This window comes from Rhinolophus sinicus, chromosome 1 (genome assembly GCF_057876585.1).
Source record: "Rhinolophus sinicus isolate RSI-liver-muscle chromosome 1, RSI-T2T, whole genome shotgun sequence".
Taxonomy (NCBI): domain Eukaryota; kingdom Metazoa; phylum Chordata; class Mammalia; order Chiroptera; family Rhinolophidae; genus Rhinolophus; species Rhinolophus sinicus.
This window is the reverse complement of record NC_142501.1, coordinates 174,287,390-174,359,478: the sequence shown is the minus strand read 5'-3', so window position 1 is coordinate 174,359,478 and position 72,089 is coordinate 174,287,390. Positions and strand designations below refer to the sequence as shown.

The window sequence follows — 72,089 nt, the reverse complement described above, 5'->3', positions numbered from 1 at the left end:
TTTTCAAGAGAGTGTAAAAATTAAATAAAAGTCTGAATAAGTGATGGGAGAAATTAGGTAGAAGACAAAAGATTGATCACATGTTGGTATAGCAACAAATTTGAATTTTAACTTTTAAAACAGGACTAGCCCTAGTTTCCATTAGGTTCTGTTAGGTTCCATTTGAACAGGCATGTATACTTCTTCTCTGACACATTTTTATCTTAAAAAAAAACAAAACCCACATAATGACAGGTGATGTGACTTTTCTCATGTTGGGTTTTCTCAGATAATAGATGATGTCATGTGTTAAAAGTGAGAAGATGAGGAAGTAGAATTGGTGAGTTAAGAAATACAGGGAAAGCTTGGAAGTGCCTTGATAGGGAATATGGTACTGATAACAGTATATCAGACCTTACAAATACTTCGCTACATAACTCAGTTTCCTTACCAAGGGCAAGTTACCATGCCATGTGTTGGTTATCTTTGAATCTGTCTCTCCCACCAAGATGCTCTGTAATATTGAGTAGTAGGTGCTCAATAAATGTTTATTTAATTGAGAGTTTATATGGCTTTCGATAAAAAAGTAATGCTTTTTTTTATAAGAAAAAAGGGAAGCTTATCTCTTAGACTTTCATTTATCCACACATCAAATACTGGGTTATAGGACATATTTAACACACACACACACACACACACACACACGCACGCACTATACATATGTATTTAAAAATAAAACAGTAGCATACTTTTCCATGTTTCTCGTTTTCAACTTCTTAGTTTGGACAGCTCTGCCAAACATCTGCAGATTTAAAAGCAGTTCAAAGTAGGGTACAAAGAAAAGAAATCCACTTAAAATATCTCAGCTTGACTTTCATCACTCTGTACAAGGTTCGAATGTGATTTGGACACCAACACACCAAGCTAAGCTTTGTGTGAGGAAGTAAATGTTAGACTGAAACGGGAAACTGAAGCAGGTCATTCTCCTTTTGTTGGGCTTCTCCTTCTTGTCAAACCACTGGGGTGCATGTTGTCGTTCTTGTTTGTCACTGATAGCCTATCACAAAGCCCCTTCTGTTAGGATGCCGTACCTGAAACTCCCACTAGCCAGCAGAGCATAAACACCATGGTGGAGCCACCTTCCCCAAACCTCTCACACACAATAGCTACTGCTGTCACAGCAAGACAATTGAGTGGATCTTATGGTGGTATATTTTTTCCCATCATATGCATGACAGAAAGTCTAATGGACCTTGTTCATTTCTTGAGTAGCTTTTAAGGCCCTATAAAATGGCCTGTTATCAGTTCCATCAGTGTTCCCAAGATGTCTACCTGATTGTCAGAGAGCCCCACGGTAGCTGTATTTTCAATTCTCCAATCAGCAAGGAGAAGATAGTAATTAACTGAAAAATTAGAGAGGAAAATGATTTGCACCCCAAAAGGAAAAGCTAAATGCTAATGGCATTTTGTGATGAATAAAATCCACAGTTTTTAAAAATGGAAGGATTAAATAGACAATATTATTTTGTAAAAGACTTAACTATAGGCCTTAACAAAGAATTTGGATCACTGCTCTTACTAATAAAACTGTGAAAGCTTGATATGATTTTACACCTAATTTTGGGATATATTAAGCTCTAATTGCAGTGCTAATTACAGCTGGTATTGTCCTGGGAAGAAACATGAGGAAATGGAGAAGGGTAGCAAAGTAACAACATTAGAAAGACACTATTTTCAAAATCAACACTCAGAATTCTCGGCATGTCTCTGTCATTTTTCTAAGATTTAAATGCTGATGTAAATGGAAAGGACTTTTGAACATACAGATGGAAAAAACTGTTATCTGATGCAGTAATGCCATCCACCTAGTAGGGGTTTATGTAATCTATTTTTGTCTCCTAGTATTATGTTGGCACCTAGAAACATTTCCTGGAATTCCTCAAACCTTGTTTTCCTCCACTGAGATGGTAAATTCTATTTAGGGTGCTTTACTAAGCATGAAGGTTTAGGACTTTCCTGTCTAGATTGCTACGAGCATAATTCTCAGTTCACAAATTCAGTTGTGCAAATTAATTTCTAGGGCTATGGGCAATTAATCTTGGTCAATCTGTGGTCTCTTTTCACCTTGCAGGGGATTTGTTTAAGTTGAACAGTGTTACATAGCACAAGACATTGGAATGAAGTGTACCTGACCAAGGAATCATTGGTGGAGTTGATGGCAGCTTCTCATTCCCCTCCGCACGTTGCCAGACAGTTAGTTGTTTCTCGTTTCCTGATCCCTGTCAGACTGAGCAACACTCCCCATTACTTTCCACTGTGCTTTGCCATGTACAAATCTTTCTGGCTTTTTTTGTTTTTTAATTAAAGTTTATTGGGGTGACAATTGTTAGTAAAGTTACATAGATTTCAGGTGTACAATTCTTTATTACATCATCTATAAATCCCTGTCGTGTGGGAGACCCTGCTAGCTGCGCCATTTGTCATGCAGGGAGGCCTGCGGGGTCTCCGCTCCTGCTCCCCACACAAGAACGCAGGATATGGTGAGGCCAAAAAGGAACACCCACGGAGCCATAGGTAGGGGAGTCATACCACTATATTCTCTCTGGCGGCACTATACTCTCACTGGAGGCCTGGATCCACACTGTCCGCAAACCGCCATCCACACTTGCCAGCCCAGCCGCCATCTTCTTGCTAGCCCCCATTCTTCTCTCCCTCTTCTCCCTTCTCTGCTAGCGTAGCCACAGCAGTTATATTAGTGGCCAATGGCTCACTGGTTACAGCTGATGGCCATCCAATCACAGTTGATGGCCATTTACTACCTGAGCCAGCACCTTTCTATGTGAGGCCGAGAACTTGGAAACTGCTTTCTGGGGCTCTGTCCCCACAATCCCATTGTGTGTTCACCACCCAGAGTCAGTTCTCCTTCCATCACCATATATTTGATCCCCTCTACCCTAATCAACCACCTACCTCCCCCTTTACCCTCTGGTTTTCTGGTGTTTTTAAAGTGCACGAGAGTGTGGAAATCTATGAAGCTGTCTGTGGCCTATCTTCTGTGTGGCATTTCTTCTCTGGCTGCCCAGGGTCTGCCCAGGAACAGAGCGCAGGGTACACTATCCACCACACACAAACCTCTGCTCTCTTAACCTTCTCTTGATGTTTCATCCTCCCATGCTAGAATACTTTTTAAGTCTTGGGGGAAAGGCTTCCCTAATTCCATTGTGGCTTTTGCCTTGGAGGCCTCTTGCATTGTCTCAAGAGATTAGGATTTAGAAAAATCAAAGCTGTAAGATTGATTTGTAACTATTTTTTCATCATCACCCAATCTCTCTTCTGGAATCGAAGAGAATTGAGAGCAGAGTGAATTGAGAGCAGACCATCTCCTTGGATGGGGGAAAGGAAAAGGGGAAACAAAATGAGGGTGCCCTAAAAATCATTTTTAGATTGAAAATATTATCCTGCCATTAGTGCCACGTGGCTTTTTACTCAAAATAATGTTCATCTATGTAATATAATTTCCATAACGTTCATGGAACAGCTTTATCTCTTTTCTCACACAAAACCCAGGAATCCAAACAGACAAACTCGCATTTTCCTCTCAGACTTCATTCTCCTTGATGTCAGGGAGAATTTGAATTATTCTGTACATGCTGATGGACACATAGAAAATGCCTCTGCTGCACAGCTGCAGATTATGCTGGAATGCCATTTCTTAAATTTCTGAATGGAAATCAGGATCAGGTGTCTGTGATACCAGGCTGCAACTGATTATGCATAAAAACCAACTTAAAAATGTTGTGTGACTTCAGGTAATGATCCAAGGAATCATGAAGGCACATAGTACTGGACCTTAAATTGAGCTTTGGACTAGGATAGTGCTTCTCGGTTTTTCTCCATCCAGACCAGCATTATAAGGAATTTACTAGAAAGTCAAATAGCCCAATGTGGGGACAGAGCCAGGAGTGCAGTTTCCAGGCTCTTGCCCTCATGTGGAAAGGTGCTCACTTGGGTAGTAAATGGCCATCAACTGTGATTGGATGGCCATCAGCTGTGGCTAGTTGGCCATTAGCTGTAACCAGTGAGCCATTGGCCACTAAAAAACTGCCATAGCTATGGTAGCAGAAAAATGGGGGCTAGCGAGAAGATGGTGGCTGAGCAAGCAAAAGAGGATTGCATTTGGCACGGCGGATTGCAGCTAGCAAGTGAGGTTGGTTGGCAGAGACAAGTGGACGGCGGGTTGAGGATCGTATGGCTCCTGCTTCCTGTGTCTCCAACCCAGCTGCCAATGAGACTATAGAGGTATGACTCCCCTATCTATGGCTCCATGGGTGATCCTTTTTGGTCTCACCATGTTCTTTTGTGGGGAGCGGGACCAGAGACCCCGCATGACACTCTGCATGACATCCAGATATTCTGAATAAGAATTTCTTGGGACAGGATCTTCATATCTGTGTTTTAACAAATCCTCTATGTAATTTTGATGCAGGTTAAAGTTTGAGAACCCCTGTATCATGTGGAGTCTCTGGTCCCGCTCCCCACATAAGAACGCAGGAAATGGTGAGGCCAAAAAGGAACACCAACGGAGCCATGGATAGGGGGTTTCATACCACTACAGTCTTGCTGGCAGCTGGGTTGGAGACACAGGAAGCAGGATCCAGACAACATGCAACCCGCCGACCGCTTCTCTGCCAAGCAGCCAACCCCCTACCTTAGCCACAGCATTTATATTAGTGGCTAATGGCTAACTGGTAACAGCTGATGGCCACCCCGCCACAGTGGATGGCCATCTAATAACTGAGCCAGCACCTTTCCACATGAGGCCGAGAGCCTCGAAACTACTCTCTAGGACCCTGTCCCCACATCCCGGATGAGGGGATGGTTACTTGAATCAAATGAATGATCTTAGCTAGGCGGCTTCACCCTTGGGACTCAGTTTTCTCATTTAGGAATAAGGATTTCTCTCTGCTTAGCGAATGCCCCAGCTGGTTTCACTTGGTTTGTTGATTGTAACTGTCATGCAGGGTGGCCTGCGGGGTATCAGCTCCCGCTCCCCACATAAGAACGCAGGATATGGTGAGGCCAAAAAGGAACACCCACGGAGCCATAGGTAGGGGAGTCATACCACTATAGTCTCACTGGAGGCTCCATAGTCTTACTGGAGGCTGGAGCCGCAAGACCTGCAACCTGCTGTCCGCTTCTCTGCCTGCCAACCAACTGACCTACTCGACTCGACTCGACTCTCTCAGCCAAGGCAATTGTATTAGGGGCCAATTGGCTAACTGGTAACAGCTGACGACCAATAAGCCACAGCTGACGGCCATGTACTACCCGAGCCAGCACCTTTCTATGTGAGGCCGAGAGCCTGGAAACTGCTCTCTGGAACTCTGTCCCCACAGTAACATATATCCTTGAGCTCATCATTTCCCTGAGAAGAATGGGAGCATGTCACAGCATTTATATATATATATATTGCACATTCCCTAAGAGGCGATATGCAAGATGGATAAGGATACAAGTTCTCTGGAAAGATAGCCTGGCATCAAATCACCAGCTCTACCTCTTACTATGTGACAGCCTTCATCAAGTTTTCAACTTCTCAGTGCCTCAGTTTCTTCATCTGTAAAATTAAGATCATGCTGTAATACTCTCTACTCATAGAGATAGAATGAGATAACATTCACGTAAGAATGATATATGTGGGGACAGAGCCCCAGAGAGCAGTTTCCAGGCTCTTGGCCTCAGGCGGAAAGGTGCTGGCTCGGGTAGTAGATGGCCATCAGCTTTACCATTCAGCCATTAGCCACTAATATAACTGCTGTGGCTATGCTAGGGGGCTGATTGGTTGGCAGAGAAGTGGACGGCAGATTGCAGATCGTGTGGCTCCTGCTTCCTGTGTCTCCAACCCAGCTGCCAGAGAGACTATAGTGGTATGAAACCCCCATCCATGGCTCTGTTGGTGTTCCTTTTTGGCCTCACCATCTTCTGTGTTCTTGTGTGGGGAGCGGGACCAGAGATCCTGCATTACAGTTTATCACAGGTTAGATGTTTATAGTGGGTCCTAGCACTGGTTAATACCTAATAAGAATTAATAAGTTCAGGGTTGAGTGCAGGCTGGGCTGTAAGGTTCAGAGCACAAGCAAACATCATCTCTGCACTGAAGCAGTTTGTTAGACCAGTAGGAGGAACCAGACATGTTCCAGACAAGTTATGTGAACTTATAATCCACAAAAATATTAAAGACTCTATATAGTAGCACCTGGGGAAAATGAGAACACAACAATGGGACAAGGGGTCTTGAAAGGACAGTTCAAGTAGAGTGAACAGACCTATCACCATGACCGATCGACAGCATGATCTTCATATAATTGTAATGAAAACACCGATAATTCATATCAGTTAACACTATTGACCAGGCTCTGTTCATTATCTCAATTAGTCTTCTGAGAAACTTCTGAGGCAGGTTTTTGTATTACTACCACTTGACAAACTAAGAAACTGGGACTTAATGTGGCAAAGTAACTTGCTTAGGGATGCAACTACAAAGGTGGGAGTTCTGACTCAGAGATCTATATTCCTCAGCATTTGCTTATTATGTAAATAAAACTCAGGTAAAATGTTTTAATCATTTTCAACAATTAAATTCTTTATGATTCACAAGTTTTAAATGAGAGAAAACAATCCCAAAGACACAAAGTGACTTGCCTTCGGGGAAACCTCCCCCACCACCTATTTTTTTTTTATTTATTTTTTAAATTTATTGGGGTGACAATTGTTAGTAAAATTATATAGATTTCAGGTGTAAAATTCTGTATTACATCATCTATAAATCCCATTGTGTGTTCACCACCCAGAGTCAGTTCTCTTTCCATCACCATATATTTGATCCCCCTTACCCTCATCTCCTACCCCCCTCACCCCTCACCCCCTGGTAACCACTAAACTATTGTCTGTCTCTATGAGTTTCTGTTTCTCATTTGTTTGTCTCGTTCTTTTGTTGTTTTTGGTTTATATACCACATATCAGTGAAATCATATGGTTCTCTGCTTTTTCTGTTTGCCTTATTTCGCTCAGCATTACACTCTCAAGATCCATCCATGTTGTCACAAATGTTCCTATACCACCTATTTTTAATAGAGAAACAATTGCAGTTGAAGACCCTGACTTTTCTTCCATCTCCCTTCCATCTCTGATTCTTTGAATTAACCAAACTGCCATCTTCTCACTCATTAAAGAAAGCAAGTGTGGGGACAGAGCCCCAGAGAGTAGTTTACAGGCTCTCGGCCTCACGTGGAGGAGTGCTGGCTCGGGTAGTAGATGGCCGTCAGCTGTGGCTGATTGGCCGTCAGCTGTAGCCAGTTAGCCAATTAGCCGCCAATATAACTGCTGCGGCTATGGAGGAGAGCCGAGGAGAGTGGAGGAGAGTGGAGGAGAGTCGTCGGTGGGTTGCAGACAAAACGGACAGCAGGTCGCACGTCCAGTGAACCCAGCCTCCAGTGAGACCGTAGTGGTATGACTCCCCTACCTATGGCTCCGTGGGTGTTCCTTTTTGGCCTCAGCATATCCTGCGTTCTTGTATGGGGAGCGGGAGCAGAGACCCCGCAGGCTTCCCTGCACGACAGCAAGAAAGTGAGAGAGAGAGAGAGAGAGAGAGAGAGAGAGAGAGAGAGAGAGAGAGAGAGAGAGAGAGAGGAACCTAGAAGATGATACAGAAAGAAGCCTGCTGTTCTGAACAAAGAGCTTTATAAAGTGAGAGAAGAATTGGGACGAAGAGTGTCATGCGGGGTGGCCTGTGGCGTCTCAACTCCCGCTCCCCACACAAGAACACAGGATATGGTGAGGCCAATGGTGAGGCTCCTATGACACGGAGCCATAGGTAGGGGAGTCACACCACTATAGTCTCGCTGGAGGCTGGATTCACACGACGTGAGACCTGCTGTCCGCTTTTCTGCCAACCGACTGACTCCACTTGCTAACTGTAATCCGCCGTGCTAACTGCAATCCACGCTTACTAGCTGAGCCCCCATCTTCTTGCTAGCCCCCCATTTTCTGCTAGCGTAGCCATAGCAGTTATATTAGTGGCCAATGGCTCCCTGGTTACAGCTGACGGCCAACTAGCCACAGCTGATGGCCATCCAATCACAGTTGATGGCCATTTACTACCCAAGTGAGCACCTTTCCATGTGAGGCCGAGAGCCTGGAAACTGCACTCCTGACTCTGTCCCCACGGAGAGGTACCTAAGATGTGTGGTGGTGCTGAGCTGCCCCATCCAAGCAAACTAGAGCAATCCCTGCTGCGAGGGTCAGTCTTTATCCCCTTTCTTTTATGGCAGCTGCAACTCTTAGTTATTTAAAATTCCTCCCTGTTAATTCAGCATCACAATCTCATCCAAAGAGTTTCAATTTATCGAGAAACATATAAAGAATCAATTATTCATCACTGTATAAAAAATAATTTACAAAGAATTTCAGCTAAATAATTCTATTTGTACAGGAAATATACTTTAAAAAGATTAAATTTAAAAAAACAAACATAAGGTGTCAGAGAAGGAAAAATATAAAAACATAAAAGCTTTATTTGGCCTAATGTCCTTTCAGAGGAAATGGATTTTTCACCATCAGTCTTTCATAAACGCCTGTAGTGGGAAGTATATGAGGCAAAAGAATCAGTCCAGATTTATAGTTTTTAACAATGTACCTGCAATGTAATAGAAAGCGGTGCCACCTTTAAAAATGAAGACTAATGCTGATTGGCTTCCCTGTTTTGCCCCTTGACGAGAAATACGTAAACACTTTGTATATTTTCCCTTGGTTTTGAGACTGACACAATACATAGGTCAGTAAAGTCAACAACACTTAAATTGTTAAAAGATTTTTTTCTGAGCCTTCTGGGAATGCTCAAACAGGATACAGTCTTTTATTCTCATTTCCCTTCATGAAATGTACTCTCTTCTTTTTGGAACACATGATAGTTGCTGTGCATACAGATAGATCCTAACAATGCTTCGCTGACATTTAAGCATTTCACCTTCTATACAGCACAGCCTGTTTGTCCTTTTAAACTTGGCTGCTGGGCCAAATGCAAAGGAACCACTGTGTGACTTTTTGCTTATCTTCTGTCCCCAAGCCTACAAAGTTAGTGCTTGAGTGTGTCGGGTATCACCTAGGGACTTAAGAACGAGGCTTTTTACAGTTAACCCACTCCCATGACCTGTACTGCACTGTCTTTGATTTGAAGGCAGTTTAGTTAACTACCAAGATTGCCTCCTACATTAATCGGAATCAAATTCACCTGAGATGTGGGCATACAATAATTCCTAGTTTTCTGCATAATGGCTTTAGGTCTACTTCATTACACCCTGGAAAGAGTTTGCCAGTGGGAAACAGCAATGTTTTTCTTCTATATGCTGCTTCAGCCGAGCTGTTTTTTTGTTCTTTGTTTTTCATTTGGAAATGATTTCAAAATTGCAGAAAAGTTGCAAGAATAAGTATAATTCAAATAACATCCTGATACTCATTACCCAGACTCACTTATCATTTTACCTCGTTTGATTCACTGTTGGCTCAAATTTTCTCTCACTCTCTTTCTGTACATACTCTCTTTTTCTGTATACACACATATTTTGAACTATTTTAATACATAGGGTAAGCTACATATATCATGATCCTTTATTCCTGAATACTTCTGTGGATAGTTCTTAAGATTAGGGATATTCTCTTACATAACCATGGTTCAGTTAACAACTTCAGTAAATTTATGACTGATAGAATACGTTGATCAAATCTACCCTCCTTATCATTTCAGTTTTAAGAACTGATCCAATACTTTTTCTCTCTCCAGTGGAGGGTCCAGTCTAGGGTGTTGTATTGCACTTAGTTGTCATGTCTTCGTAGTCTTTAAATCCAAAACATTTCCACAAAGTTTCTTTTGTCTTTTATGCTATGGACATTTTTTGAAGACTATAATCTCCCATCTTATTCTTTTTTAAAGGAATGTCCTCATTTGGCATTTATCTGATATTAACTTATGCTTAGACTCTCATTATGTATTTTTTCTCAGAACACTACATAGGTGATACTACGGCCTTCTTAGGGTTTTTCATCTGAAGGCACATGATGTCCATATACTCCTCAGTGGCGGTATTAATTTTGCTCACCTAGTCAATGTATTGTCTGATTACTGCATAATTATCACTTTTCTTCTTGTAACTAATAAGAAATCTATGGAGAGACTCTTTAAGACCATGCAAATAATGTGCTCTTCGTCAGAATTTCTCCCCAGATATATTATCCATCAGTGATTTTTGCCTGATTCAATCTTTACTATAATGATTACAAAATTCTGATTTTCTAAATCTTGCACTCCCCCCACATTTACCAGTGGCATTTAACATTTTAATGTAATCTAGAGTACTCCCTTCTCCCCTATTTATTTACCTATTTATCATTGATATGAACTCATGAATTTCAATTTTTTTGAATTGTTTATAATTCATTACTGTACTTATTTTGTGCTCAAGTTGTCTTTGATTTGACCAGTGATTCAAGCTGTCTCCTGAGTCTTTGTAACATACTCCAGTAGTTATCTATTTGTTTGTTTTGAGCACTTCCTTACTTCTGGCCTAATAACATGTTCTAGGCTCATTGTGTATCTTTCCTCTCCCAATCCTGAACTCAGCCATTTCTCCAGGGAGCCCTGATTTCTTTTAATGGGAAATGGTATTAGAGACCAAGACCTCAGAACTAGAAGTTTCTGCCTCTTAGAAACTGCCCACTATGTAAGAAGTATGACTAGCTGGAGGACCACCATGCTGTGGAATCTCATACCTCGTGGAGAGGCCCTGAAAGATGAGAACCTATGTGAAGAGAGAGAAAGAAAAGGCAGGGGGGAGAGAGAGAGAGAGAAAGAGAGAGATGCTGCAAGGTACCAAAAATGTGAATAAAGTAGGCATCCTGGAAGAGGAGCCTCCAACCCCAGCCACCATAGTTATAGCTGAAGCCATGTGGGTCAGAGAAGAATTGCCCTGCTGAGCCTTCTCCAAATTTCTAATCTGCAAAATAAAAGCATTGTTTTAAGCAGCTAAGTTTTAGGCTAGCTTATTAAGCAACAACATATATTGAGCAAATTCAAATTTAATAGGAGCTTCCAAACTGCAAGGTATGTTTTGCCTCTTCCCTTATGATATGAACAAGGCAATATGCTGGGTTCTGGTGATAAAAACTGAAAAAATAAATGTTGGCCGGTCCTTGATATCAGTAAAAGAGACATATAAACATCTATCTATAATAAATGGGACAAATGCAGTAATAAAGTAACATGAGAATGTAGAAGGAATAATTAATTATTATCCCGTTAGAAATTAGGCATTATGAGGGCAGGAGTTTTTAATCTGTTTGGCTCAGAGCAAGTACACAGAAAAGCTCCTGGTGCATAACAGATACTAAAAAAAAAATTGTTGAATAAATAAATGACTGAACTAATGAAGCAGGTGATGGGCATGTGAATGGTAAACTTTGGAAATCAGTCCTGAAAATACTGAGACAAGAGATGATGTTTTAGCCAGATCTTAAAGGTGGCCTAAAATTTTGTTAGGAGCAGCGGCAGGAGAAGAGAGTAGATAGAACATGGGTGGTAAGTAGAATAGTGTGTTATATGATACAGTGGCTGTAAGACTGGTCTGATATTCATTAATTAATCAGGCCCTAATTTGAAAACTCTTGGCATCCCACCCAAAATTTCATCAAGAGATTAGGAAAATCTTGAGGAATATTGGTGATTTAGGTGGGATTAATTCCTGGAATGAGGTAATCTTCTAACATCCAGGATCTCCGATATCTCTGAAACCAATGAACAGTAGACCCAAAATTCATTCCTTGAAGCCATTAGCCACATTTCACTGAAGTTTTAGGTCCTCAGACTTGTTTTATGATCAACATAGTAATTAGGTTGGAGGTAAACAGGAACCTCACCCTGCTTATCAAATACCGTTGAAATATAAAGTGATGTAATACTTACGTTTTGTATTTGATAAGGTCACAAAGACCATTAGTGAAAATGACTAGAAATTCTTAGTTTGCATTAATTGGCTGTGATTTTTTGAAGGATGCTGGAATTCTTCTATCTGTCCTTATGCATTATTTAACTGATTTACATATATATATTTACTGTACAACATCTGAAAATATGCCAGTGTAGAATCAACTCTTTAGGTAAAAGTTTTCATCCCTATTAAAATAATAATAATAAGAAGGAGGAGGAGGAGGAGGAAGAGGAGGAAGAGGAGGAGAAAAGAAGGAAATTGAACCACTTAGGCCATTAAAACCATCTTTTAATGCATCTTAGACAAACTGTTTGTTATATTCTTGAGCACATACTAAATGCCACATTTAAGTGCTTTTGAAGAATACTGTACCAAGTATTGAGGAAATAAGGGGGAGAAGTGGAAAACATGGATTGTGTCTACAGAGAATTTTAAGAAAAATAGTAGATTCAGAGTAAGCCCAATTAAATATATGTAATCACAAATGAAATAAATAAATATATATTAAATGAAATATAAATGTGTCTACCAAGATACATTATAGAACTTATAGAACTTATAGAACTGTTTTAGGAGGGAAGAGTGTCTTTTAAGATAGTTATAGCTGTCCACTTGGAGACAGTGAAAGGATAGTCTACTTCTGCCACTTTACAGGAAGTGGTTAAGGACAAAAAGGGACATGCCAGTCCAGAGCAGAAATATTCCCAAATAAAACTCAAGCATACAGTTGGTCAATCAACACCAAATTTTGAGAGAAAATAAATAAACTTTCATAATACGTTTTGTAAATTTTTGTTTCAAGCTTCACTGTTGAAAGAGTGATCTATTTAGTTTTTCAGGTTTCTGGTAAGCCATCTTTGTTATGAATTGTTTCTTTCTGACAATAGTCATATGCTCTCCTTTACCTTAACTGAAAGTACTAATGAACTAGATGCCATTGAATTGTAGTTCTTTTTTTTTTTTTTACAGGCAATTAGTAAAAATTGCTGGTGCTTCTCCCTTAATACTGAAACACTCCCAAGTATCATTGTTAAAACGTCCTTCAAGACTTGAAAGGCAATCGTACATGATGTCATATCATAACAGATAATCACTAACATTAAATTTTATATCACTTCTCTGAATGGCTATTATAGTCAGCAGGTGACTTTGTTCAGTTCTTAAACAGGTCTAGACTGTAGAACCAACTGCCTTATGACTGTGATAGTGGTTTAGGGTGGTTACTCATTCATTGATATTTGGTACAAGTCCCAGTACTGTTAGGCAACAGGTGCTGGTCCTGTAATCTCTGCAGAAGAGTCAACATTCTTATTTTGTTTTATCACAGCAAGGGGGTTCCATGGTTGGGTAAAACTTTATAATACTAATAACACGAATTGGAAGTCATCAGAGCATTTCTGAACATATTTTTCCAATAAGAATAGCTAACATTTCTTGAGTACATACTTTATGTGACAGAGCTAGGCATTTTATAAGCATTATTTGATTTAATCCTTATAGCAGCCTGTAAATATTATTGTTGTCTCATTTCACAGAAGAGAAACTGAGGTACAGTCACACAAAATTAACTAATTGAGTAGAATTTCAAAGTCAGATTTGACTCCAGAGTATTTATTCTTTTAACCACTGTGCTGACATCAGGCAGTGAACAATCCTCAGTGTGGTTGTTTTTATGACATTAGAACGGCATGTGATATGAAGCTTCTTCTTGGACATTGGAGCTTAGTGATAATGTAGGTTGAATGGATAGGGGGAAAATGAGAACTCTTAACTGTGATTTCAATGGAGTGGGTGTAGCAATTATAAACAAGCTAGCATTGATAAACTTGCCATCACATGTTGGGAACACATATTCTAATCACATCAATATAAAATATGAAAATTCTATCACATTCACAACAATTATTTCAAATAATGGAGCTCCAGAAAAACTCACTGAGAGTATGTATAACTAATGAAATTAGTTTTCTACTCCCCAGGCAAGAGTATAACAAATGTGAATCAGAATTTTGCCTTTAAATTCACAATATTAGTATAAAGAAGTTGGATGGACTTAAAATAAAAGAACATGCTTCAAAAAAGAAAAACAGCAATCCAATTCAAATATCTGAAAAAAGATGATCTGGTAATAGGCAATTTCAAATGAAAGAGTTTTGACATAAAGGTCAACTGCAAAGAAATTTAGGAAGCTGGTTATAAAATTAAAAGCATTATAAACATGAATTAAATATTTTCTAACACTAGATACATAAGTATAAATCCATATGCAGTCTGATTTATTATAAAATCTTACAGTATGACACCAATAAAACCATTCTATATCAAAAGGGACAAACCCTAGTACTTTCCCCATATGCCATGTGTTACAGGCGGTTTCATGCACCTGCCGTGGGTGTGTTTTCAGCACTAAAAAAAATTCATGTACTGAAAAGCTATTATAGATACAAATTATATAGAATTTAAAACCTTTTTGCATAAATATCTTTGGTATAAATCAGGGTAACATAAGCCAAAACAAAAATGCTAAACAAAATGCAAAATAGGTTATAACTTTTGAAAGAATTGGAAGAGCAGTTCTATTAGCATCATATAAAAGTTTATGACTTTATGTGTGCAAATATCAGACATTAATAGATGATGAAAAGTTTTGGTAGTACTCACTAGTTCCATTAATCTTCGTGGGAAGAACAAATGTATGGATTTAGACTAAAATTTATAACAAGAAATTCCATGCCATATATGTAGAAGAGTAACACCTTTTAAATGTAGAAAAGTAATGTCTTAATACTTTATTAAACTAAACACACTATTATAAAAATTAAAAATAGGAATGTACGGGAAAATAGTAAAATACTAATAAAAATGTCTAAGAACTGCCAACAATGCACAGTACTACTTCACAATAAATTCTATTTCTGACATTACCTGGATAAGAAACTCATTCTTTTAAATGCTCATGTTAGTTAAAAGAAGGCAGAATAAAATGGCTTATTTCTCTATGAGAGATGCTAAAGGGAATTTCTCACCATTTTACTAAAATGTTATGATGAATGTTGCTATTTTTAACAGCAGAATTTGAATGTTGATTAATTTTACAAAAATAAATAGTAAGATTTTACTATTATTCCTCTAGGTTTAGATTTGAGGAATCTTATTGAAATGAGAAAAGAAAAGATTCAATACGGCCTTTTCAGCTGTGTTGATATGTGAACCCCAAAGAATAAAACTATTGTCATTTCTTTTCTACCAATCTCATGCTCTTTGGGGACTGTTTCTCTTTTAATTTATTGCTCTGTGTTTTAAAAAGTGGAGAGAGATTACAAACCACATTTAAAAAGTGTATTAAATATAACTTATGGTAAATTAGTAATACCTCTTGAAAAACCTTGCTATGAGCTCTCCCATGGTGCTTCCTTTGGGGGCAGATAACTCAATTGTGTTGATTTAAAGGTTCTGTCTAGTTCTTTTAAACATTCCTTTGATGTTGTATTGCTCTGCTAGTAATAGACTGTTATTGCCCTATATTGAGTTAGGAGAGTGAGGGTAAATCTTTCGTGATGTGATTGTGCCATCGCAAACTCAATATTGTTCACCAGGCCTTTATAACTCTCGGCTACACTGCAGCAGAACAGCACACATTTTCATTTTTACCTTTTTAGATTTTTATTCTTTGTTCTGAAGCTGAAAGTATGTGTGCTTATATACAGGTTATGGAGCTTGTTTTGTGAAGCGGTAACTCATAAGCAAAGAGAACATGGTCAGGTAGATTTTTTTCTTTTTCTAAAATCGTCGATTTTATTGTTGATCTTTTTCATTGTGCTTCATTAGGCGTTCTACTACGTTATTGAAAAAGTACCACTATTGGGAAAAACTCAATATAAATATCCAACTTTCTAGTTTGAAATGTTTCTAAGAGTACATAATGACGCTATTAAAAGAAATTCTCCTGAGGAGCCCTATCCTACCTTGAAACTCAGATAAATGTGATTTCCCTGGGTGGCAGATCACACACATAAGATTTATGTGATTAAAAATATTAACAAAGATAACTCAATAGTAACATTGGCCTGTTTGCTTGACAGTAGAAACTTTCTTTATGTAATGGCTTATGTTATTTGCTCTTTTTTTGTTAAGTTTCTTAAAAATAGATCTAATATTTTTCACTGGTGCAGCCTTCAACTCAGTTTAAAACCACTTGTAACGAAAGACAGCACTGAGGCTACTTTTCAGGCATTCATTTTACTTCTTGACATGTACCCTTAGGTTATTATTACCCTTTTTCTTGTTATGTGAAAGGGTCTGAATACAGTTTTTGAGAAATTAGTTGATAAACAATTTGGAGAAAATAAAAAAATGTTCACAAATGTAAAGGGATATTTTACACGGTACAGGAGATTGACTTTTAAATAATTACGTGCATTCAGTATATTATTCTGCTAAGGTAGCTAACAGTTATTATTCCAGAAAGGTCAACATTTCCTCTACTACAAGACATTTTCATTTTGTCTCCCAAGTTAGTAAAAATAAATAAAATGAAACACCTTCAATGCTCAGAGATTGAAAAGTATTAGTTATACTGGTCTTATCTTCTTTCTGTTTTCCCCTTGTCACTTCTCTTCTTCACTCTAGGTCTCTTGCAAATGACAGTCTTAAGAGCTCTAAAATGATTATGAAAAGAATCAAAGACAAAAATTTATAGGAAGAAAATTTCTGAGCTAATGCTTAATATACATAATTTAAAAATATAAATATATATTATTCCATGAGAATGGGGTTCATGATTAAAGTCATGATTCTTTTGATGAAATCATAGTGAGCATCCAACCCAGAGGTTGCAAACAGATAGCCATTGGGCCATATATAGGCTATGGATGTGTTTTATTTGATTTACACATAACTTTAGTTTTTTTGGTATTTGTTTTAATTAGGTGCTAACATTTAAAAATTGAATTGGAATTTTACCTTAGAATATGGATCTCCACGTTATTTTCAACAACTGGAAGCTCTGATAACGCTGGACCAATGTTCTCACCAGAGATGCCTCCTTAGATGGCTTCTGTATTCTTTTCTTGGCCACAGTCCCAACATGGACTGCTTCATTTCCATTATTGCCGGCCCTTACAGGCCTCTGAGTCTGTAGTATCTGTTTCTACTCTAATTCTAGCAAGTGTCTTCACTGTGCTCAGTCTGGCCTCTTCCCTTGGCCTACCTCTGACTCCATTTCCATCTGTCAGAATCCTTATACCTCAAAAAGGATTTCCTCCCCACAGCTTTCTTCAGTCACTCATCATCACCTCACAAGACTCTCTCCTGCTCTAATTCTTCCTCTGCCCCTTCATGGTTGTACACAATCTGCCTTGAGTTATGTTGATTGTATTTCCATCTTGCTTACCAATAATTGTGAACACTCGAAAGGCATGGCCAGTTTTTCATCCCGTACAGTGACTTTTAGCACAATCCTTGCACCTAGTATGTTCTCAATAGGTACATAGTAATGTAAATGTAGATATATAATAATTTAATGTATAGGTTTTATCTGTTAAATCATTGAAATTAGTATTTAGGTAGTATTTAACTGGTCAAGGAAATAAAAGTGGATCAAAGAGCAAACCCCTAAATGAATAACTAGGAGTGGATTATAACTATTAATATCATTCACCTCAGTAATTATCAGATGAGCTGTTACATCACAGCTTAAACCTCTTTGGCCGATACCATGGGAAGAGAATTTGCCTCAATCCTACCTCCTACCTACACATTATCTCTTAGCAATTTAGCATAATTTCCCCCTGTCTATGTTCTCCATTATATGGGGGTGGCAGGATATGTGGGATCTACATTCTCAGAATACCTGGCAGCTATGTTCTGGGTTAGATTTTTGCTAGGAGATACATTCATATCAGCTCTGCAAGGTGGAAGAGAAGTGGAAGTCATGTTTTTTTTTTCCTCTGGCAGAGGCAAACAGATGTGTGGGCTTCTGCAAATAATGAGATTTTGCAGCAGGCTCTGAGTAACTTTTCTAAAAATTACCTATTCCCCAATTGAAATATCTAGAGTGCTTCTGCTTTCCTAGCCATTTTTCTGATGGGACTTTTACTGACACACTCTGAGAAGGAAATTGACAGTGGGGTACTATTTAGTAAATTTATTTCTGACTTTGCCATATTTAAAATCTCAATTTCTTCAACTAGAAAATGTTATGAATATCTCCAGAATAGAAGAACTGTATTTTCCCCATGAAAGGAAAATATTGTCATTTTTTTTACCCTAGGAGAAAGATAAAGATATCACAAGTTTTCATTAGATCAGTTATAAGGAGAGTATATTTTCTTTTTAAGATACTATTTGCAAGGCAAATAATGTTTTGAAAAAATAACGCAGGCTATGTTTAACTGACAAAAATAGTCATGATAAAAGTATTTGAAAGGTACAATGAAAAACCATAAATATTTCTTAACCTTAACCTAAATTCAACAATTAGCAGAGTGCTCTGTATATCATAGATATTTAGTAAATATTTACTGATTTAAATATGAAGATAAAAGAAAATGAGCCTTTTTTCTTCTCCGTGAAATCTGGTATGTGAATAATATTTCTTATGTAAAATAATTTAAAAGTTGTTTCTTTTTGGCTTTGTGGAGCATAATCAATGTACTGAGTACTATAACAAATCTAGAATTGGTCTTGGTTTCTGCTCAGAAGGAAAATGGAATATTATGATTTTCTTTTGCTTCAGGTTAGCTAGAATTTCAGTAAAATTGTTACTGCAAACTTTTTTTAATTAGCCTGAAATGCAATAAGTAAATTTGCTACCACTTTGTCAGAGCCATGTAGTGTGGAAGGCTAGTCCACTGAGGTCTACTATTGTGAGTTAGAGGGTAAGTAATACATGAATAAACCAACCCCTCAAAATCGCTCCCAGTCTATAAGGTAGAGCTCTGTGGATTGGAATTCTAAGGAATTCTTTTTTTGAAAGATAGTTATAGATGATTGCATGCTTTTTCCCTGTGACATTTCTGATTGTTCCGGGTTCTTGTTGCCTGCTACATTTCTTGCATCAGACACATTGACTCTCTCTTCTCACAGGTGGGGGTATAGGTTGCTGTTGTTCAGGTTCAAGGTTTTCTGTGAAATGCTGCTTCGTCCTGGTTTATATGATCTGCCAGCCATTTCAACTTGCTTTTTAAGACAACAAATTTTTAAAGGTAAACTAAAAAAGTTGTGAAAACAATCTCTTGTATAGGATAGTGAAAATGAGAGCTGTTCACAAAAAAAGAATAAACTGATAATACATACTACATACTTGTATGGACGGTAAAAGCCATTGGTAATTTAAGGTACTTTATGTATATTTACGACAGTTAGGTTCATTTCTTAGAACAAACTGGCACTAGACATGAAGTCTTTTTCCTCTTCATGCTTATGGCAACATATTAGAAAACAAGCACACAGAACTAAAACCAACAGAAAAAAATCTTAATTGACCTCAATTTAATAAGAAATCTGGAAAATGCAACTGAATAAAAAAACCTTTTAAAACTGAAATTATTGCAACTAGATTTTTCTTTCAAAGAACCACAAAGTATTATTTTATAATAGAATTTTTTATTAAGAGAAATATGCTGGCTGTCTCTAGTGATTTTTTTAAATTAAATTTATTGGGGTGACATTGGTTAGTAAAAGTATATAGGTTTCAAGTATACAATTCTCTAATGCATCATCTACATATTGCATTGTGTGTTCACCACCCAAAGTCAATTCTCTTTCCAACACCATGTACCAGGGATGCCAAAAATATATGTACACATGACTTGCATTCATCTTTTGTTATTGGTATATATTGAGTATTACAATTTTAATACAGTTTCTTCCTTTCTTAAAATGTATATACATTTTTTTGGCACCCTCTGTATTTGACCCCCTTTACCTCCTTCTACCACCCTCCTCCCCAGTACCCTCTGGTAACCACTAAACTGTTATCTGTGTCTATGAGTTTTTGTTTGTTTATTTGTCTTGTTCATTTGTTGCTTTCAGTTTTATATCCCACATGAGTGAAATTTATGGCCTAGTGATTATTTTTGATTCATTATATTGTAGTTTTTGCACCTATGCTACTATGGTCATTTAAAAATCCAGAAAAGTGTATGTACAATTCTGTAATACATCATCTATATATCACATCTATATATCACATTGTGTGTTCACCAGCCATCACCTTCCATCACCATATATTTGACCCATTTACCCTCATCTACCACCGCCCGACCCCTTTACCCTTTGGTAACCACTAAACTATTGTCTGTTTCTATGAGTTTTTGTTTCTTTAAATTTGTTTTCCTTATACCCTTGAAACCTATGTAATTTTACTAACCATTGTCACTCCAATCAATTTTAATTTAAAAAAATCCAGAAAAATTCTAAAATTATGATTCTAATTTATTAAAAATAAAACCCTCTTCTTACCAAAACAAGAATATTTACTAATATTTATTCTAATATATAAAAATTATATATATTCTAATTTATAGACATGTATATGCTAATGTAAATATTTTGCCAAAGAAAAAGTAGAAACTTTATTTTTGACAATCAAATGTATTTTAAAAAATAGTATATAAAATAGGATTATTAGTGGTAAATCCCAAATAATATAGAAGTGTATAAAACACAATCCTGTGTCCTAATCTCTTAGTAGGACTATAAATAATGTCAATAATTTGACATATATTCTTCCAGTTTCGTCCCATAAATTTATAATTATACTTGTAATATATGTAGATTTCTAAAAGTCCCAAATGGGATAATATTAATTATATTATTCTATAACCTGCTTTTATTTTTTGGGGGTGGGGGCTCGATATATTGTGAATAGCTTTCTATAAATATATAGGAACTATAAAATTATTTTATAAATAAAATAATTAAGAAATTAAAATAATTATACACAATTATATTTCATAACCTTGATGAGTTTTAGATTATTTGCAATTTATTGTTAACTTGAATGCTTTATTAATAAAGTATTTAAAAAGTTTTCTTGAAAGTGTATTCATAACAATGAAAGTGAGTTTAAAACTTTTCTTATTTTCACTTAATTAAAAAATATACATCTTCAGTACTTAAAAAAATTATAAAGGTATCCTGCACTTCAACAAATGTGTTTAATGTAATCTCTAATTATGTTTTATGATCTATAACAAAATCATGCATAAGGCTGAATAACCTGAAAGTCTTAAATCAAAAGTTGACTCATCTTCATGTCTCAATGAAGGGCAGGGACTGCACTATTAGTTATAATATATGTAGGAGAAAAGGAATTAAGATTTTAGGCATAACCTCACTAAGTGAGTTGCCCAAGAATAGGGGTAACATTTTAAGAATTGTAGGACCATCTGGATGTTTGATAATTATATGGCTAATGATTTTTTTCCCCCTGACATAGTGTGAGATAAGACAAGTGAGCGCAAACCAACCATAAGACTATTATGGCATGTGGATTACGTCAGAAAAAAACAGCTCCTATATTTTGATATGCCTAACTGAAATTTTAATTTCTCAGGAGAGAGAAACAGTGAAGAATTGCCAGTATGACCCAACATCACACCGGTAAGTTCAGTGGTCAATGTTTATTCCTCATTTTGCTTGACCTTTTAGCATGATTTGAAATAGCTGCTTTTTTTAAAAAAAAAATAGGAGTGACTTTTAAATGTTAAAAATTTCCCCAGCTTTATTGAGATATAATTGACATATAACATTGTATAAGTTTAAGGTATTGTGGGGACAGAGTCCCGAAGAGCAGTTTCCAGGCTCTCGGCCTCATGTGGAAAGGTGTTGGCTCGGGTAGCAGATGGCCGTCAGCTGTGGCTAGTTGGCTGTCAGCTGTAACCCTTGAGCCATTGGCTACTAATATAACTGCCACGGCTGCGCTGGGGAGTCGAGGAGAGTCGTTGGTCGGTTGGCAGAAAAGCGGACAGCAGGTCACACGTCGTGTGAATCCAACCTCCAGTGAGACTATCGTGGTATGACTCCCCTACCTATGACTCCGTGGGTGTTCCTTTTTGGCCTCACCACATCCTGCGTTCTTATGTGGGGAGCGGGAGCAGAGACCTCACAGGCCGCCCCGCATGACAGGTATGAAACGTGTTGATTTGATACACTTATATATCAATGCTTAATGCTTGCCACCATAATGTTAGCTAACACCTGCATCATGTCACATAATTACCTTTTCATTTTGGGGTGTGAGAACATTTAAGATCTTCTCTCTTAGGAACTTTCAAGTATATGATATGGTATTACTTATTATGATCATTATGCTGTACGTTAGATCCCCAGAACTTACTCATTTTATAACTGGAAGTTTACTCTTTGACCAACACCTCCCATTTTCTGCCACATCCCCAGCCCCTGGTACCCACCAAGCTAGTCTCTTGAAACAGTTATTTTTTATTAAGGGATTTGCAAATATGTAAAACAATGCTTCTCTTCTCACTATTTTTTTGTTTGTTTTGGAAACTATAACTTAGTCTCATTAAAATAATTATTTATGTTAGCACATAAAGCATTTGTTATTGTTTTTAAATGAATGAACATGTATTTTTCACCTATAATGTGTATCTCACATAAACAAAAGCTTTTGGGTTCATCAATACTTTTTAAGAGTGTAAAAAGTTCCTGAGACCAAAAAACATTGAGCAATGCTGGACCAAATTAAAGGAGAAAATAGATTAGAATGAGATAGTAGAATATAAACAATAATTTTACCATTAAACCTGGGGGGAAACCCAAGAATAATAAAGATCACAACATTTTCACTTCAAAGGCAAAATTCCTAACATGATAATCAAAGTTAAGGATTTGGATTTAATATTTAAATCAAACTGTTAAAAAAGCTAACTTCAAACAGAAAATGTAAATTAAATACAGAAAATCAATTAAACTAGTATACTCTCCGTTAAATTATTGCCCCACTCCACCCATGTTTAAAAATCTTCTGAGGCAGTAATAGAAAGTCTACATTTAAGTCCTTAGACTTAATTATAATTAAATCCTCCAAAAATAAAATAAACACTAAAGAGAAATCAAAATATAATACATCCAAAAATAGTAAAAAGCCAGCAAGCAAAAAAAAGAAAAAACCCTATCAGAAATGGATACATTCTTTAAAACATTCTTAATGATAAAAATATATCTCAAAATATAAGTAAAAATCAAGTTAACTATGTCTTTCAGTGAAAATAAATGACAAAGAGAAATCATACAAATTAGTTTCATTGGCAGAGCAAAATACCAGAATTTAGAGCAGCTGAATTAATGCACTGCAAGTTAGCCATATATAATAAATTCTATTATGTAGAAGACTCTGTGAACTTCAAAGCCTTAGATGAATTATAAAGAACACTGGTGTCAATAAGTTTACAGTTTACAATGAAAAACATATCCATAGTGATTTTGATGATAAAATTCAGCATAATTTCTTAAAGATAAAATTTGTCATAAGATATAAAATAATGAAGAAAGTTTTTAATTCTTCAGAAATTTTTAATTACATTGATAAGTATTTTAATTACATTGATAACTACACATTTCAAATGTAGACAAACAACAACGTTGGCAGTGACATCCATTCATGTATCTATTTAAATCAACTCAATTCATATCTACTCATTCATACATTCATTTAAGTCAATTAATCATTTAATTATACCCAAAATATCTATTGAATATCTACTACTATGTGCCAGGTACTTTGTAGGTGCTGAGGATAAAGTAATGAGCAAAACAGACCTAACTGGCCTTCAAGGAACTTAGAGTCTAATGGTAGAGAGAAGACAATAATCAAATAACACCAGTGAACATATACAGTTGACGCTTGAAACAACATGGGCTTGAACTGCGCATGTCCACTCTACAAGCAGATCGACCACAGTTCAGTTGATCCCGCACAGTTCAAACCCTTGTTGTTCAAGGGTTTTCCACTGCTGGGAATCTGTGTGTGCCAAGGGCACACTGCTTTCAAAACTGCCACTGATTCCGACTGAGCATCATAGATGATATAAAATATGGGACAGGAGGATCCGATCCAGTTGGGATTCTGAGAAGTCTTCTGTGAGAAGGTGCTGTTTGAGCAGACCTTTGAAGGGTATGTGGAAAGAGGGGGTAAAGGAGAAGGTCATGGATGATGGAGAAGATGAGGAACAGAGAGGCCCATGTATTGAATTTACCTGATATGTTGGAAAGACTTAGAGTGAGGAAGACCATTGCCAGATAGCACAATCCAGTGACTAAAGAGGAGCTCTCAGAAGATGCATTAGTGAAGTGGCATGGTGGTGAAAGCTGCCAGGCTTTGTTTGGTTTATGTTGTTGTTTTGTTTTTAAAAAGAAAGTAGAGGAGGGATGGTCCACAAGTTTTATCCGGGGAGTAAGGAATACCAGTATTAATTCTGAGGTGTGAGGGGTGTGAAAGATTAAAAAGCCATAACTAGGACTGGGGTGTCCATGAGATGTGCCTTACAGGGGAGATGAATTGACCAAGGGCCTCAGCTGCCAGTTCTGGCACCAAGACTATCCTTCCCAAAGGCGGCCTGCCCCCACCACAGACGGAGCGTGGCAGGAACACTAAGGAGAAGCTGCTCTAGGGAGACATGGGACTAGTACTCTGATGGCTGATTTTGGCTCAAGGACTCCCAAATGGCCTCTTCTGACCGGTCCTGAGACTGCAGGACAGTCTGGTATGCTTCCCTTTCTCTCTTCATCACTCCGCGTCAGACTTGCACCCAGTCTCACGACTCTCCCAGCCTTTTCTGGCTCCTTCCCCACCATTTCACTCACACAGGCATTGGCAGAAAGAAAATCTTTGTACCTTTAATCCCATTTTAGGTCTTCTTCTCAGAAGAAGACAAACACAGAAATAGACTCCAGGAAGAAGTGCTCCAGTTCAAGTAAAGAACTGTAGAAACTACACAGAGGTGAAGGTTCAAGGGTGTTTGCTGATTATGGCTTAAGGATTCTCAAAGGGAGAAAGAGAAGGCTTGAGAAAAACACATTTTCCAAAAATGCTCTGTTTGAATAATTTTTTAAAAGGGCATTTGTTTACATATTAACAATTAAGACTTTAAAGAAAATATGTTATAAGAATACATAAAGTGAAACATGCATAAAAGGTATAAAAAGCGTGTGGCTCCCTTTTATATTTCCTGTCATTGACAAAGAGGGAGGGTCCTCCCATTTCACAGGGCACCATTTCTAAATTCATTCTTCCCCTTCCTGTGGGTACAGCAGAGATAAATCTCACTCCAGACCCCCTCCATGCTGTTGTTTGGGGTTTTGCTATCAAATCTCAAACCCATTAATGTGTGGGCTCAGGACCGGGACTCGGAGGGGGCAAACCTCGGAGGGCAAAGTTTAAGGAGGTGAGTCTCCCAGTGCCAACCTTGCACTTGCAGGGATCTAAGAGTGAGTACCTCCTCACTTGCCTCACTCTAGTCCTGGTCCTGTGTAGGCTATCCAAGGACTCAGACAGGGGTACAGAACTTACTTGTGAGCACTTGCAGGCCAAATAATTAAGCCAATCCAAAGCTTTCATTCCTCTGTTCGGGTTCCAGGAGACAGACACTCAGGGTCCCTCACTGATGGATAGAGCTGAGGCAAATGATGCTCAGAGCTGCTTACTCTTATCTTCAGCCATCAATAATTTTGTATAAATAAATTTCATTGAATATGTAAAAAGGGTTCAAGGGAATTTTTTTTTTTCTCAGCAGGGTAGAGAACTTAGAAATAATTCTTTGTATAGGAGTCTCAGTGGTCTTTTCCCCCCCTAGTAATTAGTAAAGCTACTTTCGTATCTCACACCACCTGCTTCCTTGAGTTGTTAGCCTCTACCAAACACAAGAATAGACTCCAGGAGGAAGTCTACGGTGTTTCCCCCCAAATAAGATAGAACTGGACCATTAGCTCAAATGCGTCTTTTGGAGCAAAACTTAATATAAGACCAAGTTTTATTTTAATATAATATAAGACTAGGTCTTATATAATATATCAGACTGGGTCTTATATTAATTTTTGCTCCAAAAAACGCATTTGAGCTGATGGTCGAGCTCTGTCTTATTTTCAGGGAAACACGGTATTCGCCTGTATAAGAGGTTTGGAGACAATTGTTCAAAGTTGTTGAGGATTGCTCCATTGGGTAATATAAATATAAGCAATGTGTACTGATTTGGAATCATTTGGAAAATTCCAATGTCAATATTTGATAAGAAAGACAGCTGAGAGGGCATGCTGAGGAGTAAGAAGAAATTTAACAAAAGTAATGTGATCAGAGTGAGAACAACGAAGAAAACCCAACCAGGTATAAGTATGTTTGAACAGGATTAAACCTTTCTAGTTCACCTTCAGATTGGTATTTGCAGGTATCTTCTTGTGCTCTGCAGTATTTGGAATTGGCAACAAAAGTGTGATAAATCATAGTAAGAAGAGTTCAGCTACATTTGGTTGCTTGGCACTTCTGTAGAACCAGTTTCGGCATCAGAGGACTTATAAGAACCTTCCAAGTTGTGTACATTTCACAGATCAGTAAACAATTTTAAATTTTAAAAAAATAGCAAAGAAGAGTGCTGACATGGGTTTGTCAAGTACTTTCTGTTAAGTAAGAACATTTAAAAAGTCAGCTACCGTTTGTTACCAAAATCATTTAACTCTCCAAGTGTAAGAATGGCAAAATCCCAGAGGAAAATAGGGTTTTCCCCCAGGGAAGGAAGGCTGGCAATTTACAAACACCTCTCTCTCTCTGTCTCTCTCTCTGTCTCTCTCTCTCTCTCTCATACACACACACACACTTTACTTTATCTTTAATATTTTTTCTCTTTTCAAAATAGAAATAGACTGGTTAAATCTTTGCCACAGACTGGCCCTAGTCCACAGATAAACATTTAGGAACCATAGATTTTCCAATTTACCTTATAAAAACCAAGAAATTATGATGTTCTAGAAAGACATATGTCTTTTTCACTTTGTAAAATCTTTAAGATGGATATATTTTTAAATGTAATATTAGTCTAACTGCCGAGATTTTCTTTTTCAAAAAACACATGTCAAATACCACCTGCTTTAATACACATTGACTTGTTTTACTTTTATAATTTCCTGTAATAAAAGACAAACTTTCCTAAGCTTTTACTGTCAGAGGCCAAATAACTTATATTTCGATGTTCCTTGAATAATTATCTTACTGATAAAATTTGCAAATCTTTATTTTGAGAGGACTGGAGGCAGAACACTTGGTGATCTAAGGAGAGCAATGCCCCATCTAGCGGAACATTAGACACAAGGGGTTCCCATGACCATTTTTTGTAGAGTTCAGATGTCAATAACATGACCCATTAGGTGAACTACAAGAATAAAGCATAGAGGAACACCAACAGCCGTCATTCAAACTGAGTCGTTTACCGTTCTTTTCTACACCACACCTGCTACTCCAGATGAAATTCTGCTGCTCTGTGAGGTGCCCTAATTTGCATGGACTTTCAGTGACCTGTCAGCACACAGCAAGCACACACCTGCCTGAAAGGTTGGGCCCTCTGTTTATATGTCATTACTTACTTCAGGGAAGTACAATAAAGCAAGACAGCATAGATAAAAATTGCAGGCATTAAAGAGGAAATGGGAATAGCAAATGATCAGATTAAGTAAGAGGAGGAGTGTGATAATGAAAGGATAAGACAGAACCAAAGGTCAAATAAATTGATTTATATCCAGGAAATTCCCTGTGAGCCCTGGCAATTTCTTTCATGGAGTTAAAATACAGCAAGGTAAAATTCTTTCACTTATAGGTCCTGCAAAATAATAAACTGGGTCTGTTGGGGAAACCTTGAGGCCAAAGGGGCTTGACTCTGAACACACAGTTGGCCTACGGGCTTATGATAGACCCGTGGTCCACAGAGAGCCAATGAGTACAGGCACCTCCCCGAGCTTCTGGCACGTACACAAGGACACCACCTTCTCTTCTGTATGGTCTTCAAATCTTGGTTGAGAAATATTAAGGTGGTAGGTACATCTTTTCAATGAACTTTTGTACAGGCAGTTTTAGGAAGGACTTTATGGTTTCCTGGAAATAAAATTGGTTCTATATAATAGGAATATAAATGGGAATTATATGGTGGGAAAGCCAGATTGGGAGTCAGGAAACCTGGGTTCTGATCTTAACTTTGATAAACCAGCATTGTGGGGAAAACCATGACTGTCTCTAGACTTTGTCCTGACTTGTGAAATAAACGTTTTAGACTTGATCATTAAGTCCTTCCAGCTCTAAAATGTTATAATGCATGATGTATCTTCTTTCCCCTGAGAAAGCATATCTCATAAACGTTAATTTCGTGGCAGTGCTTTTGTCTCTTAGAACTAAATTCAGACTAAAACACACTAAAATCAATAGTGCTCCTCCGTGTTAAAATATTCTAAGGAGCATAGGAAGGGATTTTGAAGAAAAGATGTCATACTGCCTCATACAGATATAATGAAATAAAGACATGTTACCAGAGAAAGGGTTCTTGGTGTCATCCCAGGAAAGAATTCAAGGGTGCACGAATCAGTCAAGCAAGTGGTGAATTTATTTAAAGAAAGGAAATAGTACATTTTCAAAACGTGTTATACCTGAAGAGCAACTGCCCCAAAGAACAAAGAAGCTTAGGATTTTATTAGAATGAGGGTGCAAAATATCCAAGTTCTAGGGGTTGTGTCACAGGGGTTTCCCAGGCAGGTCCTCGCTGACTACTCCTTCCCATGGGGAGGTGGGATTCCCTTGTCCTTATTTGGCCGTTATTGGAAATGTCACAGAAACAGAGGGGGTAGACATTTTTACCTGTCGGCAATTCCAATAATATTCTGATCTATTATAATTAGCTAAGGTTCACCTTGAGAGGCAAGATGGCATCCTCAGTCAACAAAATCTAGTTCTGGCCAGTCTGGTAGCTGCATTTTTTCTTAAAAATGATCTCATCTCTTCCTTCCTTTGTCTTTCCTCCACATCCTCCTTCTCCTCCCACGCCCAGGGCCCTACAGTAACAACACTACCTCATGTAGATATACCAAAATAAAAATAAAAATTATTGTAATTAAATAGAATAAAACAGATTATACCAGTCATTGTTATGGATAAAGTCATCTATAAAGAAAATCTCCCTACATATCTGTTTTATTTTGTTTTGTTTTACATTTGCTTTCTAAAACGTTTTTCTTAAAGGTGAATTGCATTAAACTTGTGATCCATCACATATAAGAGATCGTTACTGAGGCTACAGTCAGAAATACAGTCTTAGGCACAGGAAATTGACTTCTCATGCATTGAGGACTATGATTCAGGCTTTATTGGCTTTCTTGTTCCTCTTTTAGGTAGAAAGTGATTTCTCTTTCTATATTTTGGTGGGTTGTGCATTTGCGAACACCACCATCAGTCTTCTTCCTATCTTTGCTCTGATCTATGCTCTGGGCTAGTGAAAGGGGAGGTTCTAATCTTCAAAGACCGCAGAGTCCTCTGGCTCTGGCAGGTTTTGGCCACTGGAGTCACAGCAGGAAGTAAGCAGACAGGAAGAGAAAGAGTTCAGGGTACTTTTTCCCTGTTGCCTCCGGCTTTGGCTCTGCAGCTCTGTCCCTGTCATGCGACTGAGTTCTCATTTGGTCTGAAAACAATGCTTCTTCCTCTGGAGATATACGGGTGGTAATGGGTCCTTGCTGTTGCTAGTCCCTGGCTGACTCAATATCTCTTACTGGTTCTTTTAATTCTGCCCATGACTCTGAAAATAGCACCTTCATTCAATTCTCTTGACAACCCCAATGAGAGCGTCTCCTGCTGAGTAGTACACTATCTTTCAAGAGTTTCTGAAGTCTTCCTGTTACAGATTTAGTAAAACTGTGTCATTTGTCCTCCAAAAGCTGTACTTTGATTTTAAACTGAGGTTTAATTTTTAATAGTTCCTGTGAATTTTTAAAAATAAAAATATTAGCTAAAAGGAAACAGACTTTTTTTTTGTAGTGGTACTAAGCTTTTTTTCATTTTTTTGTCACAAATCTGGACCACATGCTCATGGCCAATACTAAAAGAATTAGTGATGGGACAGTCTCCATTGTGCCTTTTTCTTTCTCTTAGACCTAACTTCTCACCCTACTGAAAAATAAGTCAATCCTTTCTTCACCCCCCACCCCCAAAGGGTAAAATAAACCTACCCAAATCTTATTGGATACATTAATTCTTATCAGTGCCACTTTATACCTGAAAGAGCAACAATTTCTATTTTGTGATTTTTTTTTCAGACTCCTTAACATTTATGTGGCAATCGCTGGTATAAGATTGACTTTCCAGTGTTACCACACAGCACATCATAAGGCATCCACAAAAGACTAAAGATACTAGAATAAGCCAACTGATAACTGAGCTTTGATATACTGAGCTGCCATCATCTCTCTTTTCACTTAACGAATTCTTTGAAAGGAAGTTGGAAATAAAAGGCAAGGAGCAAAATGCCCAGTTGCCCAACAGAGATTTCTTTAGACTAAAGATCACCTAACACATTTGTTTCTCCTTCCTTTTTTCTTGTTAACTATGTCTGATCCTGCCGTACAGGTGCTGGTTGATACATTTTACCTGCACTGCTCCTCCTTTTTCTTCCACCGTTAACTCTTCCTGGATTCAGAATATTTTTGTAAAGATTTTATCAAAGAACTGTACCCTTAGATCGAGTCTTAGAATCTCCAATCATAGAGCAAAACTAAAAGGCAATTCAATGTTATAAACTCTTTGATAAAGTTATAGCACTGTGGCATTTGGCATGGACTATTGTATGTAGCAAGAAAACAGTTTTCATTTGATGGACAAATTTTGGTCATGTCTATATACCCCACACTGTGGAACTTGCTACAGGGATAACAGCACATTTCAAAAATCAATAAAATCAATGTCCGTGGTATACTGAGATTTTTCCCTCCCCCTGTGCCATTCCTTTTTCTTTCTCCTTTTTCTAAGGGTTAAACTGGGTGGTTTTCAGAGTTTTACAAGAGAACTATTAGTGAAAAACAATCTGATACATTCAACTTACTAAGGCCCTACTCTTTCCCTCTAATCTTTCAGCAGGACCCAAGGGAGGCTAAAGTTTAGATCAGTCTATTCTCCACAAAACTTTGATTCACTATTAAATTCCGTCTAATGAAGATGACTTTGCCATCCCACGGCCATCAGCGGGCTATGTGTGGGACAATGCAAAACCCACCTTGTATAGAGGAACATTGTTCTTTCTTCTTAGTTACCCCAGTTGAATAGAATCTCATGGAAATTCACATGCACGGGAGACCTGTGAAATCAATAACAGTATTAATCTCTAGGGTACCTTGATGAGTCAAGTTAAGGAAATAACTATTTTGCTTAAGTACATACACACTTGTTCCTGTCTTACAGCATGTCATGTTTATGATAAGAGAACAGAGAGAGAGAGAGAGAGAGAGAGAGAGAGAGAGAGAGAGAGAGAGAGAGATTTTTCTCAATGATAAAGTTAAGGTTATAACATAAAATATAATGTACCTATTTGCAGAGTATGCACTAATCAGATCAAATCTAATCTTCCTATACTTCTTGCCTTTCAGATTAAAAACGGGAATATACAAGTTTGAGAATTCTGGAGTTAGCATTAATGCTCAAAGAATGTCTGATATGTCAATCATACATAACTGGAAAAATGAAATTTCATTGTGTTATTAAGCTATCTATTTAATGAAATTCCATAATTACAATGCTTACTTTTATTTACTTACTATTTACTTCACACAACACATTAAAAATTAGGCAAAATTAGATAAATATAGCCTTATAAACAATTTTTCTGTGGTCAGTGATGATCCAAGCTAATGCCAGAGACAAAGGTTTGTGTTTTTAGGAGGCAGTATAGCATACTGGTTATATCCATGAGCTCTTACATTCTACCATATACTACCTGTGTAACTTGTACAAATTACTTAACCTCCCTGGGCCTTAGCTTACTCATTTGTAAAATGAGAATTACTCATCTGTAAAACTGCCTAACTCATATGTTGATTTGAAGATTTACTGAGATAATACATATAAAGCACTTAAAGAATAATTGAAACATTAAGGAATAAATGTGTTACTATTATTAATATTTTTCATCAGACACCATGAATGCTGTCAGATAGGAAAAAACAATTTCAAAGAGAGGAAGTAGAAACACTTAACATACTAAAGATAAAATAATGGTTTAAAAATATGTCATAATTTATATTATATTATTTAATATGCAACAAAATGTTAATTGTTAATTTTTTTCTGTTAAACTGGTTAGAAAAACAGGTGATTCCATCCTAGTTGTGATGGAATAGCTCCTATTAGACCAAATCTCTCACTGAGAGTAAGTATAAACTATGGAAAAGAAGATTTAAAAAGACAATGATTAGAGGCACTGTAGAATAAATAAAAGCAGACAAAATCAGGAAGGGACTTGATGTTTGGATGAAAGGAACGATGCTTATGAGTTTCTACTTTTTTGAAGCTTTTTGCCTGAGGGCAGGCTCTCTCAGTGATGTAAGCAGTACCTAAAACTTGGATAGCAATCTGCAGTCTTCATGGCTTGAAGATTTAGAGGACAGAGTTTGAGACTGCCGCAACAACTGGGGTGTAAGGGAAGGTACTGGGTTAAATAGTGCCCCCTCAAAATTCGTGTCCACCCTGAATCTGTGAATGTGATCTTATTTCGAGATAGAATCTTTATAGATGTAATTAAGATAAAGTCATACTGATTTAGGTGGGCCCTAATCCAAAGATGGTGTCCTTAGATGAATAGGAAAATATTGACACAGAAGGAAAATGGCCATTTGAAGATGGAGGCAGAGATTGGAACATGCAGCTACAAACTAAGCAATGCCAACTATGGTTGTTAACCTCCAGAACCTATGAAAGACTGACAGAACAGATCCTTCCTCAGAACCTCCAGAAGAAACTAACCTTGCTTATACCTTGATCTTGGACTTCTAACCTCCTGCACTATGAGAGAATAAATTTCTTGTTTTAAGCTACTCAGTTTGTACTACTTTGTTACAGTGGCGGTAGGAAACTAATCTGGAGAGAAAACACAGAGGAGGAGAAAATCAATAGGTGACATCCCCAATTCTAAGTATAAATTCTGTCACACTCTGGCTGACCCCTGAATTGCACATATATGGAGTAGTTAAGACTAAAGTAATTGGACAGGCTTTTAGCTGCTTTACTCCACATGGATACAGAGTTTGGTTTAATTTCAGCTAAATTACCTGCTGAAACAACATCAACAGAAACAACAAAAACCACAATTCTTTTTGGAAGACTATAAGAGAATTTGAATCCCAAGAAACAAAAGAACAAACAAACAAAACAAAAGTGAATCCAAGTCTTTACAATACGTCACTCACAGAATACAATTCCAAATTACTAGACACGTGAATAAACAGAAAAAATGCAACTGTACTCAAGAGAAAAGACAATCAATAATAAGTTATCATATATGGATTTTAAAGTAATTTGCATAACTAGTTTCAAAGACAGAAAGGAAAATATGACCACAATGAGCTAACAAATAGGAAATAGAATCATTTGAAATTGTAGAACTGAAATTATGAAAAATAACTATTAAGAAATCATAGAAGTGAAATAGAAAATATCTGAAATAAAAAAATGCTGGAGGTTTAACAGAAGACTGGAGATAACAAAGAAATCATCAGTGAACTTGAAGATAGATCAACAGAAATGCAATCTAAATAACAGAGAATAAAGACAAAAAAAGAACAGTCTCAATATCTGGAGCAATCGCAAAATTTTCAACATACGGTTAATTGGAGTGGAAAAATAATGACAAAATAATGGCTCAAAAGACTTTAATTTATAAATTTAAGACTCTTACTGCAGAGAAAACCACACCTAAGCACACTATAATCAAACTGTTAAAAAATAAAGATAAAGAGAAAATCTTATCAGAGAAAAAAGGCACATTATATACAAGGGAACTAGAATACAAATGACTTATCATCAGAAACAATCGTGGACAGAAAAACAATGGAACAACATCCTTAAGACACTAAAATAAAACTGTCAAGCCTCACTTCTATATTCAGTGAAAACATAAAGTAGTTAGAAAATACCTCAAAATTTGGAAAATAAATAATATGCTCCTATTTTTAACACATCAGAGAAACTATCAAGATCAACAATTTATTTAAATGTAGAGATTATTTTTATAGTTAGCATGTCATTACTTCTGCTTGTGAACACCAGACACTATTTAAATTACCCTATGACTTAGGTATAAAGTAATCAGGACTGTTATTTTTACCTAAATGATAGATTTCTAAAAGAGACAAAGGTTTTCCTTAAGTCAGTCATCTCTAGAAATATTCTATCATGCTTTGTAACACTCTTAAAAAATCCATCAAGCATTTTCTGAACAATCTCAAATTATATCCTAAATCCTTCTCTCTCTTAGATTGGCATTAACCACTTACACAGGCTAAGCTTTATATTTGTTCGAAATTTGCACAAAACCATTGATGCCTACCAAGGCGACAACTGTCTTAACATGATGGCTAAGATGCACATCAATATATGACTTACAGTGACTACTTAGCAGCATCTGCTGGTGGGAATCATAAATACCCCAGATCTGAAAAGGAAATTATTTTGGTTATGGCAAACTATATATATTTTTACTAGGAAAAGTTTAGCACTACAGAAATATTTTATTACTTTTTCTGTTGCTAAATGAGAAGGAAAAAAATGACAGTTGTTTATGTTTAAATGGATAGTTCTTAAGAAGTAAGCGTTTGAAAATTCAATATACCAATTCACACTGTGAAGTGGGAACTGGGAACCACAAAAGGAACAGCAAGACAGTCACTTATCCTCTTTGCTATTGTGCTACTCTTTGTGTATTTAAAAGAAATGTTAGATACATTTTTTTTTCTTTTGGAAAAAAACAATTAAGTTTTATTTGTATCTGCTAGTCAAGAACAGCAAAATATCTATCTTCTATAGCATACATCTAAAAATAAATATTTTTTATATTTCCAAAAATGATGCATCTTTTAAGCTTCTATTTTTATTTCATCAATAATACCTACTTATATTTCATAAGCTCCTTTTATTCATTATATCAATTCCAAGTTCTTCTTTTTGGAAAGATAAGCTTTTAGCAACTTTTCATAGCATGAAATATATTTTTTAAAATTTTTTATTTATTTTTAATTTGGTGACAAGATTTTTAATATTTTTTATTTAAAAATTTTATTTAAACAAACACACAAACTCTGCAAAAACAGTTCACACATTTCTCATATCCCCCACCCGCTGACTCTGGCAAATACCAATCTATTCCCTGTATCTATGAGCTTGATATATACGGTATGACAATTAAGTTTGCGAAGTTGTTGCAATGACGTTGCTAACCCTGTTTCATATCAGAGGGATTATTCATTATGAATTTGTACCAACTAAACAAACAGTTAACCAAGTTTACTATTCGGAAGTGCTGAAAAGGCTGCATGAAAAAGTTAGATGACCTTAACTTTTCACTAACAATTCATGGTTCTTGCATCACGAAAATGCACCAGCTCACACAGCACTGTCTGTGAGGGAGTTTTTAACCATTAAACAAATATCTGTATTGGAACACCCTCCTTATTCACCTGATCTGGTCCCCAATGACTTCTTTCTTTCCCAGAAGATAAAGGAAATATTGAAAGGAAGACATTTTGATGACATTCAGGACATTAAGTGTAATATCGTGACAGCTCTGATGGCCATTGCAGAAAAAGAGTTCCAAAATTGCTTTGAAGGGTGGATTAGGTGCTAGCATCAGTGCATAGGTTCTGAAGGGGAGTACTTCGAATGTGACTGTAGTGATATTCAGCAATGAGGTATGTAGCACTTTTTCTAGGATGAGTTCATGAATATAATTGTCAGACCTCGTCTATCTTGATATATCATAAACACCTATATTTGATTCCATTTATAATAGAGATCATATGGTATTTGTCCTTCCCTTTTTGACTTATTTCACTTTGCATAATGCCCTTGAGGTCCATTCGTGTTGTCATAGATGGCAAGATTTCATTATTTTTTACAGCTGAATTTTGGGGATGCCAAAAAAAATGTATACAAGTGGAAACTTTGGTCAACATTGCTCAAGCAGTAGTTCACCATAATCAGAAGTGTCTGGATGCTGATGGTAACCACTTTGAGCTCCTCTTGTAATTGCAGAAGTCAAACGTGACTTGTATTCATCTTTTGTTATCAGTAAATATTATTACAATTTTAATAGTTTTTTCCTTTCTTAAAATATATATACATTTTTTGGCACCATACATATATAATATATGTAATATATATATAATAATTTATATAACTATTATTAATTTACATGCTGTGTTTCCCTGAAAATAAGACCTAGCCAGACAATCAGCTTGAATATGTCTTTTGAAGCAAAAATTAATATAAGACCCAGTCTTATTTTACTATAATATAAGATTGGGTCTAATATAATACAATGTAATATAATATAATATAATTCCAGGTCTTATATTAATTTTTGCTCTAAAAGACACATTAGAGCTGATTGGCTAGATCTTATTTTAGGGGAAACAGTAATTATATGTATATAAATTATATATATATATATATATATATATATATATATATATATATATATATATATAAATAATCTCACAATTTCTTTATCCATTCAACCATTGGTAGACACTTGGGTTGTTTCCATATCTTGGTTATTGTGAACAATGCTACAATGAACATGGGGGTGCATATATCTTTTTGAGTTATTGTTTTTATTTCCTTTGAATAAATACCCAGAAGTGGAATTGCTGGATCATACTGTAGTTCTATTTTTAACTTTTTGAGAACCTTCTGTACTTTTTTCATAGTGGTTGCAGCAATATACATTCTCACCAACAAGGGCAAAAGGGTTCCCTTTCCTCCACATTCTCTCCAACACTTGTTATTTGTGTCTTTTTGATAGATAACCATGGATGAAATAACTCACTAGTAATTTAAAAAATACTTTAAAGTAATAATGAAAGTAAAAATTATAAAAAAAATTTGTATAATGCAGCTAAAACAGTGCTTAGAGTAATATTTATAGCTTTCAAATGATTGTATGAGAGTAGAAGATATATCAACACTGGAGCAGTGATGCCCACCTGTAGGCTACATGGAAGGAGGGCTCAACACAGGGATAATGGCAGCTGCCCCTCTAGCCCTTGCCCTGCAGCCACACAACACAGTCTTTCCCTGTATGTCCCTATGGATCCCAAATCTCCATCCCTCAGCTGGAGCTCAGCATTAAGAAGAAACAGCAAGGTGTTCTTGGTTCCTTAGGAGCTAACAAAACAGGATTTGAAAGACACACACACACACACACACACACACACATATATATGTATATATACATATATATGCATGTATATATGCATATATATGTATATATACATGTGTATGTATACATATGTGTGTATATATATATGTATGTGTGTGTGTGTGTATATATATATATATATATATATATATATATATATATATATATTACTGCTAATGAAGAGAATTGAAAGTGGATAAGAAACAATGTACCTGACAACTCTTGACCAGCCACAGGGTACCGCTGCCACCTCATATTTTCAATGAAAGCCAGTACCTTGGGGACTATGATGACTTCTTTGAAGCAAGAGAGAATAATACATTATATGCCTTTTTAGGCTTGACATTCCCACCTGGTTCAAAGGAATCTGAAGCTCAGGCAAAGCAGCAAGCATGAACCTTAAACATTCTGCCTTAAGCATTTTGGAAAAGGAATCTCCATTGTTTTTTTATAAAATAGCAAAATTATCTTGGCTTCAAAAGAAATAAACTTAATGTTGAAATAATAGATTAGTTGCTGTTTTTGCATACAAACAATCAAAATGAATACATAATTAAGTGTGAAAGTTATGGTGAAGAGAATGAAGGATGAACATATAATTCTAATTAGATGTCATGGAACACTTTTATCTGCCAAGGCATTTTATGTACTTCAGTGATTTTAAAAAGCAAACACTTGTGCCCTTTGTTGGTATGGTTATTACAGCTTAAGTGTATCTGTAGCTCTACATTGAGGAATTTAAAAAGAAGAGAGAAAAATCTGTCTCTTGTTCCCCAATTGCCTCATTAATTTTAATGAACAAAAACACGTACCTTTTTGATGTTACATTATTGTGACTAAAAAGTACTTGCAGGTAATGTTTATGATACTAAGCTTTTCTGAGAGTTCCAGAGTCTTGTGTCTGGGGATTACACTTTATTTCACATAAAGAATTCAGGGTTTTTTAAAAAGCAGAAACAGATTTAGGTTCTGGAATGATTTACAGGATGTCAACTTGAGGGCCCCTTGGATCTGTCTGCTACAATTGGCCTTCTGGCCTCCAATGATTCATGTTCCTCTCACATTTAAAATACATTCACTCCCTTCCAAGTTTGCCAAGGGTCCCATCCATTTATGGCATCAGCTCAAAGTCCACATAGACAGTGGTTCTGTCCAGGAATTCAATTTTTTTCTCATCAATGTTATAATAAAACAATGTTGAATGAAACAACAACATTATTGTACCTGCTGTACAGATCTTGGAGGAATTCCTCTCCATCTGAGGGCCTGTGGAACTAAACTGACAGTAAGTTATCTGCCTCTAACAATCCAAACATACAATAGTGGAGTGGGCATAGAAAAACCGCTAAAGACATTCTAGTTCAAAAAGAGGGGAAATAGAGGGAGTCACTGGTCCAGAGCAGTCCTGAAGTCCAGCTGACCAAACTCCAGCCAGGGTTCCTCCATTAGGTTTCAAGGCCTGCAGTTTCAAGGCCTCCATGGCTCTGGGCTCCGTTTTCCAGTTTGTTGGTATTGCCTGTTGAATAATTCTTTTTTTCATGAGTGGTAGCACACGATTGCAACTAAGTAGTTTTATCATCCTATTTCGTGGCAGAATTTGAGGCATCCAACAGCCTCCACTTATTTTGTACTCTCTGTCCCTTTCAGTCTAAGCTGGGAGTGTTTCTGCTGGAACAATTTTCTCAAGAACTTTGTGGGACTTCTTTTGATCTCAAAGGGGTTCTCTCCGTTAAACAACACTCCCACCTAAAGACCTTTTTCAGATCATGTTTTCTCTACCTCCGGCTTATCTGGTTAAGGGACAGCACCCTTAAGCTTCCTAAAGACCCTATGGTCAGATGGAGAGAATCTTTACAGGACACCTTTCATTTCTTAAAATAGCATTTTGTGTGACTGAATACTCTGTTGTTGTTGTTTTGATCTGAGGTTTAGCACAATGTTGTAGAGTCAAAAGCTCGGCTTTTTTTCTGGAGTATGATTTCCTGACTGTGAACCTTTTAATTTTAGCATCTTTTGCCATCTGGAGAGGCTGAATATTTCCCAAATCATCCAGACCTGGTTCCTTTTTGTTTATAATGATTCCTTCAATCTATCACTTTCCTCTTGGTGTTTATTATAAGCAGTAAGAAGAAACCAGCTCGTACCTTCAACACTTTGTTTGAAAATCTCCCTAGCTATATAACCTAATTTATCACTTATAAGTCCTGCTTTCCACACAGCTGCAGAGACAATATCATTAAACATCCAACTACTATATAACACAGATCTTCCTTTCTCCAGTTTCCAAGAACATGCTTCACCACTTCATCTGAGCCCTCTGCAGCAGTGTCTCAAAGTCCATATTTCTATTACTAGTTTGTTCACCAAGATTTAGACTTTCTCTATCATGATCCTCCAAACTCCTCCATCCTCCATCCATTGCCAAGTTCCACGGCTGCTGTGCTGTTTTAGGTGTTTGTTACACTAGCATTGCTCTTCCAGGCATCAGTTTCCTACACTACATAACAAATGATGACAAAGGCACGGTTTAAAACAACACATATCTATTATTTCGCAATTGCTGTAAGTTTAGGAGTGTGGGTACAGCATAACTGAAGCCTCTGCTCTGGGGTCTCGCCAAGCTGGAATCCAGCTGCTGACCAGAGCTAAGTCTTATCACAGGCTCAACTAAGCAAAGATCCTCTCCAAGCTTTCCCAGGTTGTTGGCAGAATTCTTGTCCTTGTGCTTGTAGCCTTACAGGCATTTGGTCCTGTCCAAAGTGTCCACTGAGACATTTGGTCTATGCCCAGAGGTCCTTGATATTTGGTTCTGTCCAAAACGTCCATGAGCATTTAAAAGGAGCTGTTCTCTACTTTCAGCATGTGATCGAAGACAGTATCATCCATGATGGGCTAATTGGTATCACATGCCTCCCCTATAAGATGCACTGAGAAGAACACAACATTTCTACTGTGGTATTCTTACCAATAGTGAATCATCTGAATTTAATCATGAGGAAACATAAGATAAATCACAACTGAGCAACATTCTAATAAAAAATCAGCTAGCATTCTTAAAAGTGTCACGGTCATGAAAGACAAAGACTGAAGAACTGTTCCAGATTACAGGAGAGTAAAGTGACATGTCAACCAAACGCGCCATGTGATGGTGGATTAGATCCTGAATCAAAAAAAGGACTTAGCGGGTAAATAGGCAAACTTTGACTAAGGTCTGTAAATTAGATAATAGTATTACCTAATGGTAAGGTTAATTTCTAGTGTTAATTTCTTGATTTTGATGATAATGTTTTGATTATATAAGATTACATTTATGGAGTATGGGTGAAATGTGTATGGGAATTCTTTGTACTACTTTTGCAAGTCTAATATTATTTCAAAATAAAAGTTTTTAAAATTCTAAATTTAAAAACAAATTTAACAAAAAGGTAGCTCTCGTACTTTGCTTGCTCTCCTCAGACAGCTCATAATAATTTGTGGAATGTTTATTATCTGTCAGCTATTATGCTAAGTTAGATTCAGACACAGTCTCTGTGTTCCTGGATCTTGCATTCTGGTGGGGGGAGAAGCCATTTATTAAAAAATATTTACGAGTGTGCTAATAGAATTTTTTACCACTAGTGGCTCTTTACCAGACTAGGCTCCTGGGTCAGAATTTAAAAGCACCATAATTTTGATTCTACTGTTGTAAATTTAAGTCTTAATACTCTAATTTTAAATCTTAAGTCTACCTACCAATTCACTCTATACTCAGCACTTCCCTATTCATCATTTCTTATTCAGATCCTTATTTTTGTGTTACAAGGACAACTCCCCAAATATGTAGTAAGAGATGAGATTAGCTTTCTCTTTTGTCTTTTCATTTTCCTTAGATCTTTGTGCGCAGTACACAATAAATGTTAAATAAATATTATAGATTTATCTAAATGCTTTAAAATTTGTACATATATTTTTAAATTCACAAAACAATAATATGGAGTCCCAAAGTCTCTGTAAATTATATACAAATCTTTCAAAATTAGAAACACAATTTATAAATTTGCATATTGCTGTGGACATCAAACAATATTAGATGTTTATTGCATATATACTATGTATGTTCTATTTAAATTATAAGTAAATTTGAAACTTGAATATCCAGTGACCAGACTGTGTCTGTTGTTCATTGCAGAAATAATTGTACCCCATCTTTGACGGGGACATATTGACCAAACAAATAATCACAACCTGAGTCAAATCCCCCAATAAAACTAAATTCAAGTAGGTAATATGTAGTTGATTGTATTTAATTATTATGATGGCTTCAATAAACAGTTTTGAAGCTTCTGTTTTTAGTTTTGCTGTCTGACCCAATGTTTCTTGTGATTGGTAGAGCACTTTAGGTGCTGTCTTTGTCCATAAAATTTAATATACACGAAAGTTAATTTCATGGCCTTAGCCTTATGAGAAGACTCTGTGATCAACTGGGTTCAACAAAATTGACATAGGGTGTTTTAGAACATGGAGATGTGGAAAACAGTGAACCAAGAATAAAATTGCTGGCTGTTTGCCATGAGTAAATTAGGACAATGGTTTTGGAGAAAGTGTTCTAAAATTCAAAGTTCAAAACACATAATGAAGTATTTGCATCCATATTTCATTCTCTGGCCCAAATAACAAATGACATTATAAATATAGGTAGGATTTCTTCAACTTTGATGGATAAACAACTTCTTCTCCCTCTGCTTCTCCTTCTCCTTCTCCTTCTCTTTATGGCTTTATGGGCCTCAATGTACAAACGCTTATGGATTAAATTTTAGTTTCCCAATGATGATCTAAATCTCCACATTTAAAACTTTGGATCAGTTGTTTACTGTGCAAAAAAATGTTGAAGACTTCAGTCCTATCATATTTTCTTCCACCTTTCATTAAGCTTTCAAAATCCTTATTATGACTAGACTTTTTCTCTCTCTCAGGCCTTTTAATTTTCAATCACTTGTCTTAAATGCTGATCGTATTTCTGTAAAATATGGAGCAAGATAGAGTTGCCACATATCTTTTTATCTTTTCTGTGAAATTATAAAGGTTGCTTCTAATAGGTTCTGTTGCCATGGAAGCAGGCTGGTGAAAGAGCAAGACTCAAGGATCCCAAGTCTTTGCATGTTTATATCCATACTCAGTTGTTGGGGGAACTTCAAAATCACAGGACAACTTACATATTATTTACAACAACTATGAATGAAAGTAGAGGAGAGTAGATGAGTAAAGAAGAAATTAGGTGGACTCAATTCAACAGGACCTTCTGCTTATGAGGACTGCATATATTCTAGTAAATATTCTAGAAATAGTACACTCGAAAATATTCTAAAAATAAACTAAAATTGATTACAAATATCACCCAAACGACAGAGTCTAAAACAAATCTCATGAGCTCCTGCGCCAGCCGGGCTCATAAATAAGTAAAGTTGATACAAGAAACGGGACATGTGTTGATAAAGAGCACAGTATGTGATGAAAATGGCAAGTGTCACTCAGGTTCAAAGTCAGGAATGAAATGAGGGTGTGGTGAACTAGAGTTTATATATCTCATTTAAAGAGGGCAGCTGGTATTCAGCTCCATTTAGAATTTACAACCAGAATTTGAGTCCAGTGTTGCAAGATCCTCAGATTATTTTTTCTTTCAAGAGAACTTTTTTCCCAAAGAGACTTTTATGTAAAAATTCTTATTATCAAGTGTTGGTAACCAATTGGCTTGTGTGTACCAGTTTAAGAGTTTCTCTTGAAACTCCCTCAACTCTTGAATTATCCGAGAATCCCAAGGCCTTTCTCAGTTAATCAGAGGCAATTCTTCTTCCAAATGTTGTGAAGAGAGAAAACTAGAGTCTGGTCAGTCTTCTCTTGTTTTTTATTCTCCCTGCCATAGAGTGGTCATTGTTAATATGGGTTTGAACAGGTGCTGGTCCACTGCTGTTGAGTGGTCTTTGGTGATCCAGATCTAACTCAGGCCACACAGTTTTCTCATTGAGCTCCAATGTTACATTGTTGGAAGCTGAAAACTAGATGGAGAAATGGTAACTGAATTAGTTCAGTTACCATCTAAGTGCTGATAGTTGGGGCTACTGATGTGAGGTAATCACCATGCAGAACATATAAGAGATTTATCATTTAAATGTACCAGGTATTATAGAAGATAACTATAGACCCTTTCTCATATCTCAGTAGATGAGAGTTTTATTCAGGACTAGGGGACATCTGGCATTTAAGAGTATAGGGGTAAGGTACAAGGCTGAAAACATGGGTTTTAGTGAAAGTCTTTATACTGAACTGTGGGATCCTTAGTCACCTTTGTATTCCCAGAATTTCTGAAGTAATGCATATAGGAAACTCTGAATGACCCTAGAGAAAATATCTTGAAGTACTGAAATTTGAACTTTTTTCAACGAAAACTGCCTAATTGAATGAAAACCCATATCATGGCACACCATCATAAACTTTCAGAATAGGAATGAAGAAAAAAAATTGCTGAAGTCTTCCTGCAGGTAAAAGAGCTCATGAAGAAAAGATCAGGAATAAGAATGGCATTAGACATCTGAAACGCAAAACTGAAATATAAAGAAAATAGAGCCATAGCCTCACAATTAAAGAAAAACTAATTCCCACTCACTAAGTGTGGGGATAAAGATATTTTACCAAACTTTCGGAGACTCAAAAAGTGATCACCAATTTAAATTTTTATTTTTCCCCCAGGAATTGATTGGAGAATATACTCCACTGAAATGAAGTAGTCCAAGAAAAAGGAAGAGGCAGAGTCATGAAAAGAGGGGAAGACGGAAGACACTGTGAAGGAAATTGTCAGGATTATGGTTGTGTACTTGATCTCCAGAGCAGCCTGTCTACATTGGAGTAGGAGAATGGAGGAGCTGAACTGACATCTCCAGGATAGATTCTCTGAAGTACTAGAAAATTTGGGGAAAATTTTTGCTAAGTCTGTTTGAATCTTTGTGAAAATTAGAAATGGGCACATAACAGAGCAATCAAAAAAAAAAAAAAAGTAAAGCATTAACTAGGGAAAATAATCATATGAAAGACCAATATAATTGGTCTGCTACTATAATTGTAGTATACTTGGTAACAAACTATTTTCATAGTCACAAGATCAATATTGTAAACTCTGACTACTGATTTAACCAAACGATTATAAATATGTTGGAAAGGAGGGAGTAGGGTGGGATATGTGTCTATAAAATTGATAAATCTTCAACTGTCTCCAGTGCTATTTTCTTTTTAACCTATGAATGTGGCTTTCTTTACTAAAATAAAATAAAAATTATTGTAAACAAGGATATATCCATACTTTGCATTGAATTTCCAAATAATTTCTTGAAATAACCTTTATAACTTAAAACGGCTCTCTATGCTTTCAGAAATGATCATTGCAATGCTGGTCCAACTGTAAGACCAAGAACAAAGCAGCTATATATTCTAAGATAATAGGTAGACTTTGAAGTTTTAAAATATTTGTTTTAGGTCAAACTCCATCTGTTGTTTCCACCAATATCCTTTAGTTTTCAGTGACTGTTGAAACAACTAAATTTCCATGGAGTCCTTGGTAATAGGTATCTTTACCCTACAGAAAACAGAAACTAGATGATTTGATAAATAAGGGTCCACTCTAAACAGAATCAAAGGGAGTTGTATATCACATTTTTATTATTTGGGCACAAGTTTTATATCTTTCAGCAATCCTATTAAATTACTTGGTCTTTCTTCTAACCCTTTGTTCTCCAGAGGTCTTGCCATGCTCTCTGAATAGAACATCCTTGCACTATTTGTCTCTCAATCCATATTTGTGCCTCTATCAAACATCCATTTAAAATAAGTTTTCTTCATCAAGTCCACTTGAATAGTTCTACTCCACACTGATCATGTCATTATTCCATTTCTCTTAGCGCTGATGTTTTCTGTTACATTAATTTGTACCTGTTTTCATGTCATCTTTGCATGTGTTGTTATATCTTTTCATCTGCATTTTGTTCCCCTATTATATTGTAAATTCCCTGAGAATGAGGACAATGTCTTTGACTTCATTTGCATATCTCCATGACATCCAGTAGAGAATGCCATTTGAAGGCAGCACTCATTAAATCACTTTTTCACTGACAAAAATCATGTCTAGCTTTTGAAAATATGGTCTATGAAGCATTCAATAGAGTTGTTATACATACTTTCTCTTAACAAATCTTTGGAAATATACATATACAAAATTCTGTAGAAGATATATGCTGTTTGGATTCAAAGAACTTACAACCCAGTGTACTGAAATATAATTAAAAAAAATTCAGATGGCATATAACAAAATATCATCAATTGGTATATATAAAATCTAAAGTTTGGAAAAATATAAATTTATTCATTCCAGTAATATCCAAAATAAACAAACAACAAAATTTTATAATACGCTCTTTCTCCCCATATTTCAAAATGTGGTCAGCCTGACTTCACATTTTTATATAAATATGAGTGATAAGAATGATAGAATTTCCAACAGACTGGCTTTCTAGAGTATCAAGAGTATATATAACCTCTTTAGCTTTTTAAAAATAAATTTGCCTCAATCTCCATTTTAAATCTCTTCAAAATTGCATCAAATTCTCCATTTAGAATTCTGTTTATGTTTCCCAAAACATAGAATCTTAAAACATTAAAGTTGGAAGAGTTCATTAAGTTCCAAAAATTTCCAACTATGCCAAAGCAACAGAGCCAGGAAAGAATTAATAAAACTGAAGATCCTAGGTCCCACTCCCAGCGGTTACTACATATGAGGTAGGGCCTAGAAATCTATTTTAACAAGCACCTTACTTATTCCTGATATATTGGCCAATCAATGATTTAGTCCGGTTTCTTAGTTAAAGACATAAATAAATGAAGACATTATACATACGTGTGTGTTTGTGTGTGTGTGTGTGTGTGTGTATGTATGTATTGTAAATGTCCTGCTGCTCCTCAGATCGAGAATTCTAATTCCTAATCCTTTCCTGTCCCTCATTCCCTGTCCCCAGGGCATACCTCCACCTATCTCCTTTGGGCAGTCCCATATTCAAGGCTTTGCCCATAATCGTTCCCACTTGGAATGTCCTCTTTTCCTGTCGGCCAAATCAGTCTTTGTAGTACATATCTATCATAATGCCTTCCTTGATATCACATTCATATAGTCATCTTTCTTCACTAAATTCTTTGTTGAACAATTTATCTGACACTGCATCAGATACCACTGTCATGAAGACCATATGTGGGTAATATTAAATTCTATTCTGGCTGGTGTTTCCATCAAACTTATTAGAAATTCTACCAATGGGAAAATACACCTTATTAATGGCAATAAATCCTTACTTATTTGTGGAAGGTGTTTCAACAATTGGAAAACCATATTAATGATCTGATATAGTCTGAAAATACCATAATATCTCAACTTCTTAGAAAAGTGATTCTCCAACGTTAATGCACAGACAAATTACCTAGAGTTGGAATATCTTAGTTTGGTCTGGTGGTATTTTAATATACACATATAGTATTATTACACAGGTATTAATTTGATTTTACTTATCATTAAATTTTAAAGTTCACAAAGCATTCTATCTTCTTTGCATCTCCCCATAGCATCTGTGTATCATATCATAATAAATGATTAATAAATACTTGAATTGAATAATTAATCTTGCCAAAGACTTCTACCTAACTTTCTGATCTTAAAATCTTTTGTTAAAGAGAAAAGTTTGATTGGGAGAAATCTGAAATGCATTACAGAAAATGCTTACTCTTTCGTTTATGCCAAGAATGAAAGGTAAGAAAAAGTAAAAGATGTCCTTCTCAAAAAGGAATCTTCTCATTGAAATAAGCATTAATTTTGTTTGCAGATTTTATTATTATCAGGAAATATCTATTTTCCAATTTACTAGAGAACTTCTTTCCCTTGATAACAATCATTTTATTAGTTATTATGGATAATATCTCTGAGCTATAGGTTGGTGTTATCTTAATTTTATGGTTACCACATTTAATCTATTTTATTCTTATCTCTGGTTTCAAGTTTAGGGCAATATGCATCCTGGCAAAACTTCGCAACTTTCCCACATTTCCATGATGCAACCCAAGCCCTTTGTTCCATATTTGACAATAGCACCCTCTTCTGAACCATACTTATCTCCATACTGATGCTGATTTCTGCAGGTTTTCTAGGTGTGAAGTTATAGCCCCTATTTATTACCTCCAGTAAACATTAGCATTAGGCTGTGGCTGCAAGTGTCCGAAGTGGGATTTTATTTTTAGCATTCAGTGCTGAGGAGAGTCCTTTCATGCATGGCTGGCTTTATCAGAGACTTTCAGTCTTGTGTTCTCTCCCTCCTCTATTTTCTTTTATTCTCTGACAAAGAAATTCTCACTTGTTCATAAACGAATTTGATGTTCTCAGATGTAGGGAGGCAGGGGCAGAAGAAGAAAAGACAGAAAGCTTGAGAGGCAACATGGAAGAGGATTCAGAGGACAGACTGAAGCCAGATGACCTGAGTGGTATCAGGGTCTGCCATTAATAGCTGGGTATCTTGGAGAAGTTCCTTTACCTTGTTGTGCCTCTGTTTCTCCATCTGTAAAACGGAGATAAAAACAGAATTTGCTTTACAGATTTGTTCTCAGGATTGAAGGAATTAATATTTGTGAAGCACTTAGCAGGACGCTTAGCACAGAGAGTAATATATAAATTGATAAATAACAGGTGTTCTAGGTGATTGAAATGGACAATGGAGCAATAACTCATCAGAGGTTTAGGACATTACACCATTTTAAGAATTTGAATCATTTTAATATACAAATTTATGTAGAAAAATCAAGAGCTCTGTAGTTCATACACTTCTTTCCTTTGTTGCTTTAGGCAGTAATTTTGATATGTTGGAATGGTTTCTGTAAGAGACAAGTACTCTTTTAGGCTGGAGATCAATAAGTTGACTCATCTTGTAAATAAATATGGAAGTAAATAATATTTGTTACTTCCTCCAGGAATCTTCTAGGCAATTCTATAAGATTCTTTGCCTGGAAATTCCTGTAAATAAGTTGCTAACAATTTGCTAATGAGTGAGTCATTATGTATATCAGTGGTTTTTACCTACATGGAGGAGAACACCCTTTTCCAAAAACTCTCCTCTCAGATGTGGCAAGGCCTGAAACACTTGTACAAACATTTAAATAGCCCTCTCTCCTTCAGACATTTTTCAATCATTGAAAGTGGGTTTCCAAACCTTTAACCTCTAAAAAGGTATTTTATGAATAAAAATACCACTTCAGTGTCAAAAGCCACAGAAAGAGTGTACCAGAGTTAGGCTACTTATTTCATTATCTGATTATAGCACTGAATATTCTTTGCCCTAAAATATCTGTTTGTGTGAAGGAGAAAAAAGCTACAGTTAAATTTAAATCTCCAATGAAAAAAGCATGGCAGCAAAGTTAGAAAAAGTTTTAAAATCATTAAAAGCAAAAATATTGTATTCTGATTCATGAAAAATATATCTTGGAAGGATAAGTTTCAATTCTTTTTTTTTTTTTTTGGCAAGGTCTATTTTATCCTTACTACTTCATTTTCCATATGCGTGGTGTTCAAAATCGTAGAAATGCTAACAGCATCTGACTAGCTACTATTTTTTTTTCACTTTTAAAACAAGCAGGCAAATATTTTTCTATAATTTGAATTTGCAGCACAGTTGTAATGAAATCCTTTTCAATTATAGGCTTGCATGTTTATGTTCAATGAAGAGAAAGGCAACTAATATTATTTTATATTTTAAATTAGTGGTGCTTTGAAAGACAGAATATATGTCTTGTATAAACGAATATGTATGATATATGAACAACCTCACTGATTTAGCACAGATCTCCTAAGCTGGGGAATGAAATCACGTAGCCAGCCCAATAAAGATATCACTGTAACAGGGAGCAATACTTGACCCTACATGCCTTAGTTCAGCCCTCAAAGAGCTGAAGCTTGGTGATCCATTTGTTAAAAACATACACATTAGAAGAGATTACATGAAGTATTGGGCTACTGCCACAGAACAGGTCGGAAGAGTTCTATAATGGTAGGACTTAGGCTGAAACACCAGGGTGTCAAATCCCTGCTGCTTTTTGACCTTAGTCCATGGGCAACTAAACCAAAGTCAAGAATCCCAAGACTGTCAGGTGAAGGCCTAGGATCTTATTGGGAATGAGTCCAATTTTGGAAACCTGAAAAATCAACACACTCAAAGAAGCACCAAAAAAACCCCGACTATTGTGAAAAGGCTAGGAGAGGCCTGATTTCCAAGTGGCTGTTTTTTAAAATGCCTGTATGTATCCGAAGTTTATATTTAAGTAAGTGGCTTGAACTTGCATGCAAGCACTCAAAGTGTAGAGAAGCTGCTATAAAACCTCATAAATTATAAACAAGTGATATTTTATCAAAATATAAACTTTTTATTTAGGTGGTAAAAATATAGGTAACACAAAATACAAACATAAATAAGAGTCTTCAGAATTTTTAGTTGTATGCTGGAATATACTATGCAAAAGTAATTGACACTTACACAGTGTTCAGTATAGATCTTTGTTAAATTTTATGAAATATGGGAAATTTTTGATGATTTTTCTATGGCAGCCACAAGATTTACAGAAAGAAAAAGATGGCCTATCGAAGTCAAAAACGCTTATTTTCTTTTTTCATCCAAATAACCAGTTTAAATCTAAATCCATGAGAATGTGTGCCTTTATTTTAGTATATTATGAAATACCAGTGTATTTCTTTAATCAAGCTTGGCGAGAGTGGTTTTCCCAAGAGAGTGGTTTTCCTAAATTGAAGATATATTAATTACAACTGTGAACTTAACTTACTGTTCTATTTAACTACCTATGACAGAAAACTAAATATTATCAGAGTATGAACAATTATTCAGAAAAATATCATCTTTGTTGATGTAAGATTTCACTGCTGAAATGTAAGAGCCCAAATCACTAGGCGTGTTTTATACCACCAAACCCCAGATGCTCTCCGTGTCATACCCTGCAGCAATCTTGTAGGCATTCCATATGGCTAACAGAACTTTTAACAAGTACATGCAAAAAACTGGGATGAAGTAAAACCGAATAATTCAGACAATTGATTTTTGTGTGATAAGTCTCATTGAAAAAATTTTATGACATTATTTCAATTAAATAATTGTATGGTGAAGTTTAATTCTAGCTATAAAAATCACTGAATGATTATAATCTTGAAGTTAGGTTAAGAAACATAAAAACCCACAGCCTTCCAGAGATAATAATTTCTTTTAGATTTTAGGCTGGTGAATAAGCTCTAATTTTCATACTTATGCAGGTAGATACTTGTTAATATAAATAGAAAATGATATTAAGTATATAATTCTATTTAATGAGGAATTACATATATTCAGATAATTGTGCCCGTTTTATTGAATACAGTCTGTTAAATAAGAAATCTGAATAGATTGATATACCTGTAATCATAAGTCTGGTACATTTGGAAAAGAGCACATGACTTAGAAAGCAGAGGAACTGAGAGCTTGTATCTGCTCACTTACTTGAAATTACACCTTGAGCAAATTATTTAGCTTCTTTAAGGGTAAAATTTCTTTGTCATGGAAATTTGGGGAATGGGCTACATGATCATTAAAATTCCATCCAGCCATACAGTTTCACAATTCAGTTTACCTCCTGTTCTGTATTTGTGTCTCATTCAGAGAGAGGGTGAGTGTAGAAGAAAGAATGAAGAGGCTTTCCTAAAGAAACAGCATGCTCTGAATGCACCTCACTATGCCAGCCTGGACAGATTTCTTCCCAGATTGTAGAACTATTATGAATGATCTTTGAGGAAAAGTAGAAAACATATGTGATACTCGGTAATGGTCTTCCATTTTTTTACCCCCATAGGAAGGAAGGTAGCTGTCAGATATTGTCCAAGGTCCAGGAGACCAGGATGCCTTTCTTGCCCTCAGGTCCCATGAGCCGACAGAATCCTTTCTATGAACTCTTTCCCATATTTAAACTGGGGTTTAGGAGAGTTTTTGTTACTTGCAGCTAAAAATGTTGGCCAAAGAATGCTAATAGCAAAAGGGATGAAAAACATAAATAGCTCTTTTATAAGGGAGAAAATAGACACAGGGAAATATATTCTACTTCACTTAAAAATAAATAAATGCAGCGGAAACAATTTGAATTCCCTCTTTTGCCCACCAGACTAGCAATAATGAAAATGTGATACCCAGATTTTGAAAGAGAGAGAGAAATAGGTCTTTTGTTGTGTACTGTATACATTACCACAAAACTCTGGAGGAAAATTAGGCAACATATATCAAAACATAAACTAAGTATATCATTTGAACTACCATCTCACTGCTAGGAATTTATATTAAGGTGATAATTGTACAAATTCAAGGAGAATTATGCTAAAGAATGTTGATTATAGCATTTAATAAAACTGACTATTTTGAAATAACATTTATCAATAGAGAGAAGGTAATATAGGCTACCATGTGATGAAACAATTTGTTATTACTTTAAATAATATGACATATTTATTCATCCATTTTTTAATTGTTCATCTCATTTCACTAGTATGTCACCTTCATAAGGAAGGTTTTGTCATCAGGATATTTTTCCCATACCTATAACAGGGGCTTAATAAATGTGGTTGGTGACTGACTAAATTGAAAATGTCAGAGTATAGATATAAAAATATTCATGATTTTCTGTTGAAAGAAGGAAAAAATAAATAAAAGAAAAGAAACCCCTAGCCAATAGTTGAGAGAAATGAGGATAAAGCTAAAACAAAAAAATTAACAATAGAAAAATAGTTAACAGAATCTCAACGTTTCAATGGGAATTTATTTTTAGACTTTAATGATGAGCTCTTAAAATATATATGAGAAAATAATTGGGAGGTGGTTGTGCTGACATTTTTGGAAAAGAAGATTAATTGGAGAATGTGTGGGTGTACAAGGTGTGGAGGAAGAACTTACCCCACAAGATAAATGACGTATTATCAATTTAAAGAAATTTGTGTTATACTGGCACTAGAATCAACTGATAGGTCAATGGAACAGAATGGATTACCCAACAATTTATATACGGCGTTGTGAATCAGGGGGGAAAGAAAGGTTAACTCAATAAATGGAGCTGAGATGATTGGTTAGTGATTTGGAAAGTACCATATTAAATTTCCCTATTATGTTATACTTGTAATGCATTTCAGGTAAATTAAATGTTAACTGTAGGAATGACCAGATTGCTCAGTTGGTTAGAGCATGAGCTCTGAACAACAGGGTTGCCTGTTCGATTACCACATGGGCCTGGGAGCTGCACCCTCCACAACTAGATTGAAGGACAATGACTTGGAGCTGATGGGGCCCTGGAGAAACACACTGTTCCCCAATATTGCCCAACAACAACAACAAAAAATTTTTTAAAAGTAACTGTAAAAATATGCCAAAAATATCCCATAAAAACTAGAGTAATAACTATATAATCCCAGAAGTGATGAGGCCTTCCTAAGCCTAAAGGAAAACGAGACTTTATGAAGGGAGAAAAATGATAAAGTTTACTAAAATAATTAAAACCTTTGAATCTGAAAATAAATTAAAAGAAAAGACAAAGTACAAAAATAGGAAAACTACTTGTAATAAAGTAATAGAACTACTAGAAACCTAATATGTAAATAAGCAAAGACATGAATGTAACTCATAACAAAATAAATTAAAATGGCTAATGAATATATGAAAAAGTATTTGAGTTCACCAATAATCAAAGGTACACAAATTATATCAGATACCTTTGTATGTGTTTATAAATTATGAAAAACCAGAAACCAACATTAGCAAGAATGGGGTAAGACATATGAGTATACTCTCATTCCACTTATGGAAATGTGAATTGGCAGACTATTTCTGGAAAAAAGCTTCAGCAATATGGATCAACATCTCTGAATATGCCATATGTTTACAAGTTACTTTTAGTATTATTTATTTTAACTGTTCTTTAAAAGTAAATTGTGTAAGTACTATCTTAGCATATTAATAGTGTTAAAATGCATTCAAATGGTACAGAAATGGCAGAAATTCTTTTATCCTACTTTACCACTATTTTCAGTAAAGTGCAATGATCTTTACTATGTTTTCTGACAGGTCTCTCTCTCAGGAAAAATATAGTGTTTGGCTTTGAGTGGTTTTTTTGTTCAATGGGATATTTATATAAGTCAAACTTGACCATCTTATTCTGTGGTAACAGACTACCACCACAATCTCAGTGGCTTCATATAGAAATGTGTATTTTTCACTATGCGCGGCCATTCTTCCAAGCAGTGATGATGGATCGAGACTTGCCTGGTATAGCTCGTCATCTAGATAACACGTTTTCCAGGTTTCTGCTGCAAAGGAAGGTGATCCAAGGCCATGCGTAGGCTCAGAAATGGCACACATTAATTCCACTCACAGCTCATTGGACAAAACAAGTCACATATCCTCATGTGCATGCACGGTGGCTGTGGAATGGGGTGGAACATATAGATATTTGGTATATGCTATAGTATTTGTGGTAAATATTTCTGCTATAATATTGTATGTATTGTTTCCTTCACTTCAAATGTGTTTAGCAGGCAGGAGAGATGAGCTCAGGCAAGAACTGACTAGATTTCAGGTAGAGATCAAAGGGAAGAGACAGTGTCCAGTAAATAAGGTCAATCGGTTTGAAAGTCTCAACTGTTTCTGTTTACTAAATTAAGAGGTAAGCCTGAAAAGGGCTTTGAGCAAAAAAGCCTAGAAGACAATGCAAATGCACTTCAATGTCACTGAACCATACATGTACTTAAAAATTGTTCAAATGGTAAATTTTATGTCATGTTATGCATATTTTACCTCCACCACCACCACCATAACAAAAAAGTCTATAAGAATTCTCAGTAAACAGAGTGAATCATATTTGAAACATAGATTAGATTAAGGCTGTTGCCTTACTGCCCACGCCTGTTATATTAGAGGTCTCAAAGTAAGTAACCATAATTGTTGAAAGAGAGGAAGTGACATCGGGATGAAAGTGTAAAAAAATAAAGTGGGCTTGAAAACTGTGTCTATTAAATAACGTAGATAATGGTTACTGGCACATGAAACTGACTGGAAGCAAAAAGATCAGTGTTTGAAGGAACTGTATTATCAAAGATAGCTTGGGACTGGCCTAAAAAATCTAGTTTCTATAAAACAAACTTGGACTTCCTTTTTTTCTTTTCCAGCTTTATTAAGGTATAATTGACAAATAAAAATTGTAAATATTTTAGGTATAGAACTTGATGTTTTGATGTATGTATACATTGTAAACTAATGAGCACAATCAAGTAATTAACATATCCATCACTTCACTTTACCATTTGCTTTTCTTTTTTGTGGTGAGAATACTTAGGTTTACCTCAGCAAATGTCAAGAATATGACACAATATTGTTAACTATAGTCACATTGCTATAAATTAAATCTCCAGAAATTATTCAACTTGCAAAACTGAAACTTTGTATCCTTTGACCAATATCTCCCCATCTCCCTCTCCCTCCAGCCCCTGGTAACCACCATTCTACTCTTTTCTATGAATTTGACTATTTTTGATTCCACATGTGACATCATATAGTATCTGTCTTTCTATGTCTGATTTATTTTATTTAGCATAAAGCCCTCTGGGTTTATCTATGTTGTTGGAAATGACAGGATTTCCTTCTCTTTATAGGCTGAATAATATTTCATTGTCATATATATGTTATATATATGTATATGTATATATATAAAAACAATGAAATATTATTGTGTACATTGTATACAACGTATATGTATATATATTCAATATTTTCTTTATTTATCCATCAGAAGACACTTAGGTTTTTTCCCTATCTTGGCTATTGTGAATAATGCTATAATGAACATGGAAGTGCAGATGTTACTTCAAGATATTGATTTTATTTCCGTTAGGTATATACACAGAAATGGGATTGCTGGATCATATAATAGTTCTATTTTTAATTCTTTGAGGAACCTCCATGTTGTTTTCCATAATGGCTATTCCAATTTACATTCTGAACAGTGCACAAGGGTTCCCTTTTCTCCATATCCTTGCCAACACTTGTTATCGCTTATCTTTTTGATAATAGCCATTCTAACAGGTGTGAGGAGATATCTCATTATGGTTTTAATTTACATTTCCCCAATGATTAGTGACATTGAGCACTTTTTCATATACCTGCTGGTCATCTGTATGCCTTCTTTTGGGAAATGGATATTAAGGTCCTTCACTCATTTTTAAACAGGTTATTTAAAACAATTTTGGTCTTCTCAACTTGTACAACTAGGATACGCACTGCCAAAGCTGTGTAGTTCCCATGCAGGGTATTCACCCCAATGCCCACTTCATATATGGCCACAGGGGTAACTGACAAAAAAGAAAGTCCTCCCAGAGCATATAATTGGAATCAGAACCAGGGAACTTCCCTCACCCCTAGGGAAATAAGAAAACTCCTGCCTGGAAGGATTGTTAATTTCTATGGACTAGTGACTACTGTATGGCCTCCATTCTTCTGTTTTCCATGTGGGAGTGGTCAGAGGGGTGGACTGTTACAGAGATGGCTAGCTGTCCACCCAAAATTGTGCTCCTTCTTTCACAGTATATGGCTGGTCCTGGGAAGTTACTTCCAGCCACGGATAGTCCCCTTCCATGTACATGTGACCAATTCTCACAAAGGAATGTGAGCAGAATTGATCTGTATTACCTTCTAGGCTTGGTTTTCAAAAGCTGGTTTGCCTTTTCCTTGTGTTCTCTGACAACTGGATGTAAAGAACTTCTACCCTGTTGGATGGTGGAGTTTTAAGATAGAAGGAAATGGGTCCTGGAATCACTGTGTGTTGGAAAACCACCTACTAATTAAGACTACCCAAATGGACCATTTAGCTATAGGGGTTACCCAAAACCAGGGATTGGCAAGTTAAAGCCTGTGGGCCAAATCTGGCCTGCTGCTACTTTTGTATGGCCCATATACTAAGAACAATTTTTACATTTCTAAATCATTGGGGGGAAAAATCATAAGAAAAGTAATATTTCCTGACACATGAAAATTATTTGAAACTTAAATTTTAGTGTCCATAAATATTTTGTTTTTGTTCTTGTTGTGTTAAATATAGCCATGTTCTTTAATTCAAGTATTATCTATGGCCTCTTTTCAGCTGCAGTGTCAGAGCTGAGTAGTTGAAACAGAAACCATTGCAACAGAGACTAAAAAGTCGAAAGTTTTACTCTCTGAGCAAATATGTTTTTTACAGAATAAGTTTTCTGACTGTTGCCCTAAAATAAAATTAAAGTTTTGGAACATACTCTATGTTGGTATAGCAGCTCACATAGTATCCTCTCTTGCCCTTCCACCAACCCTAGGGGTCTTCTCCATGCAGATATGCCATTTTTTTACTACAGTAACAGGATCACATATATTTAATTTAAAAAATATCTATATGGATTTACTGGTTTGGGGCTTCATATTTTTAAAGATCTGGAAGACTCATTGTAGACTAAATCTATCTTAGTAAAATGACTAAAAAAACTCATCTATCTTAGTAAAATGACTAAAAAAACTAAAGAGCTACAAATTAATTTTTAAATTGTGACAAAACAATACAGAAAACACATTTCCTGATGTCAGCTTCACATATGTCAAATTTTTATTAAAAAACACTATAAATTGCATGTCAGTAAGGTAATACAATATGATAATCAGAATTACTTTGAAATAAAGCAGCAAAATAATCTTACATCATCACCAATTTTTTTTAACAGCTTTATTGGTATGTAATTAACATACCACATAATTTACCCATTTAAAGTGTACAATTCAACGGTAGTATATTCACAGATAGGTGGAATTTTCATCAAAGTCAACTTTAGAACATTTTTATCACCCCTAAAGAAAACTCAGTATCCTTTAGCCATCACTCTCTCAACACTCTCAACTTCTTCTACCCCATCACCAAGCAACCACTAGTCTACTTTCTGTTTCTATACATTTTCTGGGCTTTTATATGAATAAAGTCAAATAATGTTTGGTCTTTGGTGACTGATTTCTTCCACTCAGCATGTTTTCAAGGTTCATCTGTGTGGTAGAATGTATCAGTACTTCATTCCATTTGATGGCCAAATATTTTCCATTGTATGGATATACCACATTTTGTTCTTCCATTTAAATAATAATTTTTGTTATTATAAGCAATGCTGCTATAAACATTGAGATACAAGTTTCTGTGTGAACATTAAGTTTTCATTTTCTTGGGTATATACTTAGGAGTGAAATTGTTGGTCATATGGTAAATCTATGTTTAATCATTTGATGAATTGCTAGACTCTTTTCCAAAGCAGCTGTACCATTTTACATTACCACAAGCAGGGTATGAGGTTTCCAACTTTTCAATTTCTCATTAACTCTTGCTATTACTGGATTATTTGATTTTAGACATCCTGGTGTGTGTCAGTAGTATTTCATTATGGTTTTTATTTGCATCTCCCTGATGAATAAATATGTCAAACATCTTTTTTTGTGTGCTTATCACTTATTCGTATATTTTCCTTGGGAAATGTCTATTCAAATACTTTGCCCACTTTAGATGTCTTTGTGTTATTGAGTTGTTAAAGTTCTTTATATATTCTGGATACAATTCATTTATTAGATATATGATTTACAAATCTTTTCTACTATCTTGTAGTTTGTCTTTTCACTTTCTTGATGGTGCCCCTTAAAACAGAAAAGTTTTTAATTTTGATGACATCCAATTTATCTAATTTATTTTTTAAATTAGAATCCTTTGGTAAATCCAAGGTTATGAAGATTTACCCCTATGTTTTCTTCTAAGAGTTTTAACTCTTACATTTAAGTCTTTGACTCATTTCAGTTAATTTGGTATATGGTGTGAGGTAAGGGTACAAATTTATTCTATTGCATGTGGCTACCTAGTTATTTCAGCACTGTCACTGAAAAGGCTATTCTTTTCCCATTGGATGGTCTTGGAAACATTGTTCAATCAGTTTACCATAGATGTGTGGGTTTGTTTCTGGACTCTTGATTCTAGTCCACTGATCATCCTTGTATTAATACTACACTCTTGATTATTGTTGTTCTGAAATCAGGAAGAGTGAATCTTCCCACTTTGTTCTTTTTCAAGATTGCTTTGGCTATGCTGTGTCCCTTGCAATTCCACATAAATTTTAGAATTAACTTGTCATTTCCTACCAAATTTCAGTTGGGATTTTGATGGAGATTTGTTGAATCTGTAGATCAGTTTGGAGAGTATTGCCATTTAAACAAAATTAAATCTCCCCACCCATGAACACAGGATGTTTTTCCAGTTACTTAGATTTTTAATTTCTTTTACCAATTTTTTTGTAGTTTTCATAATATAAGTTTTATAGTTCTTTGTTAAATTTATTCCTAAGTATTTTATTCTTTTTGATAATTTTATAAGTAGGATTGTTTTCTTAATTCCATCTTTCCAAGTGTTTATTGCTAGTGTGTAGAAAAACAATTGATGTTTGCATGTTATTCTAGTATTTTGCAACTTTGCTGAACTCATTTACTAGTTCTAAGAGTTTTGTTTGTTTTTAATGTCTTCCTTAGAATTTTCCATATACAAGATGATGTCATCTGCAAATAGATATAGTTTTACTTTTTTCCCCAATCTGGATGACTTTTATTTGTTTTCCTTGTCTAATACCCTGGATAGAACCCTCACTAAATATTGAATAGAAAGGATGAGAGCAAGCACCCTTGTCTTTTTCCTGATCTTAGGGGAAAGTATGCTAGTCTTTTAGCTTTAAATGTGATATTAGCTATGGGTTTTTCATAGTTGCCTTTATCAGGTTGAGGAAGTTCCTTTTTATTCTCAGTTTGTGGAGAGCTTTTATCATTAATGGGGCTTAGATTTTGTCAAATTCATTTGCTTCATCTATTAACCCTTTTGCCACAACAGTTGGATATATCTGAATGAATATATCTGACATTTTTATACAAAAAATAATGTCATGTATATACAGAACAGCTCAAATTGTTATTATTAAATGCATAAAGTAGTCAAAATATCAACTTTTTGTTTTTTGTGGATTTCTGACACATTTTCTAAAAAAAACTTGAAATCAACACAGTAAAAGAGTTAAGGTGATCATGTGGCTCTTGTCTTTTATTTATATTATTATGGTCTTTTACGTTGATTGACTTTTGTGTGTTTAACTAACTGCATTTCTAAGATAAATCTCACTTAATTATGGTGCATAATACTTCTTACATGTTGCTGGATTAGTTTTACTAGCAGTTTGTTTAGGATTTTTGCAGCTATATTCACAAAAGATATTTGTCTGTAGTTTTCTTGTGATGTCTTTCTCGGATTTGGTATCAGGGTAATACTGGCCTCATAGAATGAGTTCCCTTTCTACATTTTGGAAAACTTGTCAAGGTTCTTCTTTAAGTATTTGACAGAATTCACCAGTGAAGCTATCTGAGCCTGGGCTTTTCTTTATCGGAAATGTTCAAATTACTTATTCAATCTCTGAATATAGATATATTCAGATTTCATACTTTTTTTGAGTCTGTTATGATAGTTTTTGTCTTCCTAGGAACTTGTTAATTTCATCTAAGTTATCTAATTCATAGGCATACAATTTTTCATAGTATTTCCTCATAATCTTTTTTATTTCTATAAGGCCAAGAGATATGCTTCCTCTTTTATTACTTATTTTAGTAATTTAAGTCTGCTCTAAGGAAATTCCTAAGATGATTCTCTTTGAATTTTCAGGGATTTGTCAACTACCCTCTGGTACTCATGTGTTTTACTAAGTTTCTGAGCTATCTGGCAGTGTATACAAAGCCATAAATTTTATAGCTTTGAGTCTTCTACAGGTCATCTCAGTGGGAGGAATGGAGGTAGTTAGTGAGTATCCTCGTGGAAATGCTATATTCTCAAATTCTGCACTGATTTTGAAAAGTCCCTACACTTACCTATTCCTTGGATCCTCTTGCCCCCAATATCATCCCTTCCAAGTTCCTGATTGTCTGATGAAGCCATCCACCACTGCCCATGAACTAGTGTAGATATATAACTCTAGCCAACTTTCTTAGGTAGAGCGGACACCCAAATGTAACTCCAAAATTTTCTTCTCACTAGGAATATTCCCCTTCTCCATATACTCCAGGGTCTCCCCACTTACAGTAGCCATCCCCATATTATATAGCACCATCCATGATCCATAGTTTAATTTATTTCTGCCTTAATCAGCTCATCATGATGAACTTATCATAAAACAATACATGTGGATTAAAGGAGAAATAGCAGTGCACAAGGAATGGAAGCTCTGGTAGTGTGAGCTATCTAGTTATGAAACCTAATTGTGCCTCCAGGATCTGTGGCAAGAGATCTTCTTTCATATATTGCTACCATTCAAGATGGAATATTACCATACATGCCTTCCTTTATGGCTTTGTGGATTAGATATCACCACATGAATGACAGTTATATCTGATTGCTAGGTTACTTTGTGTGTCACAGCTAAGCAAAAAGTCTTTGCTAGGGCTTCATAATAAATTAGGACATATTTCTTGACAGAAAAATAGTTGTTTCACTAAGATAAAATAGCTTTATCTCCAAACTCTAGGGACTTATGCTGAGATTCTTTTATCAGTCTTGCCACAAGTTCCATACAACAACCTGATCTGTCACAGGTCACAGACACTTCAAGCACTATTGAATTCTCTGGCTTAACACTCCTTGCACTGCAGGCTAAATACAGTAGAGCATTTTTTTTTCTTTTTTCTTTTTCACTTTTTTTTTTTTTTTGCTTTTGTCTTCAGTCAATCTATCAACATTATATGTTACTAGATAAATGGGCCACACAAACCTAACCTTGACATATGTTGTCTTTGAAATCCAGTACATTTTTAAAAAGCAAGAACTTGTCTTTCATTTTGGAGGAAACATCCTAATATTTCCCAGACCACTGGATTCCCAGATAATTCCATGAGGTGGCCATCCCCTGAATTTTCATGGAGTTTATCTACCACGCTCTGGTATGTGTTTTCCCAAGTGTTCCAGCTATCCAATAGTGCAATCAAACCTCTAAAATTCATGGCTTTAAACATTTTTTTTTTCTTTTACAGTTCTGTAGTTGCCTAAAGTCAATTGAAAAGTTCTTGCTTGGAGTTTCTCACGTGGTTGTAGCCAGAGGATGACTTGATTGGATGTCTAAGATAGTTTCTGTACATATGTTTGGCATCTAGGCTGGAGTAGATGGAATAGCAGGGAAGCAGGGTCATATCTTTTCCACATAGACTTTCTGTGTGGCTAGCTTGAGCTTTCTTACATCATGGAAATCTCAGTGTGGTCTGGACTGGCAGCTGGCTTCCTATAGACCAAGGCAGAGGCTGTAAAGTTCTTCTACCTAGCATATAAGTATGACATCATCACATGGTGGCTCAGTTACACGTTTACACTCTGTAATTAATAAGTATTTTGTTGTGAGTTACTTTAAGGTAATGTAATATTCTGTTTCTCATCAAATTAAAAATATTTTCATTTATGTGTTATATCATTATGGACTCATGATTTGTTTTATTCAATGAGCTATAACTCATTACTGTTATTTATTTAGTTGCTAAAATTGTGCCATATCTGGCCTGGGTTATGTGCCTTCAAGCTGGCTTCTGTGTCATGAAATGTCACCACTTTTAAAGAACTTCCTTTTTGGCACAAGATGCTCTAGGTTCATATTGTATTTTTTTGGCCCCAGCCTTGGAATAAACCATTCTTCCAAAGAAGTCTGGCTTCTTGTAGAGAAAAATAATATTCAAAATGCAGTATCTGGACCCCACGTGTATGAATTGCTATTTGAGGGTTGAGGTAATAAGACTTTCTTAGTGGCCAGAGCTAGAGAACACACACACACACACACACACACACACACACACACACACTCACATATATATTTATTTGTATATCAGTCTTATAGCTGCAACGCCATGATTTTATACCAATATTTCTAATTTGAATCTAACACCACAGAGAGTTCAACCTAGTTTTCTCCATTTCTATATTTGTGACTCTCATCTCTGATAATGAGAACCTGGCTCCCATCATCCTTTATATATTTTTTTTCATTTTTAAAAATTTTTATTAAAAATACAGCTAACACAATATTATATTAGTTTCAGGTGTACCCCACAGTTACTCAACACTTATATACCTGAAGAAGTGATCACCAGGATAAGTCCAGCAACAATCTAACACTGTACCACGCTATCACAATATTATTGACTATATTCCCTATGCTGTACATTATACGCCTGTAACTTATTTGTTTTAAACCTGGAAATTTGGACCTCTTATTCCCCTTCGCCTTTTCCCCCATTTTAAAAATTTTCAATTACATTTGCATTCAATATTATCTTACACTAATTTCAGGTGTGTAGCACAGTGGTTAGACATTTATATAATTTAAGAAGTGATCCCCCTGACTAGTCTACTACTCACCTGGCCCTATACATAGTTATTACTATATCAGTGACTATATTCCCTATGCTTTACTTTACATCCCCATGACTATGTTGTAACTACCAATTTGTCCTTCTTAATCCTTTCATTTTTTCACCCTGCTCCCCAACCTCATTCCATCTATCATCCCAACAAACCTAGTACCCATCTGACACCATACATAGTTATTACAACATTATTGACTATACGAGTTTTCTTATGCTATACCCTACATCCCCATAACTACCTTTTAACAATGAATTTGTACTTCTTAATCCCTTCCCCTTTTTTTATCCACACTTGCAAATCCCCTCCCATCTGGCAACCATCAAAATGTTTTCTGTATGTATGATTTGCTTCTGTTTTGTTTGTTTTGTTTAATTACAGATATAAGCAAAGTCACATTGCATCTGTCTTTCTCTGTCTGACATACTACACTCAGCACATTACCCCTGAGTAAGCAGGGTGGAGCACGGAGCTCACCAGGCCAATCAAATTCAGATTTGGCCAGAGGTGCAGGATCAACACAGGAAAGGTGGTGCCTGCTTGCAAGCTGCACGGGAGAAGGACCCCACACAGGAAAAATGATGACTGTCTTCCAGCCCTGCCCCAAGACCACACAGCTCAGTCTGCTCCCCATAAGCCTCTGGCGCCTCCCAAGTTACTGTCCCTCTGCTGAAACCCAAGGTGAGTACCTAAGAGTGAGAGAGTCTTGTGTGGGCATTAACAGGACGCCTGGGTTTCCCGCAGCCTTCCATCCCACCTGGATGGTCAGAATCCCCACTGTTTTCCATAGCTAGTTGTTGTGGGAGCTCCTCTTCCTGGCACCAGTACTCTGGGCCGGGGAGGCTAGTGTGGGACGGGGTCTCTCGATGCTCTGGGAGGGTTCCTCCATGGCCAAGATATCCCTCCCAGTTCTCAACCACCACACAGAAGTTTGGGGCCAGTTCGTTTTGCATCTCTACCCATCCTACCAGTCTCAATGTGGCATCTTCTCTATATCCTTGTTTATAAAACTTCTGTTAAGCCAGACTTCAGGCGGTTCTCTGGGTCAATTGTTCTATAATTTAGTTGTAATTTTAATGTGTTAGTGGAAGGAAGCTCGTACAGTGTTTATATATTTTGCTATCTTGGATCTCCTCTCCCATCATCTTTAATATACTTATTTGAGCAATCTCTCTGTATGTAACTAATTTTATGTTGCTGCTACTTTCTCCCATCCCCACATGAATGTGGGGCTATCACAATCCATTGCAGGAAATCTTAAATCCCTTTCCTTCTCCTTAGTCTATTCCCAAGCTCTTTCTACTGTGGAGGTAATATCTTCCTCAGCTCTAATTAATGAACTTTGGATTGAATTGTTTAAGAAGGAATGAAAGAGAGAAGAAAGGGATAGGAATGGGAAGGGAAGAAATGAATGGGGAAAAGGAGGAAGAGTGAAAGGTGGGAAAGGAAAAAGTAGGAAAGGGAAAGAGAAAAAAGATAAGAAAGCTGAATGTTACAGATTCTTTACAATCCAATGATTGCTTGTCCCACTGGACATTGTCAGGAGAGGCCATATAAAACTATTGCACGGCTGAACACTTTGTTTTGGAGGAGAAAGGACTCCTTCCTATCTCTTGTCTTTCACTGGGCAAAATACCTTTATGGGGCATTAACTCTTCTGTGTTTCTGGTTGCATACCTGGTTTATGCAAAGCACTCGCTAGGGAAGCTAGAGGCCCTCCAGGTCCAGGCTGGCCAGCATAAAGCAGTGGTAGTCTCTCTCCATGAGGTGGCCCTGCCCCTCATGGCAATAGCAACAGTAGCAAATGGGCTTAATGATGCACAAGCCACTGCTATAGCCATTCGGACAGGAAAACAATGCAAATGTGTGAATCTAGAGGAATCATTAAACTGATCTAATACAGTCCATCCCTCTCCTGAGAGGAAACGATATAAGTCCAATTATTCAAGCTAGTGGCCATTGCAATTTCCCAGAGTTTAGCAAACCAAGGTACAGTTTATCTCTTGCAGTTGGTTCCAGAGTTGTACTTATTACCAGTATCTTCTTCCTCTACCACCTATTCTAGGTTTCTTTCTTCTCAGATAGCACTTCAGCAGTTCGGATTGCTCACAGTGGCATGATCCAGACCTCCATCCTCAAGTGGTTTGAGCCTCAGTTACCATTTCTTAAGGGCCAGGGTTTCTGCAATTGACTTCTTATAGTAATTTGGTCATGAAAGTAGGAAGAGATCCCACAGTGCCCCCTCTGGATTCCCCATGACAGGAGAGATTGGTTACTCCAGTCTCTGCTTGCTGGTCTTCTGGCGTGAGGAGTCTGCAGATATTGGGCATGGAAGTCTCAAGAGGAACCATGATCAATCCTAATTCTACATCTTGGTTTTCTAGATTTGTGTATTCTAACTACTGGGGCATGATTTATCAACCATTTGTTCAGTGCATATATGCATCCTGGAGGCCAGAGTCCAAATCCTTCAACGCGCGATCATGAAGCTGGCACCTTATCTGAATCTTCCACTGCCATTCCTTCAATTTATACAGCTGGCCCATAAAAACTGACCTGTGTGTTTTCCATGTTCTTTTGTCTTCTTCTTGCTTGATACCAAACCGCATGGTGAGGTTAGAAGTCATATCTTAAATATGGCAGAGCCACATGATGGAAGGATCTGAAACACCACATGAAGGGGGTCACTTACCAGTTAGGAATATCCATTTTGGATTAGATAGCTATAAGGAAAAAATAAGATTTGATTGTATTTTAGTCATTGTATATTTTGGGTGTTATTTGTTAGTTAGTATTACTAGTAATGCAATGCTTCACTGAGGCCAAAGCTCTAAGCTAAACCTTCACATTTATAGAAAATAAAAACAATGATTACCTAAAAATCAAGCCACAGTGCCCTTAGTGGATCCTTACATAGCCTCTGACTATTCACAACAGATTTCAAAGTTGTAACATCAAAATATAAAATGGGAGGCCCAGTAATGGCCATAATAATATTGATAGTTTTAATTCATATGGACTATTTTATCCTCAGTTTGCTAAAATTGTCATTACAATCATTATCAGCAGTGGCAGTCGTATTCATGTGCCCATCTCAGACTGCTCTGCTGGGACCTGTGCAAAGTGAAATCCTAAGTGCTTCCTATCTTGGGTAGGGGAATGTTATTTAAGCAGTCAACACTGACAAAGAGAGAAAAGTCCAATCATTTGTAATGGCGATGTAGTGCATGCCAAATAAAAATAATCTATGTAATACACATGCTGAATTACTTTCCTAAATAGTTTTCAATAGTAACTTTGATTTTGAAGTAACATGGAGGGAAAGTGATTATTTTTCAATACTGTTGATTTCTCTCTGCCTTAGATCAGTGGTTCTCAACTGGTAAAATTTTGTCCCCAGGGGACATTTGGCAATTTAGCCCAAAATGTCAATAGAGTTAAGGAACTCTAAGTTAGGTTGTAATAGTTCAAGCTTTCTTCTGTATTGTGGCTTAATTTGTAGTTAAAGCCCAAACCTATACAAACCAAAATAAAATAAACCATTGCAAAGTAGGGAAGGGAAAATGAATAAAGCTAACTGTTAATTGGCAGTTATAGCGTTCCTAATATCAAAACACCACTGAAGAGATGTGTCACTCTCCTAAGTATATTGAAACCTATTAAAACACTAAAGCCAGCTTCATTTTCACAGTTGTTCTGCACCCCTATATATTCCTAGTCCTGTTTTCCAGAATGGAGCATCAAATACTAGATTATCTCCCAGGTTTGCACGTCCTCATGAAGTCCATCATCAAAAGTGAGGTGAATGCAGAAATCTGCTTCTAGCAAAGGAAAATCCCCTAAACATATGCATGGCTAGAGAGTCTGAAGGGCAGTGATCAGGGGCAATCATAACCACACGTGACTACAGGGGCTGGGGGTAAGAAAGCCACAATCTCTTGATGTGGCCAAGCATTGACCGCTGCTTAAGAGGCCTTAGATAACACCTAGAGGTCCCACGTTTCTACAGTTTTCCTTAGAGATACTCTGGGATTAGAGAATAGAATTGTGTGAGAGTGTAAACTCACAATGTAAGGAAGGCACAACATGTATTTCCTTGCTCCTTTAACACAGACTCTATTGCCTTTAGAGAACCTCACCCTATTCTCACAAACCTGGCAAGCATTAAAAAAAAAAGGAAAATAGCCTGGCTTACCTGGTGTTTTTTTCTTTCTTTCTTTCTTTCCTTCCTTCCTTCCTTCCTTCCTTCCTTCCTTCCTTCCTTCCTTCCTTCCTTCCTATCTTTCTTCTTTATTTCCTTCTCCAAGTATATTCAATTTTTGGGAGATGGTTCAGACTTGTCAGTCTGGAAAAAAGTTAGTTGTAGTCCTCCTGCTTAGGGCAGTGTAACTGATACAAAATGTTCACACATTTGGGGAATATATGTAAGATGGCTCCTCTGAGAATGTCACTATTTTTCACCATGTAGGCTAGAGAAGAAATATAAAGTCAATTTTTTTCTTATTTGGAATAATGCTTTAAAAATTAAATGGTTCTATTTAAAAGCTTAGCATTTGTAAATGCAGTTAAACATCACTGACATGAACTATAATTACAGGCAAGACCCCGAATAAAGAAATACTGAAAAAAAATCAATGCTTTAACTTTCAAGTACTTAACAATAATTTATAATAATTCTAGATGTCTCTCAATGTGATAATGCTAACAAAATTCTTCTGAAGGAAGAATCTTCCAGAAAAATTGTTTTGGTGTTCTGAGGTATAATCAGCAGCATTCATCTCAATTTAAAAAGTTATGTGTTAAAGTCATTAAAATAGTTTGTGGTAATTAAGTATGTTAACAATGTCCACAGATGTGGTGTTTTTACCACTAATTTGCCAACCAAACCCTTTCTTTGGAGATTGGGTAAAGGAAAATTTTAGCTCAGATCAAGGCAATTGATAAAATTTACAAATTAGAAGAGTTGTAAATTAGTAAGATATATTACACTGTGTAAAAGAGAAGTTTCACTGAAAATATCATGTTGAACTTCTGGCAAGTCAGAAGTTAGAGTTGACTTCAGGGGAAAGGGAAAGAAGCTTACAATGGATAGAGTAGGATTTAAGGGAGAGGAGACCATGAAGATGAGTAATTATGAAGTTTTGAGATAGAGGAGACTGAAAATAGAGGCCAATAATGGCCTCTGGGGGTGGGGGAGGTGGTCAGCTTTAAGTTGATGAAAATTCTAAAAGTCTGTCCTGTTCACCATGGAGAGCACAGAAGAAAACTTACTGAAGAAATTAAAATATTGCCAGTTTAGGTTGAAAACCATAAAAATAAAAAAGAACCTATCTATCAAAACAATGATAGAAAAAGAAAAAAAGAAAAAGTAGTACCACATTAACACAGCTGGGACCTGTATTCAGTAAGGCAAACTTCTGACTCAAATCTGGTTTCAATTGGCCCCATTTTAACATCTTCTCTGTGCACCTGGTCAGTGGCTTCCTGCCACATCAGCAGGGGAGGTGACCCTGTTTCAGTCACAGCTTTTCAGTGCTGACCAGCAGACCCTCACTCTTATCTTCTAAGAACTAGTTTGTTATCCATGAAACTTGGCCACTGTAGCACTTTTTTAATAAGGCAATTCATTGTTCAAACCCAAACTTTAAATAAATATGTATGTTAAATTCTCACTTGTAGACAATCATAAGATTTGGGGGAGAAAGGGTAAAAGTCAAAAGAGGAAAGTACCGATATAGAATTAACCAGGTGTGGGGGCAGAGCCCCAGAAAGTAGTTTACAGGCTCTCGGCCTCACGTGGAGGAGTGCTGGCTCAGGTAGTAGATGGCCGTCAGCTGTGGCTGATTGGCCGTCAGCTGTAGCCAGTTAGCCAATTAGCCGCTAATATAACTGCTGCGGCTACGGAGGAGAGCCGAGGAGAGAGAAGGAGAGAAGAAAGAGAGAAAATGGTGGCTAGCAAGAAGATGGCGGCTGGGCTGGCAAGCGTGGATGGCAGTTTGCGGACAGTGTGGATCCAGCCTCCATTGAGAGTATAGTGCCGCCAGCGAGAATATAGTGGTATGACTCCCCTACCTATGGCTCCGTGGGTGTTCCTTTTTGGCCTCACCATATCCTGCGTTCTTGTATGGGGAGCGGGACCAGAGACCCCGCAGGCCGCCCTGCATTACACCAGGCAACCTTGTTTTGTGTCGAACAACAACAACAAAAAAATACTCATTTTAATCCAATGTTGGTGAAAGAGCCATTGTTTCTTCCCACAATTTAACTGCCCATTTTAAATAGGACTTTGTTGATTCAGGATCTACTAATTGGTAATATTCAGATAGGTCCTGGGTTTAAGTATCTTTAAGGTGTCACTGATGAAAGGTGATGTTAGGCAAGATGACAGTATAAATAAGATTAAAGAATGAATATTAAGCTACTCGTAAAAATTAAATATTTTAATACCTCTTCAAAAGTTTAACAAATCTTTATAGCATACAAAACTGATATGCTAATATAACATGATCCAAAATCCTGCCACACAAAGGTCCTGTATTCAATGGATACAGTAACAATGCATCTTGCCAGTTTTGTCTACTCCAATGTATTTCACACACTAAGTGTATTAGACTTAATAGTGCAGAGATTCTCAATCATGGTGGCTTCTTGGTATCACCTGGACAGCTTTTAAAATGCTGTTCTCCAGAGATTCTAATTCAATTTGTTGGAGCAGGACTCATATATTCCTTATTTAAAAAAAAATCTCCCCAGATGATTTTAATGAGGAGCTAGGTATGAGAACCACTCTTAGTACATTGTAAAAACAAATTACTCGGTCAGAAGCAGCATTTATAAAACAAAATACAATAGGTGTGTAGGAAAAGTAATCTTAATTTGTGAATCTTCTGTGTTGGCTATGTTTGTTAGAGTTAGTCTGTGGATATGAACGTTTACTCGGTTGTTATCTAAAACATATTTTTGACTCTGTATTATGCTGATCTGTAATATGTAAGTATAAATACATTTTTATTAAATAAATAAGATTAAAATAATTTGTTCCGACCTTCATTCAAAGAAACAGCAAAATTTTATTCTGGATCAAAACATATTTTACTATCAAAAGAACGTAGGCAAAGCATGGGATTTATAACCAGTAATCTACAGGAGAAAGGAGTGCGAAAATCTAACCTAATTTTATATTAAACTGTTTGCCAAAGTCAGTCCTAGAGATGTTGACTGAATGTGTTCTCAGTTGGTGCCTATGTGCAAAGACATTTAAATTCACTTGTATCTTTATTTTAGCACATTGAATGCTTTAGTATTTAATAATGAAATGATTTGTCTCTATTTCAGTGGAAATTTGATGTGATACACTGCATTTTGAATGTGGTGTGAACATCCTACCATCTTTTAATGCATCGATTCTCCTAACCATATGACCCTTCTGTGGAAGATATTTTGTTTAGCACTTTTGATGCGGCAAATAAAGCACAGAAGTAGTAGGAGGGGTGAGTGCATTTTCAGTCCCCTTAGTCACTTGGGTAGATGTCGGTTTTGGATTTGAGAAATTATAGGCTCCATGATAAATATTTCAGGCTGCTGACTACAATGAAAAGTAATTAAAGCAGCTATGACAACAGGTGCTGTATGGGAGAAATGGTGCCTTTTATCATGAGGTTGTGGGTGCATGTGCTAAATGTGCTCATCATTTTCCCTTTTCTATTATTCACTGAATACCCTGGGGAGATTATTCTATTGCCAGCATTTATAGGATATAATGAAACCACATTAAATATGTATCTGATTGCTACCAACTGTGTAGAAAGCGTATGCTAACTATGGTTATGTACGGCGAGTTAGACTCGGACACCAACAAAGTTTTCCTTCACTTTGACTGCTTTGTGCGTGACCCACGGGCCTTCACTGTTCCATTGACCCTTAATTCAAGCATCAGATATCCTTTTATTTGTTTGTTTGTTAAATGAAAACTTGAAGGGGTTGTAATGATATAGACACTTCTTTTAGACCTAAGTGTTTCCATATAGGGAACTCCTTAACATATGGCATATGAACACCCACGATGGAAAATGATTTTAATCTTATCAGTTTAAATTACACATTTCTTTGGATTATTGAGCACTGTATTTCACAACACATCTCATTTTAACTCCATCCCACTCATAGACTTCTCCTTAACAACAAAAAGAAAAGACTTTTTAAATAATATAGTAGTTCAGTTTTGATTAACAGGGAATTATGTCCATATTAAATGTCTAAAATGAGACAGTGAATAACAGTGTTTCATAAAAAAAAGCTCTACAAATGATGTGAGATAATGCTTTTTTAAAAACTTTCTTGTCTTAAAGGTTAGCCAAGATAGTTTCTGATTGTTTACTTTCTACTTGTATAGAAGATCATTATAATTGAATAGTAATCAGACTGCAGCTTTAAATGTGTAAGTAGCTTTTTATGTGTGTATTATCCCTTTGTTATTGTAACATTTCCTTTATAAAAGGATACACATTCTCCCTAGGTTATAGAGATTCAGAAGTCACTTTTGCACATAAGTAGATCAGTACTTGTTCATAGATGGCAACTTTATGGTATATAATTAGGTTTACTGACCTCAGACGAAAACAAACAAACAATCAAATCTGATAACGTATAGTAATCTTTAGTTATTTTACTACAAAGCTAATGCAATAAATTTAAAGATTAAATGCCTTAAATTTGCCTACATCATTGACATTCTTATAATGTTTCAAATACATTTGCTATCAAAGTAACTGAGAACGTTGGAAATGTCACATAAAATTTGATGAGAAACTATATATTGTAGCTTTATGAATATAGGAAAATAAGAAATATTGCTAAAAGTTTTTGAAAAAGAGATTTTGAATCTATTCTGAATTTCAAATCATTTATTTAAACAAATGTTTACAGTTGAGTACCTACTGCGTGTCCAGCACTGAGTCAAGCATTTAAGACAACCTGGCTGAATGAGGGCACTCGTCAATCCAAACACTTAAGAAATTGTATTCTTTTTTCAGTG

General features: G+C 36.1%; 1 long non-coding RNA gene across 1 annotated transcript; it reads left to right on the top strand.

Moving 5' to 3' along the window:
- Positions 1-19,106: 19,106 nt before the first annotated feature.
- LOC141568266 (uncharacterized) lies at positions 19,107-44,735 on the top strand. Its single transcript, XR_012491372.2, has 3 exons — positions 19,107-19,222; positions 21,577-21,623; positions 44,189-44,735. It is a non-coding gene; the product is annotated as an uncharacterized LOC141568266 (long non-coding RNA).
- Positions 44,736-72,089: the final 27,354 nt, after the last annotated feature.